This window comes from Diceros bicornis, chromosome 17 (assembly GCF_020826845.1).
Source record: "Diceros bicornis minor isolate mBicDic1 chromosome 17, mDicBic1.mat.cur, whole genome shotgun sequence".
Taxonomy (NCBI): Eukaryota; Metazoa; Chordata; class Mammalia; order Perissodactyla; family Rhinocerotidae; genus Diceros; species Diceros bicornis.
Genome location: NC_080756.1, coordinates 17375569 through 17446134, shown reverse-complemented (window position 1 = coordinate 17446134; position 70566 = coordinate 17375569). Strand labels below are relative to the sequence as shown.

At 49.9% G+C, this 70566-nt stretch overlaps 3 protein-coding genes across 3 annotated transcripts; 1 reads left to right on the top strand and 2 right to left on the bottom strand.

The window, feature by feature from the left end:
- Positions 1-8545: 8545 nt before the first annotated feature.
- Positions 8546-20253, bottom strand: KRT77 (keratin 77). Its single transcript, XM_058557532.1, has 9 exons — positions 19717-20253; positions 14470-14684; positions 13213-13273; positions 12599-12694; positions 11492-11656; positions 9900-10025; positions 9561-9781; positions 9301-9335; positions 8546-8847 (listed from the first exon to the last, which is right to left on the bottom strand). Exons 1-9 carry the CDS (start codon positions 20251-20253, stop codon positions 8546-8548), a joined length of 1758 nt encoding a protein of 585 aa, XP_058413515.1.
- A 30933-nt stretch (positions 20254-51186) lies between these two features.
- Positions 51187-51678, top strand: LOC131415714 (ADP-ribosylation factor-like protein 2-binding protein). Its single transcript, XM_058557531.1, has one exon. It carries the CDS (start codon positions 51187-51189, stop codon positions 51676-51678), a length of 492 nt encoding a protein of 163 aa, XP_058413514.1.
- Positions 51679-56358: 4680 nt separating this feature from the next.
- Positions 56359-64601, bottom strand: LOC131415713 (keratin, type II cytoskeletal 2 oral-like). The gene is given in 9 exon segments (XM_058557530.1): positions 56359-56783; positions 57175-57209; positions 58687-58907; positions 59549-59674; positions 59793-59957; positions 60522-60613; positions 61286-61350; positions 62708-62928; positions 64002-64601. Coding segments are annotated over 9 exon segments (1950 nt in total).
- Between the last annotated feature and the right edge of the window lie 5965 nt (positions 64602-70566).

Here is a 70566-nt window from a genome sequence, read left to right as displayed (position 1 = left end):
TAATTTTTTTATTGAGGTAACATTGGTTTATAACATTATATAAATTTCAGGTGTACATTGTTATATTTCTATTTCTGTGTAGACTACATCACGTTCAGCACCCAAAGACTAATTACATCTGTCACTGTACACATGTCCCCTGTTATCCTTTTGCCCTCTCCCCTCCCCCTTTCCTTTCTGGTAACTAATCTAGTGTCTATATCTATGTGTTTGTTGTTGTTGTTTTTATTTTCCACTTATGAGTGAAATCATTCAGTATTTGACTTTCTCCGTCTGATTTATTTCATTTTATGCTACCCTTTTTTAAGATGAAGACACTGAGGACCCAAGGTTGAACAGCCCGCCCAAGTCCACATAGATGGTAAGTAGCATGGCTGGGATTTGAACCAAGGATGCTGAGCCATAGTGTGCAAGATCCTAACCAGCGTGTTGTAGGACAGCACAGCGACCGACTTCGGGATGTGCTGCCGCTGTGTGTGAAGCCAGGCAGCGCAGGAGGCTGTCCCGCTGCAGAGAGCTCCAAGGGCAGGAGGCCCATTTTATTGCTCTGAGTCCTTGGCTCTAGGCACATGCAAGTGTTTGGAAAATGTGTCTTCAATTCACTCGGAAGGGGAGACTGGAGGCACAGAGTTCAGTGGGGAGATTTTGCTTCTGCAAGATCTTCCACAAGAGTACCCAGCATGAACTGCGACGGACCAGGAAACCTCAAGGGCCTTCCTGGAGAGCAGCCCTCTGTCAACCTTAACAGGTAGTAGCGTCATTGAGATCTAGAAAGACCTGAACCCCACACGGATTTTCATTCTGAGACTTCTTAGAAGCCTGGCATGCTCCCCACACTTGCACGTAAACACAGAATTGAAGACTCAATGGGGAGAAGCCAGTGCTAGGTTTAGTCTGCTCTGAGCAACTCTGAGGGGTAAGTCATAGACCCAGTTGGAAGTCTCCACTGTGGAACACAACATAAGTAGGAGAAGGGGAGTCTGTGACTCTCCAGGCCCATCACCCTGTGGTTCTGAACCAGGACAGCAGTGCCAGCCCTCTCCAGCCCACCTCTCACCACCGAGCCCTGTCCCTCCTCTTCCCCCACACTTCCTACACCCTCCTCCAGAAAGTGCCCCTCACCTCTCCACTGCTTCCCTCCTTCCCCCCATCACCATGGCACTGTCATCTGGGACTCGGTGCTAACACTAACATCCTTGGGCTGTTAACCCAACCATCTTTGTAGGGAATGAGTAATCCAGGTCTTGTTTCTGACTAGAAACAATGGGACTTGGGATGGTCTTGGCGTGGTAACGACGGTTGCCTAATCACCTTCTGACAGGCAATCAAAATGCTTTTAGTTCGGCACACTCCCTCATGAGACATATCATTCTGCACAATTGATTCCTTCTAGCATTTTGGAGGGGTATGCATATGTGCGTGCATGCGTGTGTGTGTGCCTATGTGCATTCATCCTCTCCCCTCTGCTGGCCAACAACAGATCTTTGCAGTCATCATGCTTCCATCCCCAAACTAAGAAACCAACATAGAGAAAAATCAAAGAGGTGAATGGTCAGGAAATTGATAGACAATTTATAGAGCTGCAAAGCTTACTCTGACTGCACAGGAACTAGAAGGAACAAGAAGGCACAAAAATCACCACTAGCTTACATCTGCACAGTTCACCTCGTCAAGAACATACACAAACACGATCCCCACAAGACCCTGGAACTAGGCAGTCAAGCTGTTTTCCACCCATGTTATGAAACAGAAAACTGAGGCTCAGAGCGACTTGCTTAGACACTCCAGCCAGGAAAAGACACATTTGGGACTAGAACATGAGTTTTCTGCTTTCAATTCAGGTGTTCTTCCTCCTAAACTGGAGAAGAGGCTCAAGGACAGGCAAGTGGAACTTGTTCCTATAAATGAAAACGCAGAGAATCACAGAATATTCCCAGGTGCACGGACTCAAAGACCCCACCGTCTAACCTGTCTATTGAAGAAGTGAGAGGGCAGACCCAAAGAAGGCAAAAAATTTCTCCAAGTCGTACAATCAATTCCTGTTCTCTTTCCACTGCTCACTCTTGAGGGAACCCAATAGGGCTGGAAACTGCAAGGCTGCCGTCTACCAAGTTCCTCATTTCCTATGATGTCCAGGGCTGTGGTGGGTGTGCAGTGATATTAAAAAGCAAATGTGAAAGAAAGGTGTTAACCATAAACCTTCATTCTTGGCTTATTTGTGTACTTTGCATCTACGAAATAAAGACAAAACGAAAGAGGAAAGAGGCACTAACATCTACAAGCACCAACTATGTGCTAGGAACTACATTTCATCTAAACATCACAAAAAGTCCACGTGGTCGTAGTTATTAGCCCCATTTTAAAGAACAGATAACTTAGGTTCCTAAAAGTTAACACATGCGTCCCACTTCCCCCAGGCGGTAGCTGACATCGAAGCTTGTCAGACTCTGAGCACATCGTGCCTTCCGCCCGCGGGCCGCCTCTGGTCCTGGTCGGTCTCCAGCCCCAGCATCACTGCAGCTTTCCTGATTGGCCTCTCACCAAGCCTTGCACTTGACCTTTCCACTCCCAGGCTTTGCACAGACTTTTCAATCTTCTCCTCCCCTTTTCCTCTGTTCCTTTCTGTCTTCCGAGCCCACTTCTACTCTTCTCTTCTCCGAAAGGCCTTCCAGCTGCCTTGGCAACTCTCTTCAAACTCCCACCCATAGTTGAGCTCTGGGTACCTAAGATCTCAATTCCTGAGCATTTGGGCCTGAATCTATTTTTTGTCCATCAGACGTTGAGGGCAAATGCCTACATCTCTGCTCCCCTGGCAGTGGACAGGCCCACTCCTCCAGGGAGTTTTCCTTGATTACCACCACTCAGCTGCTCCATTGGTTTCTGTTTCTCAGCTCAGTTGCTGCCAGAATCAAGTGCATATTGATGTACTTATTGGCTCATTTACACGTGGGTGCGTGTGTGTGTGTGTGTGTGTGTGTGTGTGTGTGTGTACTGGTCCTGCAGTTGCTCTGCAAGCCTTCTGAAAGCAAAACTGAGTCCTCCATGTCTTTGGGTGCCCTCCCAGCACCCCCTCTTTCCCCAACCTCCCACACGGTCCCCTGCTGAGGAGTACCTCTGTCAATGCTGGATAACAAAGCACCAGAACACCTCCAGTCTCAAGGACCCACACACACCCCCAGAACCGATCACCGAGATGAGGCTGCCACAGGCAGGCTGAGGGCATGGGCAGGGGCGGGTGTGGTGATGTTGTGAGAGCTTTTTGAGGGATGGGACTGAGAAAAGAGTTGAAGAGAGACATGCAGTGACAAGCCACCCAGGCCTGCGGGACTCTCCTGGGGACACAGGAGAAGGAGATTTCGGGAGAGTGGGGAAAGCGGAAGCCTGGGAGGGTAAAGGAGAACCACAGACAATGGGGAGGCGGGGTGAGATGTCGAAAGCTGGCAACCAACAGAGGAGGGGCCGAGGCTTCTTATGCAGGAGGGAGAGGCCCAGGGGGGCAGCAAATAAGGAGGCCCCTGGGAGGCACTCACCAACAATGCTGGAGGAGAGCAGAGGCCGGAAAGGAGGCACGTAGAAGTGGGAGATGGAGGTTGTCTTATTTTGAGGCGTGGAGTCAACCAGACCAGGTCCTACACCTGACTGCAAATTTCTAGCTGTGTGATCCTAGGCAGATCACTTACCCTCTCTGAGCCCAAGTTTCCTCGTCTGTAAAATAGGGACTATATCTACCTTACAGGGAAACTGAAGTGTAGTGGATGATAGATAGAGGGAGGAGGAAGGAGTCTCTGTCACTCTTGCATTTGGAAGGACCCAGAAGATGATATAAGAATCAAGGAAAGCTTTGGAACAAGTCCCTGTTTCACTGGAAACAGTGAAAAGACCTGGAAGGGAAGTTTAAGTTCTTGAAATGAGGCTATCTTGTGGGAGAAAGTCTTAGGGGGTCTATAAATCTGTAATTGGGAGGCCAGGGGCCCATCACATGCAGGCAGGGATGCTGAGTGCAGCTGAAGATGAAGGGAGCTAGGCTAGACTGGGAATTCTCTCACTGCAGAATGCCTGCTCTGCAGGGTGGGGACAATCCCCAGGGCTGAGCACACTGAGACAGGCATGGAAACCAGGCCACACACTTGGAGCCCCTAGAAGCCCTCAGGCCCGGCACGGGGATGTTCAGAACCGATCCACCAGGCTCAAGACCCTCCCAACATTCCAAGCTCCCAGCTCAGCCTTGCAACAGAGTGTTGATCAACCTGCAGACATAGTTTCCTGGACTGATCCGAAAGCTGACAAAACCAGGGCAGCAGGAACAACAAAATAATGGGAGTTACACTGAGCTTGAAGAGGGACTGTCAGAGCACAAGGCTCATAATCTGAAGACACATCCTGAGCCAAAGGGCCAGTAATTGAGGGTGAGGCAAAAGTCTTGAGAGTCTTCCTTAGACCAAGGACTTTCCCAGCCCAGAAGAGCCCGCCCTGTCCAAGGTTAGACAGAGTTAGGATTTCGTTGAGCCAGTGGCTGCTCCTCCTGTTCTCACCATGTCTCAAGATCAAAATCTATGTACATGAGAAGCTGATGGAATTAAATTTAGATTCCCAAAGTGCCTCGCCCTGCCACAGCCTCTCAGAGGGAGGAGCAGCTGGCAAACTTTCCCTGGGACTCGCTGCCCGTAGTGCCATGCTCCCTCCTGCCCACCTCTCTGCTGATTAATGGATGGTCCACTTGGCTCTCCCTTTGAGTACCTGCCTTGAGGGAGTAGCATTGACCAGAAGCAGGGATGGAGTGCTCCATAGTCCCTGGAAGGACCACAGAGTCCCCACACGTCATTTCCCCAGCCCTCTTCCAGGGGCCAGTGAGAATCATATGAGACAATGCATGTGGAAGCATTTTGTACATGGTAAAGGGCAATGGAACTGCTCATTGTTCTCGCCGGGGTGAGCTAAAGGTAAGAGACATTTGCTCCTAATGGGATCGCTCATTGTCTCTAACAGGAATGTTCTTTACACCAGGAAGCCTCCTCTGGTGTCTTTTAGTGCTAGCCCGCATTGCTAAGGCCCAGAAGATCACATCGAGAATTCTCATTTAGACTCGGAGATCCTCCTTGACTAACTCCCCTCTCCTCGGTCCTCATTTCTCATGCCCCTGCTCTGTGGAATGTCTGTTCCAATATTCTTAGGACTCAGGCACATGGTTCCCTCCACCTATCCCCTAGTCCTCCATGATTGAGATGGTCAAGGCTTTTGGAGAGAGAAGGCAGGGTCGTGTTTTCTGGGATGATCCCAATTCCTGCCCAGAAGGAGAAGGATGGGAAAGATGACCTCTGATTGGACATTACCCTTGTGTTTTCTCCAGAGCCTATTTGGATTCCCTACGAACATCAAACACACATGCGTGATCCAGGGATAATCAAACCCACAGCCTGGAATAGGTCTGGTGGTGCCAGAAAACTTGGTTTCATGTTACAATCCTGACTAGCATCCTTGGCCTCTTCATGACTTGGTCCTTCCTGGCATCTGTCCTTAATTTTCCCAAATATAAAACAGAGAAGAGAATTCCTTTTTTCTCAGGCTCCAGCACATGAACTCTTAGGGCAGCAAAGACATGAAATGCTGCCATACACATATCCCCACCCATTCTTCACTCCCTCCCTCAATCTCCTGCCAGATCATTAGCCAACCTCTGCTTGAAATGTGCTAACTCCTCACATGGCCTCTCCCATCTCAGGATCAATATAAAGCAGTTCCCATCTGTCTATCTGAGTCATCAGCTGGGACCAACACCTCTTTGCTAGGGAAGCTCTTCAAATCTTTGCAGTTCGCTGTCACATCTCCCCCAAAGACTTCCAGGGCCTTCCACCGTCCTCATGTGGCCAGGCTTCTGATTCCCCCACTGCCACCGTCCTGGCCCCTGTCCTCTGAATGGGCTCCTATTTAGTAATGTCCTCAGAGTGGTCTGACTACAGAAGACCCAAAGTAGGCTCTGCACACTACTCTCTTCCTGGTCCCCTGCCTGTCCCCAGCAGCCACCACACCCTGTTGGCTCATGTGTTGTCAGTGTCAGCTGAACACTCTCACTCTAAACCATGTTTGCACCCACTACTGTTCACCCCTGTCTTCCCGTCCTTGTCCTCACGCTCTTGGTCTTTGACTTCAAGTGCAGGATGTCGCATCTGTCTGCGCCCTCCCTCCTTCCCTTTGGGCAGCTCCTCTGCCCACCTGTCCCTCTCCCAGCCGGTTCCCCCACTCATCTACTGCCAAGACAGGTGAGATGGGGAGCAACTTCTCAGACAGAATATAGATGTGTTCCTGAGAACACAGTGTCTTATCAATATAGGTTGCAGTCATATTTGAATGAATCCCACATCCAAATTCCATCCGTATTCCCTCTGGGAATGAGAAAGTAGGTCACATCTGTTACATGACTCATTTATACAGACTCTGAAACATCAATAGAATAAGGTGGTGCTCAACTTGCTCCGTTCTTAAATTCTGCATCTATGCTTCCCTCAGGGGAATCGATTAAAGATGCCCCTGCTCATGACCTCCCCCTGGGTTAATGGGCTCAGCCTCCTGTCTCCCCAGCTCAGTTTCACCCTGTCTTATCTTTGAGTCTCTGGCAGACTGTTCTCCTGTCTGGAGGACCCTTCCCTGACACCCTGTCTACACCTGTCCCCACTCTGTCCCCCAGACCTGTTCCACTTTCCAGCCCTCCAGGGGCCTGTTGGGACCAAACTTCTCTTCTTCAGCAGTGGCACCTGCTGTGGGCTCCACTGCTCCTGTTGTGGTGGGTCTGCCTGTGTCCACAGGACAGGCCTTGTCACCACCCTCAGGCTAAAGGTCCACAGGGGCACAGGTTCTGCTTTCTCCTCCCTCTGAACCTTCCCCTCCGCCATAATATATCATTTGTGCTATGAATGCCTTAAGATTCAGAAATGTGTTCATTCAACATTGCGTTCCCAGTCCCTAAGCCACTGCCCACCACGCAGTAGGAGATAAATAATTGCTTGCTGAACAAACGTGTAACTGACTTCTGAATGATCAGCCACTTTAAGGATTAGTAAGATTATGTCTGCAAGGTTTTGCAAGATTGTGCATTATTCATGCAATAAGAAAAAATAAAGTTTACATCCCAAATACGAATAATTTCAGAGGCCTACAGAAATTAAAGAAGAAACAACTGATCTTCTGGCCAAAGAGCAATTTGAAATCACAGAAAACTTTATTGTATAAACACCAAAAATGTCTACCTTCAACCAGGGAATGATGAAGTCCCAGCACGTCCCCCCCCACCCCGCCACAAAGGGACCCAGGCTGAGCCCATCAGATGCTTCAAGAGGATCAAAGACTTGAGGTTGTGTTAGGATCACAAGCAAGTGAAGGAGACTCCAGATCTCAGAAGCAAAGCCACCTTTGCTCTCTCAAGGCTCATTAGTTGGCAGACACTTTCCCCTTCCTGTCCCCTCCAGCACATCTCAAGCGTCTTATGCAAGGCCCACAATGAAGAGTCAAATCCTCACAAAGTCTCAGTCACAGAGAACAGGAAGCAGAAGGGACTTTGCTGTCTAGGGAAGAGTACTAAGCTACCTTGCAAATAACGGGCAGCTTCCAGGCTGATTCAGGATTGCACCCTCCCAAGACCCAAGTCTGATCTTCCAACTCCTCAGGGCCTGGGCATCTGGACCAAGCAGAGCTGGGCTACATGTGCCCAGCCTGTTGGACAATTCTCAGGAGGGCTGTTATGGAGCAGAGGTCAGGAAGGGCCAGGCTTCCAAAGAACAGAGCTGTCTGGAGGGGCAGGACAGAAGAGAACTTAATTCTTGTCAGTCGACTCCTCCATTCACTGCTAATGACAGTGCTCCCTGCGGACAAGGGCTCATGTCCTCTGAAATACTCCCACCTTGGAGTGTTAACCCAGAGGAGAATGCTTTGAGAGACAGAGATTCAGAATCAGCACCAGACAGGGATTACAGGTGTCTGGCGTGGGCAGCAAATCCACACTCTCCATCAACGGGCAAGGGTGAGGCTACAGACCAAGAGGCAGGAACTGGTCCCTGGCACAGAGGTTCCCCTTACCAAGCTGGCTTGCCTTGCCATCAGCTACCCTCCAAGGGCCTCATTTTGTGGGTCCCCTGAGGAATGGATCATTGTTCACAGAGCAGCCAAGGTGCAGGAAAGGGAGCCTGGGAGTGTGAAACCTGGGGTCCTTGACGTCAACTCTCCACTATCCGCCTCCTAAATTCTCTGCAGGCTCTTTTTCTCCATCACTAAACTGGGCCCCTGGTTGTCCCCAGGGACAGGAGCAGGGCCAGCTGAGTGGAGTCTGAGTTGAGAACGTGTGTGGCTGTGATTCTGACTGCCAGCCAGTGCCCTCCAAAGATAGATCTGCTGTTTGGGGTTATCCATCTGCTTCCCCATCTAGAGTGGAATTTATTGGCAAAACTGCTGAGACTCATCAGGAAAAGGTAAGTGAGAGGGGGTTGGGAAGGGCGCGGGGGAGGGGACAGGAGAGCGCCCTGAGGCCTGGGGCGTGTGAGCCTTCGCCTCTCTCTCTCTACTCCAGGATTCGCCTGTGGGAGGTGTTGGTAGACGTTTGGATGATCTGCAGGCGGGAGAAGCCGCCGCCGCTTCTGCCCCCGTGCTTGCTGCTGCCTTTGCTGCTCCCGCCATAGCCTCCGCCGCTGCCGCTCCCATAACCGCTTCCACCGCCCCCGCCGGAGCCCCCTCCGGAGCCCCCGCCGCCTCCGCGGGAGCTGCCGCCGCCGCCGCCGCCGTATCCACCGCCGCTGTAACCTCCAGAGTCTCCGGCGCCGCCGCCGCCCCCGCTGCTGACGGACGCCTGACTGCTCTGCATAGCTGTGGGAGAGAGAGCGGCCCAAACCAGGATCAGGACTGGGCAGGGGGACCCACCTGCACCCCCCTGGGGGCAGCCTCCTGCATCCTTCATCGCTGGCAGCATCTGACTTGCAAAAAGGTACATTGGATGAAAGTAGTCCCATTTTTAAAGTATTCTTCATATTACAAAGGAATGTCAGGACATCCTGACAATTTTCTTTATGGATATACCCTGAAGAGTTCCAGGCCTCTGCTGGTTATTGGGCGTCATAAGAATTAAGATAAAGAAGAACTGAAATCTAACAATTTATTTCAATGAATTTCTCCCGGCTTTGTAGCTGTGTTTGCTCACTTTGGTTTTCCTTGTATAGGATTGGAGACTAAAATGCCCACTGCCAGTTCCCTGCTGGCCAACCCTCCGGGGCCTCCTCCGCCCAGCACCCACCAGCTCTCCTCCTGGGCTCTGCTACTCACAGATGCTCACGTGGCTCTGCAGCTCCCCTGACATCCTGTAAACCAAAGCACACACATCAGCCAGACCCCCAAAGCCTGAAGGCAGGCAGCATCAGAAGCAATGACGGGTGAAGCCAGAGCTGTCCCCAGGCTTCGGGGAAAGATGTGTGCACGAGCAGGATGGTCAGGGAGCCAGTGGGGCCAGAGGGGATTTTAAGCATTTTCTTGAAGTCTTTTAGCACTGGGGGGTCACCACCTGGCTGCAATGGGCTTAGGCCCACCTGCACTCCTCGCCCTCCAGCAGCTTGCGGTAGGTGGCGATCTCCACGTCCAGAGACAGCTTGACTCCCAGCAGCTCCTGGTACTCGCGCAACAGCCGGGCCAGCTCCTCCTTGGCCTGCTGCAGGGCCTCCTCCATGTTCTGCAGCTTCTGCCGTGCGTCCTGGAGGGCCCGCTCTCCTCTCTCCTCTGCGTCCGAAATGGCTGTGTGCATCTGGTCAGCCTGCTCAGGAGACGGTCATGGAGAAGAAGCGTGCAGGGGTTGACTGTCAGGAGCCCCGCCGGCAGGGCGCGGTGGGAGGTGGCGTGTCTGGTCAGCCCACCCTGAGCACCCGTCTTACCTGCTTCTTGACGTTGCTGATTTCTGTCTGCAGCCTCTGGATGATGCGATTGAGCTCAACGATCTCCGTCTTGCTGTTCTGCAGCTCATCTCCATGTCTTCCTGCTGTGACCTGGAGCTCCTGGTACTGGGGGTCAAAAGCAGCATCAAGGTCAGCCTGCTGCTCACCATGAGCCCCTGCAGAAGGGAGTGGGTCTGCCTTCCTGGACCCTGTCCAAGGCTGCTCTCCTCCAGGAAAGTTCCCAGAGTAAGCCCCCCATAGCTGTGATCCCACACACACACTCACACCGGTACCAAACCTCCCACATCTGAGCTGTGACACCACGCACACATGCAGACACACACACACACACATCTATATCAAGCCTCCCTCATTCCCCCCAGTCTCTGGGCCAGACCCACAAACCAGACAGACAAACCTGCTTCTGGATGCCCTTTTTACCCCCTTTCCCCCACATCTAAGCCCTCGCACTGGCCCTTACCCCCACCGGGACCCCTCACTTTTTCCACCCCACCATATTCTTCTTGCACTTTCCAGAACAATTTCCCTGGCACTCGGGACCTCGTTTCCTCAGAGACCCTCAGCATGCTCCACAGTTATTCGCGTTTTCCTCTCTGTCTCCATTTCTGTGTCTACACGGCCCCATCAATAGGCACTCTACCCATGGCCATGACCCTGAAGGAAGCAAGGGGGAGGGTTGGCTCAAGGGAAACTCTGCATTCTGATGTTTTCATTGTTGACCATCCTCCTCCCCAGTCTGACGCTGAAATCTGTGCCACTCAGAACACCTGCCTACAAGACAGTGGGACAGAAGCCAGCTGGGATTAGAGTTGGGCACAGGTAATCCACAAAGCAGATCTCAAGTGCCGGCTGTTCAGAGTTTAGTGACTGGCCTTTGAACCTTAATTACAGAGTCTTCACCCTCCAGAAAGATCCAGGTCCATTTATGTTAAAGACGTAACCAAAGTTGTGCCCAACGACTTAGCTAGAAAGATCTTTATCTGATAAGTGAGGGTACATTCTTCCTATGGAACACCACGCTGCTAGTGAAAATAATGTAGACTCTTTAATGTCACAGAAAGACATTCATGAGTGATAAGTGAAAAAGTACAAAAATATATTTTAAAAGATATTATTATGAAAAAATAAGAATAAAAAACATTACAGCGGTTGAGAACATGGGTTTCTAGACAGCACATATGAGTTTAATTAAGTTCTGCCTCTGCCACTTCCAGCCACAAGACCTTAGAGAAATTAGGTAATCTCATACTCTATTATCCGTAAAATAGGGACAATGAAATCCTTACCTCATAGGGTTGTTGTAAAGAGTAAATGAAATAATGTGTATAAAGCTCTTAGTATGCTGCCTGGTTCATATGAGTTTTCAATAAATGTTGGCTACAAAGAACTAGTAGAAAATATGCTGACATGTTAATAGTGGTCGTAGGATATAAGTAATCTTTACCTGTAATTTCTAAATTTTCTGTAACAAACATGTTTTACTTTAGAAATAGGAGAAAGACAACACAAGTCCTGGGAGGTATGTCTGGGTTTGGGGTACCACGTCTGGGCGGGGGAGTGGCCGTGCCCACCTTGGTCTGGTACAGCGCCTCGGCCTCGGCCTTGCTCTTCTGTGCGATCTGCTCGTACTGGGTCCGCACCGCGGCGATGATGCTGTCCAGGTCCAGGGAGCGGTTGTTGTCCATGGACAGGATGACGTTGGTGTCGCTGATGTGGGTCTGCATCTGGGACAGCTCCTGCGAGGCATGGAGCACAACCTAACTCCTTCCACTCTCCTCCTGGAGCCTCAGTTTCCCTCTACTGCCCCCTCAAGGCTCTCTGGGGAAGCCAGAAGCCTGGGCCAGAGGGAAGTCTTGGGGGAAAGTTCTTTGAATAGTCATGCACCGAGAGGTACCTTAACTAAAGATAAAGGCAGCCAGACCTAGCCTCCCGGGAGAAGAAAGGAACCTGAACTCAGAGCCCTTGTAGACCACCTGCGCACCAGGCCTCTCCTGTGCCCTCTACCCTTCCTTCCTCTGGGTTGGCCACCATCTTGGGCAGGGCCCTCTGACAGGCAGAGACTCCTTGAAACTACGTGAGCTCTCAGAGGCAGTAGAATGGACTCCACTCGTGCAGCCAGTCACACTCACTGTTGAGTCTGGGCTCTACCATTGACTGGCTGGGTGACTGAGCAAGTAACTGAATCCCTCAGGGCCTCAGTTGTCTCATCTGTGGAATGGAGACGCCCAAGACATGGTAAAGCTCCTCGCACGGCATCTGGCCCAGAGCAGGTGCCCCCCCAGTTAGACACCGGTGACAGTAGGACTGGGGGTGGTAGGGCCAGACTACCCCTCACCGCGGCAGTCTTCGTCTTCATCCTTTAATCCACACTGCCCTCTCCTTCAGAGTCCCAAATAGCCCCATTGACTTCCCAGTGCCAGTGAAGATTTCTGTTGATTTCGCCCCTATATGTCCCAGGTGTTAACCTCGTTTCCCAGACAGAAGTGGAGACCACTTCCCCTTCTACTACCTTGGAACTCTCCCTGCCTCCCATCTTCAGCCCCCCACCCAGGAGTCCTGAGGACTGGGGGTTGAAGGGATGGCTGACTCCGGACCCACAGAGTTGAGGTAACTGGGGACTCCACACCCCTTGTGATATGTGAGAAAAGAGAAGGGTTTCTCGTGAGGCCTGAACTCACCGTCTGAAATAAGTATTTCAGGAAATTAACTTCTCCAAACAGAACGTCCGCCTTGGACTCCAGGTCCACTTTGCTCAAGTAAGCAGCATCCACGCCCTGAACAGCAAGCAAAGACCGTCTGACTTTATGGCCAGGCGCTGCCTGCCACCAGCTGGCTGGGTAGCCCAGCAAGTGGCAAAGCTTCTCTGGTTTACTTTCTTGTCTGCAGATTTCCTCACCTCACTCAAATAAGGGACCTGCAAACCCTGACTTTCCTGGCCAGAAGGAAGTGTGACACCAAGCTTCTCATCTTGGTCAGTCGCGTACAACATCCCAGGTCCTTCCCCAGGTCCCAAGGCCACACCTCAGGGACACGCAAAAGCTGTCAGTTAATTTAATTTCACTTTCAGGACCCTGGAGAGATAAAAACTGAAGGATTCCTCAAGATTCAGGCTAGCATCACTTTCAGACTGTCCCCTTCAGTGTAAAGGCCCCAGCATCTGGGCAACACACTCAACAAACTGGCGCCCGAGGTCACCCTGTCCATCCCCCAGTCACGCAGCACCCACAGGAATTCCTCACTCTGCTCAGCCTCCTGGGCCCACAGTCCCCCTCGGGACACCCCCATCCCTCACCTTCTTCAGGACCACAAAGTCATTCTCCGTGCTGGTCCTCTGGTTGATTTCTTCCTCATATCTGCCGGGAGACACGAGAAACACAGACAGGCTGCAGGGGCTGACCTCGGCTCCTTCAGATCCTCCTCAAAGTGGCAGGCTTGGAATTCTCCAAACTTTTACTGTCCTGGACTCTGATTCTCCCCTGCCAGGGCCTGCCGCTCTCACTGAAAAGCAGCTGGAGCCACCTCCTGGTTCTCCAGGTCAACGGAGGGGACAACGACCCAACATGGAAAACCCAGAGCCACGTAGAATGCCCCCCAAATGTTCATTTTTATTTTGTGTTACCTTTGTAAATTTGTCAAGCTCAATCATTTTTTTTAATTGAGAACATAAAGTAACAACCACTTTTACTAAATTTTTTTAAACAGAAAAAAATGTCACCTATAATTTTGTCCCCCAACAGCTTCAGTGTGAATTTCATTTCTCCCTTGTCAACTCACACACACCTGACTCTCTAGTGGCCCAATGCAGTAAGCATGTCAAAGGTATGTTAAGAGAAGCACCCTGCACCCTCAGCGCAGGGAGGCAGAGGCCGCTCAGATGCTGCTCAGTGCAGGAGCAGCTGATCTAGAATTAGACAAGTCCTGTCACCACTACATTATTATTAATAGTTAATGCTTATTGAGTGCTAGTATGTGCAGACACAGCCTAAGAACGTACTAAAAATAATTCCACCTAAGCCAGTGGTTCTCAAAGTGTGGTCCCTGGTCCACCAGCATCAGCACCATTTGGAAACATTAGAAATGCTGACACTCTGGCCCCATCCCAGACCTACTCGATCAATTTGATTTTAACAAATTGATACACACTAAAGTTTGAAAGCCACAGATCTACCCCTCCAACAAGGATGATACTTACTATCCCCACTTTACTAATGTGAAAACTAAAGGCTTAGAAAGATGAACTTGCAGGCAGCCAGAAAGTGGCAAAGCCCACACCAGACTTCAGCCTTATCTGGCTCCAACATCCATGAAGCCAGTCTGCCCCTCTCCACCCAATACAATTGAGGGCTGACTGGCAAAACCATCCTACCAGGGCCACCGTATGCAAAATGGCACCCCCTGCAGCTGTGCAGTGCAGAGCTTGCATGGCCACACCTGGTGGCCCTGGTCCCACCACCCCTTGCACACTAACACTAAAGCAGAATGTCTGGCCCCGTGAATGAGTTCCCCACCCTGCTTCTCCGTGACCCCTTTGCTCTGCCTGGAGCCTCACCTGTTCTTGTAGTCCTCCACGAGATCCTGCACGCTCCTGATCTCTGTCTTCTGGCGCATCTGCTCCGTGTTGAGAAAATCCACCCGCCTCCGAAGTTCACTGATGTATCTCTCAAAGATGGGCTCCAGGTTGTTGGCCTGAGTCGACGTGTCTACCTGCTGCAGCAGCAGCCATTTCGTTTGTAGCACCCGATTCTGCTGCTCCAGGAATCGCACCTAAAAGCAAGAGACCTCCAGGTTCATGACCAAGAACATGACCAGGCTGTGGGTCCAAGAAGCTCCTCCACAGGGAGGAGGATGGGCAGCCCCAACGCATAAGCAGACCTCAGAGAATCAAGATGCCCTGCTAGGGGTCAGAGAGCCTCCCCTTCTCTGGGACCAGGGCACACAAACACAGTGTGGTTTCTGATGATTGACCAATAGCTGGAAGGTCAACTTGCCTGATATTAACACTAAGCTAACCCTGGTGCAGAAGGTAAATCCCCTCCAACAGAGTGCTGTGTCTCCTTCAGGTACAGCCATCTCCATCACAGAGCTGTCACTGCCTGCCCCCAGTTCATCACGCCAACAGAAGGAAGAGATGATTGGAGCATCTGAAGCACAGATGCATCCAACGCTCATCTGTCTGTGTGGTGGAAATGCCTTATGCAATTGAGGAGAGGAGAAAATAAGAGGCGGGAAGGAACCATTTGGCTTGGAACTGATTCCTAAGCAAACTTGCCTGGTGTCCCCACCCTGCAGGCCCCACCGCTGCCTGCCAGTATGTTTTTCAGGAAGGTCACCTCATTTAAATGCTTTTGTAACCCAGACAGAATTTAAAAATTAAATGCTCACATTTTTGTAATGTTGTGTAATGCATTCTAGTGCCCCAAATTAATGACTTTGGGGTTGCCCAGTGTTTGGGAAATACCGGCATTGCTATTTCCTTCATTAGCACAGAGAACTGAGAGTGGGCATCATCCTACATTCTCACTACCTCTTTCCCCCAAAACTGTGGGCACAAAGGTCGGGTGCAGAGTCCAGAGAGCTGGCTGGCTGTGCAGAACAAGTGCACGGACTGTCCTTCGCATGGCAATGATCGACTCTCATCTTCCTTCTGCCTGCAGATGGAGCCCCGCCCCCCATGCCTTAGGTGGATGCCTAAGACTTGCCTAAGACAGTGGATGCCTCTATGCTTTGCTCAGGTGCATACACACACACACACACACACACACATGCATCCCCTCCAGAATCCATCCAGGAGCTGTGTATGGGGGCAAACCCAGTGCTCCGTGCTGTCAGAACCCTGAAGACACTCCCCTACAATGTGGCACTAAGAAGAGTGCCCCGGATCCCTGGCCCTTGAGACACACAGCCCCACCCCCTCACCTGAGGGGCCAGCCCTTGCTAACTCTCTTTGGGTTCTGACTCTAGGCTGGAAAATGTGCGCAGAGAACACTGTTTCCCATGACTCATTTCCCTGAGCTTTATCAAAGCAGGAGATAAGGCAACCAGCTCTCCCAGGCTTGTCAGCATGGCTCGTAACACTCCTGTGAGGAACACTTGGCCAATTCTGACTCTGGCACCACTCCCTGGGATTGGAGTAACCCATCGGACGCTCGTTCACAGCCCTGTGCTCCATGTTGCGGGAACCAAAAGAAAGAATCTTTTGGTCCCATGGGGAATCTCCACGCCAGACAGCGAGGCGGCAGCTGGACCACGCTGGGTGCTCTGCCCCGTGCACAATACCTCAGGAGTTCAGCCAAAGAGACGTGGTTCTCGTCAGGCCACTCAAACCGCAAAGGCAGAGGCTGGCTTCAGGGAGTACCAGGTAATTTTAGTGGGATTTAGCCACTAGGAAAATCATTGAAAGCCATTGTGATTTTCCCCCGGGTCTCCCAAAATGCTCCTGGGCTGTGTCCTGTTGGCAACACTCAGGGGAAGCTCAGATAACACGGATAAACTTAGCATCGTACAGACCTGACCTTCTTACTGGGAAAAGCACACCCCACTCGGCCTCTCATGCCCTCCCACCCACTCAGGACGGTCCAGCCACAGCGACCCCCAGGGGCTCGAACAGCCAGCTCTCCCAAGCTCTTTGCCCAGCTAACTCCCATTCACCCTTAGATCTCCACTAAGGTGGCATCTTCTTGGTGTCTCCCCTTCCTAAACCCTGTTCTTTCCCCTGTAGCATCTATCATGATTTGCACACATTATTTTGGTGTTGCTTTAGCGTGTCCCTCCTCCACTGGGTGTGAATCCCAGGAAGGCAGGCCCATGCCCCTTTGTTTTCCAGTGGACACAGGGTGGATGGGACCTGTGGACTCACAGTGCCCAACACAGAGAAGACAGCTCATAAGCGTCACGGACTAAGGAAATGCTAAGGGCTTTGGAATTGCCTGCTAGTGTAGATGACCCAGGCCGCTCACTACCCCGGCATAGAGGATTTGAGCTCAGCTGAACAAGCCAGGCCAGTGTCCCCATGGGAAGAACTAGAACCCCCCTTTCCTTCCTGAGGTCTCTTTCCTCTGTCATCTATTCTAAAAAAGCCTTTGTCTCCATTCCCACTCTCTGAGGGTCCAAGACTGGCACCTGAAGGTCTGACTCAGTTTTTCTTTCAGTGCATATTTATTGAGCAATTACCATGTGCCAGGCACTCTTCTGCATGTTGGAGATTCAATTATAAACAAAACAGACAAAACTCCTGCTTTGCAGGAGTTTACCTTCTATCCAGAGAGGCAACTATAAAGAAACGAACACAAGGAATATTCAGTGTGTCAAATGGCTGTAGGGGCTATGGAGAAAAGTAACACAGGGATGGTGGATAGGGATGCTGATGTGGAGGAGAGCAGGAAAGGCTTCATGGAGACAGAGTCATGTGAGCAAAGACCTGAAGGAAGTGAGGGGGGAGGCTGGACCACTCTTTGACGGAGGAGTTCCAAACAGAGGGAATGGCAGGTGCAAAGGCCCTGAGGCAGGACCATGTTTGGGATGTTGGAAGATGCAAGAATGCAATAGTGTGCTGGTAAGAGAGAAGAAAGCAGGAGAGGAGGCAGAGTGGGTGTGCAGGGTCACTGCACAGAGTTTGTACCCTGGGGAGCTAAATTCCAACCCTCACTCTGCTCACTAAACCTTACAGCTTGAGAGCTGTTCCACCCGGTGGTGGCAACGTTGCCTAATTCTCACAACCACAAGCCAGGGGGTAGCAGCAGTGGGGAATTGGGCCAGATCATGAAGGGCCTTATAGGATCTTGGAGTTTATTCCGACTGAGACAAGAAGCCTCCATTCAAATGGAGGAGTGATAGATATGTTTTTAAAGGTGGTGTGGACAACAGGCTGTACGAGATTAAGGGTGAAAGCAGGAAGACCAGATCAGAAACTAGAGTCAGAAGTCACTGCCATAGAAACCTCTCCCTTCCAGCCAGGCCAGAGCCCTCCTGGGTGAGGACTCTGTCTTCATGGTCATCACAAGCCTTGCCTTTAGAGAAGGACAGGGAGCCACATTTGCCTGCAACCTGGCCTCTGCCCAGAGCCCCATGCTGTAAATTAACAGATGTCCTGCTAATGGCAGAACCACAATCCAATGAGAGTTTCAAGAGATCAGTTGCCAGCAGCCCGTGGCCATGTCACTGGCCCCTATCCTCCCTTCTCCCTGCTCCCCCCTCAGCCTAGCCTTGACCTGTCCATGGTGTCTCCTTCCCCGTCACCTCCCTGCTCCACTCGAGCCTCCCACTCCTGCCTACGCCTGCAGTGTGATGATGTTCAGCTAGATTTCCCATCCGAGGTGATCAGAAGCAGCCAGAAGCATTTGCTCTGTTGACCTCCACTGGCTATCTCTGGGCCTCAGCGCTGATTCTTACCCCTCCTCCCCCAGCTCACACCCCCTGTCCTGTCCCCAGCACTTGCTCAGATGTCAGAGGCCAGGTGTACACCCAGTGGTGGACCTTGGCCATGGCTACTCTTGCAGTCAAGCTCTGGCCTCAAAAGAGAACTCCTGTGGAGACTGAGGGAAAGTCACTGAGCATCCAGGGGCCTTTGTGCTCCAGGGTGCTTCCCATTACATGCCTGAAGGCAAAGAACTTTCTGGGGAGCCTCAGTAGCCACTGTGCCTCCCCCTCTCGACGAAAGGCAATGCTAGAGGAAGCTCTTTATCACAGCTCTTCCCCAGCCTCTGTTTGGTGACTTAGACCTGAATCAGACCTAACCTGAGCTTTAATCAGGGAACTGGGGAGAGGAGCTTCTTTGGTTCCATCTGGCCCATGCTTGTCCCTGGATGAGCTAAAGCAAGGAATTCAGACAGAATCCTACATAGTACACTATTGACCGTAGCCCCCAGCAATACCCCCCAGGGCATTCACCTCGGCTTTGCCACGGTGTGCCCAGCCCACTTCTCCTGCCCACCCCACCTCTCCCGCCCTGCCTCTGCAGCGTCAGCTCTACTTCTCTCCTCTTCCCTCTGTTCTACCATTTTCTCCAGGAATTTTAACCATTTGAAATTCCCCATAAGTGCCAAACTTTTGTGCCTCCTGGTGTTTCTGCCTGGAAATTTTCCCTGCTCTGAGAACCTATTTGACTCTTTCTCTACCTTCAAGACCCATGTCAGACCTGAGGTCCCTGAACCTGGCAGGCAGAGCCCATGCACCCTCCTTTGAAATACTGTGGCCCAGAGAATACTATCCCTATTAACACACTTCCCGCACACTGTCATAATCCTCTCTCCTTTATATCTGGGGCTCCTTGAGGGCATGATCTGTGTCCTAGTCACCCTGGAGCACCTGACACAGTGTCTGGCATATAGTAGAGGCTTAGTAAATGTTTGTGGGCTGCATGGGTGGGTAGGTGGGTGGGTGGGTGGATGGATGGATGGATGGATGGATGGATAGGTGAGTGGATGGGTGAGTGGATGGATGGGTGGATGGATGGATAGATGGATGGATGGATGGATGGATGGATGGATGGATGGATGGAAAGTGAATAATGATTAATGAGAATGAGGTTACTACCCCATGCCTTTTGTCTGTTTGGTATTTTCACACACCTTATCTGCTTTCCTGCCAAAAGGAAAATATAGAGATAAATTCCTTCAGTAAGTCAAATTGAGGCCTAAATTAGGTAAATCCTTTTTTAAGGTCCCAGACACACACATCTGGAAGTGATTGTCACCATCAAACTTGAGTCAACACAATGTGGTGTGAGGTGGCAAGGCACAAGGCCCTCTCCGTCATTCGGTCAGAGACCAGAGACTCTGCCTGCCCCTGAGGTACTCACCTTGTTGATGAAGGAGGCAAATTTGTTGTTGAGAACCATGATCTGCTCCCGCTCCTGGGTCTTGACCCTCTGAATTTCAGGGTCTACCTCCAGGTGGAGTGGCTGTAGGAGGCTCTGGTTAATGGTCACCTCTTGGATGCCTCCCGGGGGACAAGAAGGACCAAAGCCCCCAAAACTGCTACCTCCAAACCCAGCACCCCCAAAACCACCTCCTCCATAGCCGCCACCTCCAAAGCCACCACCTCCAAAGCCACCACCTCCAAAGTTTCTTCTTCCTCCAAATCCTGCTCCCCCACCCTGGTGGAAACCACAGGCGCTTCTCCCCACTAGGATCATGGAGATGCTTTTACTGCCACCCAGATTGTAGAGGCTTCTGGAGCCAAACCCCCTTGCATGGCTCCCATACCCACCACCACCACACCTCCCTCGGGCCTGACACACAGACCCCACAGCCCAACTCCCACCACCAGAGCCAGCACTGTAAACCCTCCTGCTCCTTGAGCTAAACGCCGACTGAGAACTAAACTGGCGGCTCATGGTTCCTGGAGCATCCAGAGAAGCAGGCAGGGGAAAGGGCCCAGATGGAAGGAGACAGAGACCAGGGCCGGAAGGAGCTATGACTCCTTTGGCAAGAGATCTGGCTCAGTCTCTATATATACAGGCACTCACTGGGCTGGGCACCTTCCGAATCCTGGGAAGGGAGTATTTATGTTTAGTTTGCCTGCCAGCAACATCTCTTTAAAACCTCACACCTATAAGTTGCAGAAATTGCATTGTAGACAAACTTCCCCAACTTGATCATTTATCATTCATCTCTTGCCATTTAGAGATCAGAGTGAAATAATCTCTCAGGATCAAGTTTAGAAACTCATATACAGTTTCCTCCAAATCATTGGTTGATATCTTCCTAAGAAACTCCACCACTGAGTTGTTTGTTTGGGGGTGTGCCCAGGAGATCTGGGGCAAAGCTGGGGGTTGTCCACCTGTCTTGGGACCACAGCTGGGACTGGGGTGGAGACATCTGCTGCTGTAGCATTATCCTGGTGGGGCGAATGTCTTGTTCTGACCTCCCCAGACCCTGCTTCTGCTCCCCACTGTTATTATCGCCAAGCACACCCCAAATGTTAATCATATGAAAACACAGTCTTGTGGTCATTGAGTGCAAACAAAAGCCAGGGAACTCTGCCCAAGACTGCCCACATGGTTGCTCTGTACCCCTCAGGCTCCTCAAATACAAGACAGACGAGGTCCTGAGCACTAAAGGTCTGTGGTTAGAGATTCATTGAGCAGCAAACAGGACCTAACATTGTCTTCTAGACCAAAAGACAAACTATCTCCTAATCTCCCTCTTTTTCTTTTTTCTTTTTCTTTTTTCCATTTCCAATCTATTGTAGACCAAAGCTTTTGTAAAATAGAATAAAAATGAATTACTCTTCAAAGAGGATTTTTTTTTAAGATATATGAAATGCAAGTCCCAATTTTTTTTTTTTTTTTTTTTTTTGGCTGGGAAAGATTCGCCCTGAGCTAACATCTGTTGCCAATCTTTGTCTCTCTCTCTCTCTTTTTTCCTCCCCCTCTCCAAAGCCCCAGTACATAGTTGTATATTCCAGTTGTAAATCCTTCTAGTGCTTCTGTGTGAGCCACCACCACAACATGGCTACTGACAGACGAGTGCTGTGGTTCTAAGACCGGGAATCGAACCAGGGCCACCAAAGCAGAGCGTGCCAAACTTTAATCACTAGGCCATCAGGGCTGGCTCTAGTCCCAATTTTTTATTTTTAGATTCAATAGGCATAAAATTGTTCTATTGCTAAAAGGAAAAAAAATTTAATTAAGTTCCTAAATAGTTTTTCTCAAATTCTGTATTTATCTCCTCTCAAGCCAGTAACAAAGTGCCCAAGGACCCGCACTGGTGTGTGGACCCACATTCTGGGAAGCACTGTCCCCGACAGCAAGCACGGGCGAAGCTCATTCATTGAGCATCAGTGTCAGCCAACAAAAATGTGTGTTTGCCCTCTGGACTCAAATAGATGGTGACTCTCATCCAAAACTTAATAATAATAATAAAACTTGGGGGGAAAACACTCCAGACCCAGAAAAATGGCTAAATGATGGCTTGCTGACTTGGATACATTTATTTAAAATTATCATCATGGAGACCACGTAGCAGCATTAGAAAACACTTGTGATACAATGTTGAATGAAGGAAGCTAAATACACAATGGTGTCTGTGCTATGAACTCATAAAAATTAAGAATGCAGAGACGGCAGGCTTAAAAAGTAACATAGAAAGTGAACTGATTTGTTAAGGATTGTAGGAAGTTTTCTTCTTAATATTCTAAGTGTCCTTTTCCTTTGTATTTGTGCAATAAGTAAATATTTTTGCAAAAGTTGGGGCTGAAATCACAGCTGCCGGCAGCTATAGAGGTGGGAAGAGGCAGATGGAGGGAAAGAATAACAGTGCTGTCGGAAACAGCAGGGGGAACAGGCATCTTCGCGCTGGGAGGGGCTCTGTGGGAGGCCTCCAGCCTCCACGCCTTCCCCTCTGCTGGGGAACTGTTTAGTGGATCGTCTCCAGGAGACACTGTGGGATAGCAGAGAAAGGGAGCCTGAAATTTACAGCCACAAGAGCCAGTTTCAGCTCCCAGCCCTGCTATTACTGGCCTGTGATCTTAGGCAAGTCGCCTACGCTAGAGCCTCAGATACTCAAAGGAATCGGAGTATCTATTTCTCAAGGAGTCAATGCTACAGGCACATGAAAACGCACAGAACAGTATGATACACTAAACAAGCGTAAATATAGCTACTCTGAGACCCTGGGAGGATGACCAACTGGCCCACTTTGCCTGGAATTTCAGTGCTTGAACCAGGACAGTCCTGGGCAAGTCAGGACAGTCGCCACCCTAGTCCTGGCACCTCGGGTCTACACAGCCCTAGTCCTGACCCTAACCCCACAGGGAGCTCTCGGTAGGAGAGTGAAGCCCCCAGGCACAGGAGACATAAGGAGAAAGCCAGTAGAGCCAGAGGAAAGAAAGGGCAGCAGAGCTAGGCACTGGATGGATCAGTGGGAGAGACTTGCCTGGAGACAAGGATTCTGAGTCAGGACAAAGCAGGGCGAAGAGGCAGAGAAAACCCAGGGCATCTGGAGAAGGGATGTAGGTCACAGGCAGGAAGCAGCAGTGGTGTGGTGAAAGATCCTTGGGTTGGGCATCTCAAAACCTGGCTTTGAATCCTGGCTCTGCCCCTTCCCAGCCCTGTGGCCTGGACACACACTTAACTCCTTGAGCCTCAGTTTCCTGGCCTGTATAATAAGGATAATAACACCAGCTTCACAGGGGTACTATAATGAGCAGCTGAGATCAAATATGGAAGAGCCCATTGGAAACTCCAAAGAGTCATACAAGTGGGGCTCCTTCCCCCGCCAACTCCAGGTAGCCTTCCCTGAAGACTCGACCATGGGAGCCCACCTCTCTCTCACCTGCTGCCACACTTTTTTGCATCACTCACTTTCAATCCCTGTTATGAAGGATGCACATAATTAACCCCTTCACATATGTCTCTATTGCCAACTAAATAAATGGGAAACTCACCCAGGTTTATATTTACCATCCTGCTGAATATGGTGAATTATTAAATTGTGATAAAATAAAAGAGGAAGCTCGAGACAGCAGAATTTAGGAAGCCCTTTGGTCTCTGGCTGTGACCAGTTGCCATCACACAATGCCAACCCGTAGTCTATCTCCTGTCAGCTGATGGCCCCTGTCACTCCCTTGAAGGGCTGAGGGCAGGGTGCCCAGCAAATACCACTAACTGAGCCTCTGGTGTCGGGTGACAGCTTTCTCTACTCCCTCAAAACAGAAAATTGGCTTAAAGTGAAGCATGAGAGATTTTACTTGTCCAAAGGAGATACTTAACCTCAGGTCCATATTAGATGGTGGATGAGGTTTCTAGGACAAATTGCCACACCTAAAGGAGACCTCTCGACTGGTTGGAAGTCGTAGGGCAGTGGTTTCCAAACTCGCTACCCATTGGAATCACCTGGAAATCTTCAAAAACCATGGGTGCCTGTGCCCTCCCCTGGAGACAGGGATTTCACTGGTCTGGGTGTAGGCTTGGCTGCGGAATTTTTAAAAGGTCCCTGGTGGTTTTAATGGGCAGACAAGTTTAGACGCCACTGACCTGGAGGAAGCAAAAGGATGAATGAAACGGCCTCTTGAGATTCCATTGGGTCCGAGGACAAAAGATTAATAATGATCATGATAATAATAGTTAACCTCTCATGGAGTGCTCTGAGTGGGCTGTGCACCATGCTAGGTCTATAACATGGATAGTCTCATTAAATCTAAAAACCACCATTATAAGGAAGGTATTATTATTATTATCCCCATTTCACAGATGAGGAAAAGGAGACTTGGAGAGGTAAAGCAACTAGTTTGAGAACACACCAATGAAAGTGGTGGCCTGGAGATTTGAACCCACACCCTCCCTCTCTGGAACCCACATGGACTGCAGAGGAGGTGGGGTCTTTGAAGAGACAGGGCTCCCCCTTCCTCCTCTCCACATCTCTCCCCACCTGCCACCAGTCTCTCATTAAAAGGAAGAGGGAAGTCAGTTGAGGCCTCCAGCCTGCCCTGCTCGTCTCTCAGGTACTGAAACCCAGGGTTGCCAAGAGGGTGAGGCCCAGGGCGGTTATCAGCCACCAGATCGCAGTCTCGGGCAGCAGCGAGAGGCCGGGTTCAAGAGGAGTTGCCGGTGTGACTGGCAGGGCCTCCCCATTGCTCCCTGCATCCCCCATGTGTGGAGGTGCATATCACAGGGCAGTGCAGAAGTTGGCAGGGGAGTGGGGACAGAGACAGGGTCCCCTGGGCAGAGAAAGGGAGGGACGGAGAATTTCACTCACCAGCCTCCACCCGGGAAGGAGGGGAGAGCTACAGCCCTAATGTAGGTATGGAGGCCTTTCACCTTGAAACAGGAGCTTTTGGACCCCTCGGCAGCAGATGAAGGCAATGAAGCGACAGGGATCAGAGAAAGCAGTGTCCTGGGACTGAATCGAAGCTCCTAGCCTTGGCTTCCCACACCCTCAGACCACTCTTCATCCTGCATAAGAGTGGCAGACCTGGACACGTGACAGAGACCATCAGCCTAGTGCCTTCATTTTACGAGAAGGAAATAGGTACAAAGAGAGGAAAGGACTTGGTCCAGGTTGCAGGGAAAAGTTGGTGGTGCAGCTAGAACTAGAGCTTGGGTATCCTCCCTCCCAATCCAAGAAAGAACCGAGAGCCTATGAGAACTCCCGACAGCCCCTGCGCTCCCGCAGCCTGGGAGAGATGGGCAGACGGGAGCCCCACCTCCCAGCTCCAACAGGCCCTGCCTACGAGGTGGGAAGGGGTGCTGGGCACACAGGAATGCCCCTGGTGAACCCTTCTCCTGATTTCTAGGTTAGGGTGGGTGTGTGGGGCAACAACTAAGCCTTCAAGCTCCTCCACAGGCCCCAAACCGGCCAGGACCCCACCTCTGATATCCTTTTAACTAGAATCGCAGGGCAACTCTGGAAACTAAGGATCTAGCGTGCTCTCTCCTTGTCTCTCTCCCTCTCTCTCTCTCTCTTTCTCATCAAACCTAACAGGTGCTCTTGGGCCAGAAGCCCTGGCAAGGTCTCAGAGTGGCCCTGCACACTCTCATGGCCACAGTCCAGAGATGATATTGTTCCAGGCATATTAAGCTCTTCCATACAGCATGCCGGAGGCCATTATTACTATTTATACACCCGTTTATAAAGCTGGCAGCTCTCTCTCTCATCTCTCAGGCAAAGGGAGCAGCTGCACAGGTGTGGGCCCAAAGGAAAACAAGGCTGCGGGTTAGACTCGGATTGAATTCCAAGAGAAACCGCGAGGCCCCGACAGGGAACTGGGGTTGTCTGGGCAGAGGATGCTTCTCTATACGGGATCAAAGAAGGAGACGAGACAGACTCAAGGTTCCAGGGCTAGGTACTGGTGGGGCAGGGACCAGAACACCAGATCCCTGGGGAGAATATGAAACCTGTAGAAAAACCCCAGATCAGGTCTCATCTTGCCCGTGGTGGGAGAGATTAGAGTGCTAAACAAACATAAGGAATTAATGATTCACCATCATTCCCTCCATTTAAGGAAAAGCTGGGTTCCTGAAATGGCCATAAATAGTAATGACCCTTTTTTGAGCTCTTACAATGTGCCGGGAGTTAAAGAGATGACATCATCCAACCTGCACAACCACATATTACTGAGGAGATTCAGCGGGGAGGAGGGGTGGGGGGTTCGGGCAGCTTGCCAGTTGCACAAAGTGGTGGACCCAGATCACCCCAGGAAGCCTGATTCTGAAGCCTGAGAACTTTCCGCTGTGCTGGATGGCTCTCTGCTTCACGGGGCAGTTTTGGGAAGCCTTGGGGTTAGGTTGCTGGAGTTTGACTCCTGGCTCCACCCCTACTAGTCGTATGGCCCTAGATAATAAGCTCATAAATCTCTCTGTGCCTCAGTTTCCTCATTTGTAAAGTGGAGGTAAGAACACTGTCTACCTCTGTTAAGATTCAGTGAGTTAATTCATAAGAAGCTGCTGGTAGAGTGCCAGGCAGCTCACAAGAGTGCCTCATTTTAGCGATTATTATGTTGCTGCACAGTAGCCACAAATTTCTTTAACCAGATTGTATTTTCTATCCAGCTTCCCTTAACAAATCAGAAACCCATTGAGAGCAAAGAAATATGGCCCTGTGATATGTTATACAAAAGATACAGAAAAACTTTTCTTTAATCACCTACTTAAAGGAACACGGCAATTTCTTGATAAGTTTCAAACAAGTCAAAAGCATCTCTTCTGTTATTAGCATAAAGGTGATTCTCTCCCTCTGCATTCAGCGCTGGGGGGTTGGTGGGTGGGGGCATGGAGGTGGCGGCCAACAGTGGGTTTGCTTCTGAGAGGTGAGGCTGCAGCGCTCAGAGTGCTGGCTGCCATGCGAGTGTCCCCAGGCTTCCCTCTCTCTGAACTCCAGGTCAGCTTTTCACTCTAGAGCTAGAACATTCTCTGTCGAAGCTGCAGTTGTCTGTTGTGTTTTTCTAGCCCGATAAGCACTGGGCTCTCTTGCAGCTGTGTGTGTACTTAGCTAAGAGTTTCTGTGATGACAGTAGGCACATCCTCTCTTTCTGTTTATCTGACATCTTCTGTCAGTCCTTTATGCTAACGAGGACCATGCTTTATAAAGAAGATATGCACATACACATAGGTTTATCCACCTTTTGTTTTGCTTCTCCCACCTGATGTCCCTGGTTTGAGTGGGGCCCCCAGCCCTGCACTGAACCTGTGTTCTATCCACGGGCTCCTGGATCTGCCTTGATTCCGTGCTGTGTCTAGGTTAAGGGTGGGGGTGACCTGTCACAGGGCCATTCCAAGTTCTTCGTGGGCTCTCATAACTCTGTATATTTGAAGGCTCCACCCCACATCATATCAAACATGTTAAAGTACACCCTTGGCATATATAATTTTTTGCTATAAAACGTTTGAATTTTTATCACTGCTCTTGAAAATATTTTACTATCAGCAACTCATTTGATTATGAGTAGCTGTAATTACTGGACAATTTCGGACATATTTGGAGTTACCAAAAAGCAAAGAAAGCTACCCTAAAACATTTTTCAAATGTAATGAAATTTTTATGAATTCAAAATCTTATCAATTAAGGAAGCTGATCTATGTCATCCAGAGGGTCTGGTGGATGAAAAGATCCTCTGGATGAAAAGATCCTGCCCCCCAGCCTGGGAGTCTCAGAACTTTCTCTGGAGGGTGTCCTTCCAGACTCATGCCAGAGCTCCATGTGTGAAAGGGACCGCAGGTGACCCACTGGCAGTGGAGATGAGACCCAATTACCTTAGAATCCAGAATGAAAATTCTACCACTGTGTCTGAAACGTATGCGGTTTATTGAAGATACAGAACAGAGAATTCTTTTCTTGGAGCCCAGAAGGAACAAGTACCGATCAAGCACCAACAGGAGGTGGGGACCAGGGGCCCCTGCCTACAAGGGTGGGGTGTGTGCAGGGCCGTCTGGGGCTTCCCCATAAGGCAGTGAAACGTGGCTGGGGTGGGGACACCTGCGCGGCAGGGGCGGTGGCTCGGCCCTCGTGCTAGACATTGTCTCTCTGCCGGGCCTGGTGAGAGTAGATGGTTTTTCAGCCGGATCATCTTTCCCAGGAAATTTTGGGCTGTGATGCCAGTTGGCCGGGAAGGTGGGGCTCCGGGGCGCAGGTCAGAAGGTGCGTTCGGAGAGGGTCCCACGGGGGTGGGGAATAGCGAGCAGAGCTGGGGTGTGCTGGCCGGTGAAGAGGGCTGGGGATCCGGGGACACCTCGGGCGCCCCCTTCAGAATTTGTGGTGGGACCGCTGGCTCTGGGAGGAGCTTTGGGAGACGCGGACCGAGCTGCTGCCGCCGCCCCCACTGACGGCGCAGGAGCCCCCGGAATTGGAGAAGACCCCGCACACGGTGGAGCTCCCGCCCGAGCCCCACCGCTGCGGGCCTCTGCCGCCCAGGCCTCCGGGGCCGCCTGCTTCTCCTCCCAGGGCTCCTCCTCCCAGGGCTCCGCTGCTGCTGCCGCTGCCGCTGCCGCTGCTGCCGCTGCCGCTGCCGCTGCTGCTGCTGCTGGCGTTGTGGACCATCTCTGCAAAGAGCATTTAGGGTCAGGGAGCCTCTGCGGGGTCCGCCCGGCGCGTCGCCCCTCCAGCCCACAGTCTCAGAGCCCACCCGTCTTCCCCCGGGTACCGCCCACTGAGACTCCGCGGAGGGTGGGGAGGGCAGGCCTCCAGAAGGGAAGGCAGGTTGGCCCCGCTGGGATGGAGAGCCTCAGGTTACCCAGCCACCACGCAGCCTGCTGATAGAATGATCTCACACTGGCGCTGGCCCACGTTTGAGAAACATTATCCCAAAAAGTCCAGCCCCTTCCCGGAGAAAGAACCCGGTCCTCACCGATGCTCACGGAACTCTGGCACTCTCCAGACATCCTGGGGGAAGACCAGACCCCGGTGTTAGCGATCTGTGCCAGATCCTCCCTTCCCTAAATGCACCTTGCTTAGGTCAACAGCAATGAAAGCCTTGGTCCCTCAACTCCTTCCTAATTGATGCTGACAATAAGAAATAGGTGCTCAAAAAATCATGACATGCGTTCCTCTTTCTATGGGGTAAGGTTGGACTTAAACTATTACCCTTTCCACTAACATTCTCCCAGAGAATCACAGAGCAGAGGAATGATCCTGGGCCTACCCATCCTCTCCCACTCCTCAGGATCCTCTTTATTCAATAAATTTTATTTGAACTCGTATGGGCCAGAGCCCTGTACCCCAGTGCCAGCCTATAGGAACCCACTCTTCAGAAACCCACAATTAAGGCAATAAAGAAACGGCTAGAAATAAAGTTTATGCCTATGACTCCTCTTTGCAGACACGTGTTTTACAGCTAAAGCATGAGACACGAAGGGTAGGGAAATCTACAGGAGAGAAGGTTCTGATGGTGTCACTATCGTACAGAAAGCACAAGCTCTCCTGGAGGTCTGGCAGCATCGTGAGGTCCTCATAAGGAGGAGGCCTGGCCTGCCGAGGGCTACCGCCACCTCCAGCAGCGCCCCCGCGCACACGCGGTACCTGCAGCAGGCTCAGGCAGGGAAACCGCCAGGCCTCTGGGCCTCCTGGGAACCAGAGGGACTCCCACTGACCTGTACTCCTCGCCCTCCAGGAAGCTCCGGTAGGTGGCGATCTCAATGTCCAGGGCCAGCTTGACGTTCATTAGCTCCTGGTACTCGCGCACCAGCCCGGCCAGGTCCTCCTTGGCCTGCTGCAGGGTGGCCTTGAGGTCCTGAAGCTTGAGGACCACTTCCCCGCACTGCTCTGCACCCACGATGGCTGTCTGCAGGTTGGCGTTCTGAGGGGGATGGGGGAGTGGCCAAGAGTCCAATTAAGATTCAAGTGGCACTCCCTGAGGGCCTACCCCTGTGCCTGGGGCTTCCACATGGGTCACCTCACGTTGGGCAGATGAGGACACTACAGCCCACAGAGGTTAAAGCCTGGGCCTCGACCTAGGTCCCAGCACATCAAGGAGTGGGATGGCAACAATAGGCCTCAAGGGCCTGGCCCAGCGCAGAAGGAGTCAGACCCTTCCTGTTCCTCTCTCCTCTTCCATGGTAAGAGACTGAGCATCTTCTGAAAGCCTCCCTCCTCCAGGAAGTCTTCCTGACTTTATCAGAGAAACTTTCTCTCTTCCCTGGCCCATCTAGCTGTGGGCTTCCTTGGCTGCTCTCCCAATTCGGTCTTCACACAATCAGCTTCTTTCTCTGACCTCCCTAATCATGTCTGTACTCAGTATCTCTGGCCCACATCAGCCTCTAGTCTCCAGGGAGGCAGGACCTGGGTCCACATGACAGCCTTTGTTGAGCACCTGGCCAGAACTGCCCCCGGTCAATCTCGGCATTCGTGGGTCTGGGGCGTGATGTCACCAATGCCTATAAATAACCTCCATTCTGCAACTGGGCAGAGGCCGTTTAACTTGACTCAGACCACAGGCAAGTGAAGGCTCTCTTCCATCACAAGTTTTCTGAAATTTCTTTTTATTTATCATCGTGATGTATACTACACAGCTCATTACTTCCAAACACATCATGATCTAGGAGTAGATTTTTTCCTAAAATTCTTCACATTGTTCTTTATTCCGTATTAGAATCAAAAGTTTCTGATTTCTTTAGACTCAGTGTTCCAAATTCTTGGGACAATGTTATCACTATTTCCCACTACGCTGTTGTGTACCTGCCTCTAATACTTTTTCTGGGACACATTGTTGACTAAAATTCATAACTTTTACAGAAGCCCCATTTAATCTGCTAATTTCCCTTTTCTTATCATCATTAAAGTTTAAAAAAAAAGAAGAATGATAGCTATGCCTAAGGTTGTTGAGAGGAGAGTGTATGAGAAAAGTTCTCGGTAAATTGCCACGTGTGGCATAAATGTTGGTCACTTCTAACACCTGCCTCCTGCTTCCCTTCAGCAAAGACCAGTCCTGATGACTCTGCTCCTGACAGCGAAACCCAAGATGCTCTCTGGAAAATGAGTCTAGACAGAGGCCATGCTCCTCTAAATGAGCCTTCCCTTTCCTCTTCCGATCTGACCTCCCATGTCCCCAGATACACGCTTCTCCAAGAGTCCTCCCTCATTTATCTCACCCCTCCCCTCGTTCACCCCCTGACCTCTGGCTGCTCGGCACCTGCACTTTAAACCAGTGGCAGGGAAACTGCTCCCTTGCAAGCTAACTGCGGGAGGGCCAGTTTAAACCAGTGACCCGTCAAACCTTAGAGCAGTTCCCCAAAAATGTGCTTCTGTTCCCATCAAGCACTTAAAGTCACAAAGATGCTCAAGTAAAGTGGGCTAAGAAAACATGGCCAAGTAGAGGCCCTGCCTGCCCAGCTCTGCCTCCCCCGGAATTCAGCACCCACAGGCAGCCAGACTTTCCACATGCAGAGAGAGAAGCAAAACACAGCACACACACCATGCACTCGCACTAATGCACACACACAGACACACACACTCACAAAACCACGCGCACACGCAGACACAATCGCATCCCCGTTCCCTCCCCAGCTCCCTCTTCCCCGTGAAGCCCTTCCTGTCACAGGTGGGCATGGCCCTCCTTGCCCCCTTCAACACCCAGGTGCCTGCCCCATTCCCCCACGGCCCTGATTCTTGCTCAGAGCGTCCTGCTAATCTGAGAAACCAAGATACGGCAACTGGGTCCCGAGAGGGGCACAGACTGAGAGTTAGGCCGCCAGGGTCCTGTCCCGACTCAGCCGCCACCCGAGTCTTCTCCCTGCTGGGCCTCAGCCTCCTCCTCTGAGGGTTCTGGACTTAAGGAGGGGTTCACAGTGGACCTACTGAGGCCCAGGGTTCAAAGGAGGCGTGGGAGGGGAGAAAGGGGCACCAGGGGGCAGGGTCCCAGTCTCATTGTCGCCAGCATCTCAGCCCGCTGACATCCATGAGGCTGAGGGTAGAGTCAGCCTGGGGAAAGTGGACAGAGGGTGGTTTGGTGGCAGGGGCTGGGGAGGGGGACTTGAGCAACACAGCACACAAAGCCACTCTCTCTGCCGACATGTGAGGCTGCTCCTGACTCTGAAGTCCCAACAGAGCTTTGGGTTGCAAGTGCGGCTGGCGCCTTCATCCAAAGAGACCCTGGGAGCGAATGAGGAACATCCCACGCTGTCCTCCTGCCCCACATACCGTTTTCCCAGATCCTTGCTGTTAAAGGGAAACACAGAACAATTCCCTGGTTTCCACCCCTTGACAGTTGCCAAAGACCTGGCCCAGTTTGAATGTGCTGAGGAGTCGGTTTGCACTTTAAACACCAAGAGCAAATTCCAAAGAGATTGGGGTGGAAGTTTGGGATTCTAATGGGGCCCCATCCCGAATCTCTCCTTCCTGGCAAGTCCCACTGCTAATCCCCCACACCTCAGACTATAAAAGCCCAGCTGCTCACCTCCGTTGCCTCTTAGGGAGAGAAACAGGGTGCGGGGCTGGCCGGGAGTCATCACCACTGGAATTGGTAAGGGCACAGGGGTCCCGGGAGAGACATGGGCCCTGCACTGCCTCCTCTCCATGGCCATGGCTATGCTTCCCAGGCTGGCGCCATGAGCAAGGCCCCCTCTGCTCCGGGGAAGCTGGGTCCTCACTGGGGGAATCCAGGAGGCAGGGGAGCAATCGCTCCAGCCCGCAGGCAACCCCAGCATCTCTGGGAAACAGGGCTCTCAGACACGGGCACTCAAGGCTAAGGATGGGCTTGCAACACATGGCATGGCAGCTGGCAGAGGAGGCTGGGCCAGGGCAGCAGGGGGGCTGAGTGGAGCTGGGAAGGAGCTGAGGAGGGAGAAGCATGTGGAGCTATGTGGAGGTGGGGGACACCAGGCCAGGAGGCCTTGGCAGGGATGGAGTTGGGAGGGGGAAGGACTCAGCTCTGGTTTCCAGGGCAGACTGCTGCCCTGTGGTCTGCAGTTGGAGAGAATGCTGCTCTGTAAAGATCTGCTCTTCAACGCCAGGTGAGCTCTGAGCCGAGTCTCCCTGAGAGGGGCCAGCCTCGTGGCATCTGGAACTCAGAAAAGAAGGTCTTGGGCCTGGCAGCTGCAGCCTTGCACTTGGCTCAGTCCCACAGGAGAGGGCCCCTGAGGGGTGCGACAGCCTCCTCAAAGAGCCCGGACCCTCCCATCTGAGGAGGCCATCAGAGCAGTGCCATGGAAGCCACTCTAGACAGAAGCAGGAGGCCCCAGTTCTAGGCTCCAGATCCCTCTGAGCCTCCAGTTAGCCAGTCATAAAATGGAGCTGATCAACCTCTGCTCCACCTACCAAGTGGCGTGGTTGGGAGCGTCAGGTGAGTTAAGTACAGTAAAGGGCCTTATATCTGAAGAGCAGAGCGCTGTGTTAACTGAGGGATCGTAACAGCGGCAGGAAGACAGGCCACGAGGTGCTAGCCAGGCGGCGGGCTCTGTAACGCACTCTCTACAGACCTCTCCCATTCGGCCCTCACGGCATCCCTACAGGGAAGGGTTCCCAGTTCCATTTGACAGATGAACAAAACGGGGACTCAGAAGTTAAATCGCTTGTCCGAGGGCCCCAGACAGCAAGTGGCAGAGCCAGGCCTCTGATTCAGTTCTGCCGCAATCTGGAGCCCATGCTTATGGAGCAGCCATGCAAAAGGCCTCTGGAAAAGCCTCCCTGTGTGGGCCCGCAGGGCATCCCGTATCTGTTCCTGCCCAGAGCTCAGCTCGCAGACCAAGCCCTGACTCTGAACAGTTGACTCGGATTTGCTCGTGTTCGGGAACTGCCGGATGAAAACAGAGTGTGGAATAGGGAGAAAAGGCACACCCAGGACCCCACAGTGGTCCAGGTGTGGTCCCCAGGAGGGCACTTTGCATTTCTTTCCCCGGCAGAGGGGATACTCTGTGCCACACCATCTCATTCCTTCCTGGGCAGGGTCACGGGCCTGATTTTGCAAGTCAATGGGCCACAGTCCAGAGCCATTGACCAGCATGACACTAAGCAGTTCACAGCTAGTGACCTCTGTCTCCCCCCAGCCTCTAAAGGAGGCCCCAGTGTGAAGCTCCTCTGCCCTCCCCCTCATCCTTCCTCCAGCCGCCACTTCCTGAGCACCTCTCTGTGCTGGCCGCTGCACTGACCTCTTCTGGCTGGCTCTACCTCAGTCCTAGGGATCACGAGAGTCCTCTGACTTAAAACTTCTCTCCCCCTTTCCCTTACACTGCAAACCGACCCAGCATTTAGGAACCAGCTAGCAGCCCAGCCCCCCTATGATTCCTTGTATGACCAGCCTGGCCACTTGAGCTCTCTTGTCCTACAGCTCCTGGGACACCCATTGCCCCTACCATGCCCCTACCATGCCCTTAAGTCAAACAAGGATGTCTTTCATCCTCTCAACCAGTGTGGAGGCCCTTAGAGGGCAGGCCCCTTACCTAGGGCAGCCCCCATTCCCCCCAGCACCCAGCCAGCCTTGTACAACTCAGGAAGTCCTTGGTTCTCCCGAAAAGCCAAGCCACAGCGTCACAAGCATCCGTGCCAACATTTAATAGTATCTGACATTTGTGGAGTGTCTTCAACTTCTTACAGCCCTTTGCCTTATCTGACCTGACAGACAAAGAGGCAAACACATCACACACAGACACACACCCTCTTGTGACTCACAGACAAAATACTTTCATACAACCTGTGACCCCAAATGAAAATGACAAGAGCATCAAGCATGAACTAGGTTTGAAGAGTGACGCAGTCAGAAGGCAGATGCTGTCCCAACCTACCCACTAAATCTGCTTTCTGCCAAGTAGACTGAAAATTCGAGCAGGGAGTGAGGGTCAGACACGATGTTCAGAGAACACAGGCAGGGGTGTCCAGCCCTTGTTTCCCCTAGAACTTCATTCCCTCTGAGGGATACAATATGGACTACAGTCCATTCAGTCGCCTCTCCAAATGTTCATTCGTTCATTCTCTCAGCAATCATTTGTTGAGCACCTGTTTGTGTCAGGCACCAGGCTAGCGAATAGGAACATGATGAGGCATATGACAGGGCCCATGGTCTGGAGAAGCTCACAATTGTGTTGAAGGAGGAGTCATTCATGTAAATAACTCCTTACAGCACATTGGGGTCAGTGTTTTGGACAGTAGACGAATCAAAGTACTATGGGCATAAGAAACAGAAAGGTATGGAAGGCATCATAGAGGTGGTAATTTTAAGTGGAGTATTGAGGGATGAGTAGGAGTGGGCCCAGTGGGTGAACAATAGGAGAAAGTCACCCCTGGTAGAGAGGAAAACATTTCAAATATGAGTGAGTGTTGGTGAGCCTGCGATCCCACAGGCTTGCAGTATAGAGAACATGGAAGAGAAGGACAGACGATGGGTGAGGAGCTGAAGGTGTAGATTGACACTGATTATGATGGTCTCTCTGTGCTGTGCTGCAGAATTAGGACTTCACTGAGGGCAGTCCCTCAGTGCTGACTGCACATCAGGACAACTGGGCAGCTTTTAAAATTCCAGATCCTCAAGCACCGCTCCTGACCTCCAGATCAGAATCTTAGGGACTGTGGCCCAGGCACCTGTATTTTTTAAAGCTCCAGATTGCTTTCATTCTGATGGACTGATTCCTATAACAGAAACAACTTTTTTAAAGGAAGAAAATTCTACCATTTCATGAAAGTCTGGGGGAACAATAAGGGAGAGACGCCTGTTCTGCTTCAGACCAGGCATAGAGTTTTATCTAGTCCAAGAGGCTGGGCCACGCCTTCAGCCTTTAGATGCAGGTGCAAATGCTGACAATCATGAAGCATCACCAGAGTGACTCACAGGGGCAGGGAGCTTCAAAACACATCGCTGAGGACAAGAAAAGGCAACCACGGCCTGGGGCAAAATATTTGCAACACATATATCTGATGGATCTCAAAAACATCATGATGAGTGAAAGAAGCCAGGCACAAAAAGAATATATTCTGTAAGATTCCATTCATTTAAAATTCTAGAAGAGGCAAAACTAACCTCTAGTGACAGAAAGCAAGGCCCAGCCTGGGCCTGAGGGCTGGTGGGCGGTGGACTGCAAAGGGACAGAGAGAGCATTTTCAAAGATGTCCTGTATTTTGCTTGTGCTGTAGTTACACAAGTATATACATTTGTCAAAATTCAGTGAAATGTACTCTGAAAATGGGTGCATTGTTATTGTATGCAAATTATACCTCAATAAAGTTGATTTTAAAACAGGGACAGAGGGGCCGGCCCGGTGGCGCAAGCGGTTGGGTGCGCGCGCTCCGCTGCGGCGGCCCGGGGTTCGCTGGTTCGGATCCCGGGCGCGCACCGACGCACTGCTTGGTAAGCCATGCTGTGGCGGCGTCCCATATAAAGTGGAGGAAGATAGGCACAGATGTTAGCCCAGGGCCGTCTTCCTCAGCAAAAAAAGAGGAGGACTGGCGGATGTTAGCTCAGGGCTGATCTCCTCACAAAAAAAAAAAAAAAAAAAAAAAACAGGGACAGAAAGAAGTGATAGGCAAGACAGAATACTCGTGTTGAAGATAACTTGAGCTCTGAGCTGTTCTTTGGAATAGCTGTTCCAAGGAACTTTACTCCATTTATTTGTCCCTAAATATACCAGACTATAAGTCCCTTAAGGGGTCAGTCATGTTATATTCATCTCTGTAGCCAGCAATCTCGTGGCATACGGACTGAATCCGTGCTCACTGAAATTTAAATGAAAGGATGAATAGAGTGGAAGTAGGCAAACTCACCCAGGAAGAATATGCAGCATGAAAAGAGCAGTAGATCAAAGAAGGAAACCAGGGGAACGCCGGTCTTAAATATTTTCATTTTATTTTTAACTGTAAAATATTTCAATCATACAGAAAGCAACATAGCAAACACCTGTGTGCTCTCGACCAAGATTAACCAGATGGACATCTCTCTCAATAATTAAAACGTTAAAGAACCTCCAATTTGATGGTATGTGGGTAAAGCTATGCACAAAAGTCAGCTGCAGATCCTCATGTGAAAGGTAAAAGAGTAACCCTTTTAGAAGACACCAGAGAACGTCTTCATGACCTTAGAGTCTAGAGCAGAGTACAGGACACAAAAGCACCACACAAAAGAAAGCTATGATGAATTTATAAAATTAAGTAATTCTGTTCATCAAAAAGCTCCATTAAAGAGTGAAAAGACAACCCACAGAGTGGGAGAAAATATTCATATATCCGACAAAGGACTCATATCCAGAACATGGACATACGAACATATATAAAGAACCCCTATAAATTAACAAGAGAAAAACATACAATCCACCCAACAGAAAAATGGGCAGAAGACAGCACGGAAGGAGGCTCTCCAAATGGCCAAGAAACATGTGAAAGGAGCTCAACATCATTAGCCGTTATGGGACATGCAAATTGAAACCACAAAGATATACAATAGTACTCCCTCCAAAAAGGCTAAAATACAAAAGAAAGAAAATACCAAGTGTTGGCAAGATTGGAGCACCCAGAACTCTCCTACAAGCCTAGAATGGCCACCTGGGGAACGCTTTGGAGTATCTACTCTAGCTGAACACACCCACACCCGATGGACCCTGCAATTCCACTACCAGATAGACACAAGCCATTGAGTGCATATATGTGCCCACCAAAAGACACGGACTAGAACATTCATTGCAGCATTGCTCATGACAGCTGAAGGCTGGAATGGAATCCCATGTCCATCAGTAGCAGAGCTGTAAATAAATTGGGGGTTAGTCACACAATGGTGCGCTAATGAGATGAATGATCCACAACTGCACCACTGGTTTCAGATGAATCTCGCTATGCTGTGTTAAGCAAAAGAGTCCAAACTGTATGATTCCACATTTAAAATTAACCTATACTGTTAGAAATCAGAATAGCGGTTTCTTGGGGTGGGGATGGGGTAGAGAGTGGTTGGAAGAGTGCTGGGGGGGCGCTTCTGGGGACGGGAATGTCTGCTTCTTGCCCTCGGTGCTGGCTACATGGGTGGGTTCAGTTTGTGATAATTCACAAGCTGAACACTTGAGGTCTGTGCTCTTTTCTGTATTATTCTGTAATATTCTGTATGTTGTGTATTATAGTCCAAAAAAAACTTTTTAAAATGTTGTAGAACTCTAGCATTTAATGAGTGGACAGAGGAAGAGAAGGCGATAGAAGAAATTGAGAAGTCAAGAGAGGCTGTGAGAAAATCAGGAGAAAGAGGTGAACAGTGTCCGAGCTTCCAAAGGTTAGGGAAGTGAGCAAAAACAGGCCACCATGTGGACGCTGAGGCAGGCCCTGGAGACTCTAGTGGGTGCAGAGTCAGTGGGTGCAGAAAACACAAAACTCTAGTGGGAGTGAGACCCTGGTGTTAGGGGGCAGAGTGAATGGGACGCGCTGGGCAAACTCACATCTTCTCGCTCCTCCCCAGGGGAAGGAGAAAGAGTCGCAGGAAAGGAGAGCCTGGAGTCGTCTGCTCTGAATCAAAGAGATCAGCAGCCCCCAGAGTTGGTGAGTGTACCCCCGGGGGCTATAGAACACCCAGAAGGGAAAGCCAGGTTACAGCCCTTGCATCCTCAAGTAACACTTCCTCTGCTCATCTGCTGAGGCAGAATTGAGAAGGAATGTGACTGGGGAGATGGGGGAGATGAGATTGCAGCCACGAGCCAAGAAGGTGCAGGTGGCCGAGAGTCCCTGAATCCTCCTCCTCTGGTGGCAGCTGCAGGGATCGACCCAGCTGGTGGGTTTGTGGGTCTGAGGAGCCAGCAGTGGGCTACAGAGTCTGGGGACCAGGACTCAGCTGGGCCAGTGAAGCCAGTGGCAGGTTTGTGGCACAAGGACTGGAGCTGCAAAGGGACCGCCAAGGTGGCTGCCAGGCGTGCAGAGCGCAAACAGGGTGCAGAGCAAGGAGAGGAGAGGGCCCAAGAGCAGTTGGTAGGGCAGGGGAGGGCGGGGGAGCAGGTCACCAAAGATAAGAGACCAGATGAGCTCTCAGGATCCAGGACAGAGAGCCCAGCTCTAGGAGTGGGAGCGGGGCTCCATGCCTGGTCTGTCTGGCAGCCCCCCACCTTCCTCTCACCCCTCTCTCCATCTACGCCATGACGCCTCTGCCCCCAACAGGTGGCCCTCTGAGGACAGAGCATCCTTCTCTCCCCCGTTCCTCCCCTCCTCTGCCCCCTCTCCCACTAACCCTGCAGGGGGACGTTCAATAAAACTCATCACCCGAAACGCAGTGACACATGCAGCAATTTCTCAGGGAGGAATATAAGGAGACCCTGCAGAGGGGAAAGGTGGGGGCAAATTTCAAACCAAGCTGAGGGACAGGGCTGGCAGCAGACAGGCTGCGATCCAATGATGTGCCTCTGTTAGAGGCTCAGCATCCACAAGAAGGGGAAGAGGCCGACTCTGCCACGAGCGTGAGCTGTGTGGGGCCTGGACAGTGAGGACCCAGTGATGCAGCTAGATAAGCAGGTTGCGGGGCTGGGAGGGACCCAGCCAACCAGGGCAGAAGGAGGGGTGTTGAGCTCAGAATTTGGCATAAGAGTGCTGGCTGCTGCTGGTGGTCTGGACCATCCTGGCTGAGGAGGCGGAGGCACTGTGGCTCTGGAGCTCTGGCCCGCAGGGACTTGTCTGATGGCCGCCCGGATGCTCTGGCCCCCAGCTACACTCTGACCCACGACCACGCTCTGGTTTCCACAGCTGGAGATGCTGGAGCCGCTGCCTCTGCCTTTGCAGCTGGCAGCTCCGGAACCAGTCATGAACCACAGCTGCAAGGAGGTGGCCAGTCACCTCCCCGCCCCATGGGTGTTGGGGTGTGATCATGTGGAGCAGGAGGAGGCGCTCAGGACTGAGGGATGGGGAGTGAAGGGGTCCGGGGGGAGGACAGCTTGGGCCAAGGCGCAGGAGTATTGGGGGTAAGGCGGCCACAGCAGTGGTGAGCAGGGGAGCCCAGCTGTGGCAGAGCCAGACGTAAGGAGCAGCAGTGGTGCATTCTTCGCTTCCTCCAGCTTCAAAAGGAGGGAATGTGGGAAACTCAGTAATGCCTTCATTATATAGAGACTATTTTCCTTATCTGAGAGAAAGTTTGGATCCTGTCACTTCGTCTAAGGGAGGTAGTTATCAATCCCACTAACAATGATATGTAACCCAACCTCAAGGGAAAAAAATATGTAAGCTACTTCCAGAGGCACACAGAGCTTTGACACTCCCAAGACATCCTGTGGTAGAAAGAAAAAGAAAAAAAACAAATTACAGGAACATAGAGCCACCTCCCACTGCAAATGTTACTTAGGAAACATTTCAAAGTTTATCCGGTCCAGTCCTCTCTTGTAAAGAGGAGGACCATGAGGCTCAAAGAGGGGATGGAAGCTGCTCAAGTTCACGCAGTGAGGACAGGTTAACACCAAACCATCACCCAGCACTAGTTAGGGCTCCCCATCCGTTGTTCTGTCCATGACTCAATCACTGAATGTCCAGAAAATACAAATGCTAACTGCAGCAGCCTGGGCTGAAGTCGTACGTCAGGAGGGACTTCCTAAGCAATGATGGAAAACAAAGATAGGGAACCAGAGGAGAGTGTTAAGGCCATGGGTGAATTAGATTTCATGGTGCCTCAGTGGGAGGGGATGGGAGAATGAGATACCCCCTGTGGTCCGTGATCTCAGCTGCTCTGAAACATACGAGCCCAGCGGCAGTGCATGACCGCAATTTGCCACATGAAAAAGGGGGCGGGAGCAGGGTTGATGGAAACAGAAACATGCTAGATTGACTGCTGTTTACTCTTGGGATACACTGCATACTCGTTTCAAGTAAAACATTTGTCTTCCCAGATGTGTTCTACTGTCAGGAATTTAAAACAAGTGTGCATTCCTGAGCTAGTGGAGCTAGGAGGAGGGGAGAGTGCTGGGCAGTGCAAGACAGTTCCACAAACACTTCTGGAGGCCATCCTTTGCCCCCTGCTGTGCTGTGGGGGACACCGGGGATATGACAGGGAAGGCGTGGGCAAGTGGATCCCACTTGCCCACGCTTGGAATCACTATGGATCTAACCAAGGACATCAGGCCTGGGGAACCTGCTTCTCAAGAAGGGTATCCCACAGCCAGGGTCCCTGCCCACCTGCCCTCCTTACTCCCCAGCGGCTTGCGGTAGGTGGTGATCTCTGCATCCAGGGCCAGCTCCACGCTCAGCAGCTTCTGGTACTCTCAGAGCAGCCAGGTCAGTCGTCTCTGGCCTGCTGCAGGCCTTCCTGAGCCCCACCAGCTCTGCCCGGGCATCCTTGAGGGCCAGCTCGCCTCGCTGCTCAGCGTCAGCGATGGCCGTCTGCAGGCTGTTGTTCTGGAGCGGAAGGAGGGAAAAGAAGTGCATGCGGCAGGCGAGCACAGGTCGCCATCTGTCTGTCCCTTCCCAGGACGCCCCAACCCCACTGAAGCTGGAGAAGGGCATCCCAGTTGGGACGTGACTTTGAGGCCTCGGTTTGGGGGAGAAGGACACCACAGACTCTGGTCTGAGTCACACAGCACTGAGTGGCGGGGTCAGGAGAGCCGCCCCTCAATGTCTGAAGCCCCTCAATCGTCCACTTCCCCTTTACATCTCCCCCCTGGCCCTCCCTGCTGGGCATTGGAGAGACTGTGAGGAACAAGACACAGCCCTGCACCCGGTGCCCTCACAGCTGAATAGTGAAGACAGATAAGTAGACATTTCAAATAGCGTGAGGAAAATACAGGGCACCATGGAGCCCAGAAGAGAGGGTCTGAGGAGGGAAAGATGGGGGCTTGGCAGGAGGAAGAGGAGGTTTACCAGAGGAAGAGATGTTTGGCCTGCGCTTGAAGGAAAAGTGGGAGTTTGAGAGGCTACTGGGAGGTTGGAGAGGACATTCCAGTTGGAACAGTGTGAGTATTGAAAGGGTGTTTGAGGACCAGTGGGCAGTTCAGTGTACACAGCAGAGGGATAGTGACAGGATCACCCAGACCATCCAGGTTGTCACCCAGAGATGGGTGGGGCCGCCCAGAGGTGCACTCCAAAAGACCCAGGAAGAGGACAGGTGTGCTCTATGCCCTCCTGCATTTGAGTGAGGTGACAGGTGAGGGAATAGGGGAGGGCCTGACCTCCCGTTCTCTGGCCCTCTTACTTGGCCATCAAAATATTAGGTGGCAAGCCAAAGAGGGAGGGAGCATTCTAGAGAATACAGTCAAGCCCAGAAATGCCCAGCCTGCCCAGCAGCCAGAACTCCCCTGCCTGCTTCTCCACTGATGGCTCCTCAACTGCCTGTTGATGCCCTCCGTCTGGGCCACAGCCCCTGGACCATCCGTGGAGCTCTGCACTCTCCTTCCTGGTGCTCCTCATGTCATCGCCATGCCTTCCAGCCGTGGTCTCCAGCTCCCCACACTGAGAGGGAGAAGCAAGAGGAAACTGCCAACCAGGAAAGTCAGAGGGGGATCAAAAAGGAGAATGAGATCTGACCCTAGAACAAGGTTCTGTGTATGTTCAAAGGAGCTCAGAGGAGGGTGCCCCTAAAGAGCTTGCCACAGAAGGAAAGCACTTGAGGTCGCTTGGAGTGGTTTTTCCAGACTAAAGAAACACAAATGGCTGCTGCTCATCCTGCTGCGTTTGATTCACTCAACTTGCTCAGCTACTGAGGATGAAGAAGATGACAGTGACAGAAGGGGCTGTGGTAGTGGTAAGCAGGGCTCCACTCTTGGCCAAGGGGATAAGAGCCCAGCCCATGCTGTCCTTGCCAAGCTGTGGCCCACATCACTGCATCTGCCCAGAGGGGCACTTTTCCTAATTAGCACAAAGGCATCCTGTGTCTACTGTGGCCCTGAACGTATTGATGGGGAGGATAATGACAGCTAAGACTGGTCAAGCTCTTACTGAGTGATGCTTCACCCTCAGCCCTCACTCATTCTGTATCTATCTGAGATCTGCTCTGGGCCCAGAACTGCCAGGTGCTGGAGTCACAAAGACAAAGAAGAGCTGGTACCTGCCCTCAAGGAGGTCACAGTCTAGCAGAAGAGGCAGACATATCAATACAAAAGTATTATGCACTCTGTTGGGGCAAAGATGGGGATTTGTGCAGGGCCTGGTGGTGACATGGATGAGGAGTGAGCAACTCTGCTGGCAGATGGGGGGAAGATATGGAGATCAATCCCAAGAGCAGGTGCCAGAGCTGAAGGAAGATGAAGAAAGAGCATTCCAGCCAAAGGGAAGGATGTGCCAAGGACCCAAGGCTCAGAACAGCTTGAAAAGTTTAATAAAATGGAAGCATTTTTCCCTGGCTGGTACAGGTAGTACAGAACGGGGTGTAGTGTTCAAGGATAGTGTTGGAGAGAGAGGCAGAGCCCCAGCAGGAAGGCCTTATATGTCACATGAAGATGTCAGATTGTGTCCTCAGACAATGGGAAGCATTAAAGGGCTTGATGGGGGAAGAGTACGGTAAGGGCCATGTTTAAATGTAATCCAGATGTCCTAAAAGCCCTCCAGCCTCCCAGGGCCTCCTTTCTTTAATATGCAACCAAACCCCAAGCCAATTCCAGTCGCGCAAGGAGTTCAGTAACACCCTCTACTCCACATGCCCAGGGATCCGGAGCCAGATAGTCCCTGGTTAGTCTACAACACAGCTTCTTTCCACCTGTTGCTCCCAGTCCCCAAGACCACCATCCTGCCCCCAGCCCACTCTGGCCCATAGTGGCCCCCCAGTCCTCTTCCTCTACTGATGATGTGCAGTAATGAGAGACAGTTATGGTGCAGTCCAGGAATGACTCCAGTTCCTTATCAGACATCCCTGTGATTAGAAACGCCATCGCCACCCCCTGGGAAATGCCTTCCTGACCATGGCCCCCATGTGGGCTCTCCTAACTGTCTGCATGGACCCCTCTTTCTCCTTGGGCCCTCCTTACCCTCCTCTTCTCTTCGTGGTGCGGCTCTGGCCTCTCTTTGCTGGATCTCCCATGAAAACTCAAAATCCCTCTAACTTTGTTAGGCAGAGTAGTAAATGCCTTGGGTTTATCTCAGCCTCTCCGGACCACCATGGGGGAAGAGGGAGGGAGAGGACTTCACCTTTCAAAAGCAAAGAATCGATGTATTTTTTAAAACAAAGAGCCATAGCACTATACATCTCTTAGAATAGCTAAAGGTAAAAAAGTACTGAGAATACTCTGAGGATACAGGGTAACTACAACTCTCATACATTGCTCATGGGAGTGCAAAATGGTACAACCACACTTAAAAACAGTTTGGCAATTTTTTGTAAAGTTAAGCACACACTTACTCTATGACCAGAAATCCCACTTTTGGGATATTTACCCTAGAGTAAGGAAAACTTATATTCATACAAAAACCTGTACATGAACGCTTATAGCAGCTCTGTTTATGATCACCAAAACTGGTCACAACCCAAATGTCCCTCAAGAGGTGAAGAGATAAACAAACCATAGGTCATCAATACAATGGAATACTCTCAGCAATAAACAGGAGCAAACTATTGATACACACAGCAACTGGGATGAATCTCAAAGGCATTATGCTGAGTGAAAGAGTCAGTTTTGAAAGGTTACCTACTGTCTGATGTGTTTACAGGAGATTCCAAAAAAATAACAAAACTACAGTGACAGAGAACAGATCAGTGGCTGCCTGAAGTTAGAGGTGGATGCAGTGTGTGACTATAAAAGAACAACACAAGGGAATTTTGGGGGCTGATGATACCGTTTTATACCCTGATGTTGTGGTGGATTCACAAGTCTATAAATGTGTAACTGTTAAAGTTTACAGAATTGTACACCCAAAGACATCCATTTTAATGTATGATAATTAAAAATACAGACACAGGAAAGAGGAACATGTTGAACGATATGATGGGGAGGAGTGGACATGAACTCAGCAGGACACTAACTCTACAAGACAGATGACCAGGTTTCTTCAACAAATCAATTACAAGGAATAACAAAGAAGGATGGGAATCTGCGCATATGAACCAATTGCAATGCATGAACATTGTTTAGACCCATATTCAAACAAGCGATTTTAATGAAAACATTCTTGAGACATTATGGGAAATGTGAATGCAGACTGGATATTTGATCATATTAAAGAATTAATATTTATCCTGTTAGGGAAGATAATGTTATTATGGTAATATCATTTAAAGAGTCCTTATCTTTTAGAGAAACTTACAAAAATATTTATAAATAAAATGACACAATGTCTGAGGTTTTCTTCAACAGAGCCTGGAGGGGTAGGAGGAGTGGTTAAAGTAGAGACGAAACAAGATAATGAGTTGATCCTTGAGCTGGGTGAGGGGCACAGAGGCGTTCATCACACTACTTATTTATTTAACATTTTCCGTAATAAGAAGGTTTTTAAAGAGCTACTTCCCCTGAGACTAAATATAACACCTTTCTTCTGTATTATAAATAAGCAGTTCTTGCTTTAAACAGCAGTTTTTCTTTCTAGTACACTCAAGCGATCTTTGCATATAGCTCAAATTTATAACTGGCCTGAAGCTAGTAAGAGTGACGAGTAAGTTGAATGGCAGGATCAGAACTGAAAAATAATACAACAGTTTGGAGCTTGAGCCAAATCTAACAAGAAAGATTTAATAGAGATTAATGTAAATTAACCCCACACGTGTATTCAAACAAATCAGCTGTACAGTTCTGCATGGGGAAACACAGTTTCACAATGGCTTGTATAAATGGTGCCAGCTCAGGATGAGTCAGCAGCAGGAAGGGGCTGCCAAACTCACCTGCAAGGTCAGAGGATGTGAAAAGAGAAGCCCCATGCCCACTCCTTTCCTGGGCTAACCAGGCCTCACTTGGAGGGTTGGGTTTGGTTTTAGACATTCAGAGGACGTCTATGGGAGAGCACCCAGGGTGGCAGGGGGCACCCCAAAGCAGAGGAGGAAATGGAAATTTTCCACCTGGAGAAGGAATCTGGTAAAAGGAAACATCCTCAAACATCTGTAGACAGTCATGCACAAGGGGATTTGCTCCCTATAGCCACAGAGGAAAAAACTTGGACCAATGGGTGGAATTTACAGGATAGGACTCAGCTTAGCATCCTCTATGAGACAAAAGAGTTACCAACAGGTGGATGGACTGCCAATTGTGGATGGTGTTTTAAAGAGGACTCCAGTATCTAAATGGGGGCTCCTCTTGATGGCCTCTGCAGTCATTTCTAGTCTTGGGAGTCTGATTCCTCAGAAATCAATTAACGGTGGTAACCCTAGAAATAGTGACGGTAATATCTCCCATTTATTGAGCACTTATCTTGTTCTAGGAGCTGTGCCAAGCTCTAGCATGCATTGTGTCATTTAATCAACTTATGGAGTGTATATTTTCTGTCCAGTATTGTGTAACATACAAACAATGTATGACATAGTCCCTCTCTTTAAAGAATTTATAATCTAGTTGATAATCAAAATTTGCATACACATAGCACAATATCTGTATGAATATCTTCATTTTATAAAGTGCTTTTTACATATTTTATTTCATATATTCCTTGAAACATCCCTGAGAGACAGAGATTATTTTTATTACCACATTAATAAATAATAATAGCTAATATTTTAAATCACTCTCTCCCTCTGTGAGTGCCCAGTTTCCAATGTTGCTCAGCATGAGCCTAGCCTCAATCAAGACAAGACTAGCTTCTTAATTTTCTTTATTTTTATATCCCTCTCATCTGAATAATAAGGGAGTTAAATTAAAAATAATAATCCCTGGCAAAAGAGGAAGCAAATATTCTAATCACCCAATGACAAATACTCCATAGAAACTGAGGCAAAAAGGAAAACACAATAATATATGTAAGTGACTTACATGTGAGCAAATGCAAGTAATTAGAGCTAAAGTAGGGACCAGAAGAGGTCAAGTTCGGAGGGAGCCATGGTGAGCATCAGCCTCCTGAAAGAGAAGAGTCCTCCAGCCATCTGGACCAGATTTCAGCACCAAGGCCAGAGCAAGGAAGTCAGCCTCTGCCGTCAGAGACCAGAGACACCCCACACCCCAGACCTACCGTGGAGAAACAAACTACACATGTGTTATCAGTATAGCATGGAGGTTACAAGCATGGATTCTGGAGTCCAACCACCTGTGTTCAAACCCTGGCTCTAACACTTGCTAACTGTGACCGTCGGCACAGTGTGACCTTATCTCTGTGCCTCCTTTCCTCATCAGTAAGATGAGGATAATCATACCTACCTCTTAGGGTCATTGTGAAGCTTAAGTCAGTTATATGTGAAATTTTTGGAACAATATGTGGGCAGGTGGTAACTATTAAATAAAACTTTGCTTCATTTATTGATTTTCCAGAACCTTGAGATCCCAGGATGTGGGGAGAAAAGGAAGTAGAATGCTGTAGACAAAGTCTTGCTGGGGAGACGGGTGACTGCCACTAAATCATAAGGAATGAGGATATAGGGGCAGCTTTTGGCCATGTTATTCTACCACCCTGGCCCAAAGCCCCAAGGAGGGAGGTAAGGAAAGACTGCCCCTGAGGTGACCCAGGCTGGGCCCTGCAGTTAGTCAGTTGGCTGTCACTGGGCCCTTTGGAACTCTTGGCAAGGACCACTGAAGCCAGTATGAGAAGTGTGCCAGCCCTGGGATGTGGCCTGCCCTGGGATGAATCCAGAAAGAGTGACACACAGCATGGTAGTTGGGCTGATTGTAAAGTCTGACCCGGTTGGCTTAACCCCAAAGACTCCCTCAGCATCTCCAATCTCTACTCATCTCTCACTCACTCCGCACACAGCTGCTAACATAACTTCCTGTAGGCCACATTTCCAGTGTGTTGCCCTCTGATTCAGCAAAAAACATGGGTCCATATTATTCTACAAACCTCACAGAGCCAATTGCTTCATAACATATTGCATTTAAGTGAAGAAAACAGAGAGCTGAGAAGAGGCACGGCAGAGCTTATATACAAGGGAACAAAAGGCAATAGTGTAGTGGGTGGTGGGCTCAGGGACAAACTCCTAACTTGACAATGTCTACCTGGGCCCCCTTCTCAGCTTTGAGCCTCCAAGAGGGTGAGATTATAGTGTCACCAACTCTGGGGAGAGAGGAGCCATTGCAGATCAGTGTGGCTAAGGGCTGGGGGAGTTTCTGCAGTTGTGTATCAGGTCCCAGTCTCGGTATTTGATGCAGGAGCACTGGTCACTGCTGGTGGTGGTCTGCACAATCCTGGCCAAGGAGGAGGAGGATGAACTGCTGAGTCTGGGACTCTGATCCGTGGAGATACTTGTGCTCCTGGACTGGGTGTCTTTCCCAACAGTTGGGGACTTGCTGTCCTCTAAGATGCCCTGGCTACCTCTGTTGCCCCAGTCTCCACCGCTGCTGCTGCTGCTGCTGCCCCCAGCACTAATGTGTTCTTGCTGATGGAAAAGTGGTTGACCACAACTGCAAAGAGAATGGGCTCCTCAGTCACATCTGTCTATCTAAATGCCCATTGTATGTGTTCTAGAAAGGCAGTGCCAACTCTGCATGGAAGAGTATGTAGGCAGGCCAGCTACAGAGGCTGGGGAACAAAGAGAGTCAACAAAAGTTTAGAGATAGTTCCTCTCCTCTCCATACCTCAGGGCTCAGAAACAATACCACTAGGGCTGCTGTGTACAGGCATGCAGCTTGTGTCCCGCACAAGAGTTCCAGGCCAAGAGTGTGAAAGAGGGCTACAATCCAGCCCATACTCTGGTCACCAAGCTGTGTGCTGTGGCATGGGCTGTGTCCATGCAGAGCACAGGCACTTTTTATTTTACACAAAGTGTTGTCCTTTGCCAAGCCATGTCCTGTGGAGCTGTATCTGCACAGAGTGGACACTGTTTCCAACTCACGAAAAGACCAGAGAGGCCAAGAAGACATTGGAACACCAGAGCTGGACATCACAAGTCTCAGGGTGAGAAGAATGGATTCTACTAGAAAACCTTCTCTTCCCTTGTATCTCACGGGTCTTCAGGTCAGTCAAGTCATGTTGTAGTAAAACTGCCTGAGTTCAAATTCTGGCTCTCCCACTCCTAGTTACATGACCTTTGGTAAGTTGTTTGACACACTGTGCCTTGGTTTCCATCAACAAGATGAGGATAACAATAGTATCTACCTCATAGAGTTGTTGTGAGGATTAAATTATTTCAGAACAGTTCCTGGTGCATAACAAGTACTCAGTACGCATTAGCTCTTAGCTAATAGTGTTATCGTTATGCACACTGACAGAAAACCATCTCTCGCATATCAACTAAACATATAACCTCTTATCTCCAGGGTCCTCATTCTCCAAAGTTTGTGTGCATGCACGTGTGTGTGTGTGTGTTGTTGTTGTTGCTGCTGCTGTTGCTGTTCAGTGCTTCTCTGTTTCCAAAAGGCAGGCGTGTGGTGCATGAGGCCAGGGTTACAGTCAGAGGACTCAGGGGCATCAGCCATGTATGGATGGGGAAATTGGGCAGACTGATTCAGCTCTATATAAAAAATTGTACTTAATTCCAACTGAACAGCAATAACTATGCAAAGCTGAAAAGAACTGAAAAGCCTCAAGTCCTAGGCTTTCTTTGTACTTCCATGACAAAGGATTATTGTTGGCCGGCTAAGACTCTATATCTTAATTACCAGTTTCTCAGGGCAAAAAGTACATGAAATAAATTAAAGTCATTCAAACGTCGACTGTGTTGGCCTTGCTGTGAGTAACCTCATCTTTAATAAGGCAGAATGTCTAGCTTGAAACAATCAAATGACTAGTCTTAACAGTGGGAGTGAGAAAGGAGCTCAGATGCATGCACTTGCTGATTGCTCTCCCCTGTTGCCAATAAGGGTGGATTGGGGGAGATCAGCCCTAGCAGCCTGGAGGCAGGGAAAATGCTTAGGAGTTTATCTCTGTCAGCCCAGGATCAGCTAACAGAGGATATTACTTCAGTGACCCTGGGCACCAGAGTGGGGTCATCAGAAACTCAGCCAGTGGGAGAAAGAGTGTCCAGATGGACAGAGGAAGCAGAAGGGGGGCTGAGGAGACTGACCCAATTAGTACCCCAGTCCCTGCCCCAGCCCCAGCTCAGCTTTTCTGAATGTCCCAGGCAAGGGTTTATGGCTATCAGATGGCAGCAAGCCAGGGAAGCCCACTCCCTTCCAAATCCTTGCAGAATTTTCTGACAAATTCTTTGGTATATGTAATGGGTTACCTACTTCCCTTGGTCCTTCACCTCCAGGGTCTTCAAGGATCTCGGGGTCTTCTTCACTATTCCCAGGGCACAAGCTCTTACCAGAAGAAGGGCATCCTCCCCTTCTTCTGAAATCCCAGTCAAGCAGCCAGCTGGCCCCTCCCTGGGCCCGTCTCAGGTCAGATTGCCAGGAAACAGACTCTGAGATGGAGATTTATGGCCAGGAAATGTATTGGGGAGTGCTCTTAGGGTCAACGCTGTGAGGGGGTGAATGAAGCAGGATTGGAGGTGGTGGCCATCCACTACAGAGCCCTAATCCCTTTGGGGCTCATCCCGCTTCTGTTTCTTTCTTAGCTTCTGCCCACTCCATCATCTCATCTACTACAGCAGACACGATTTTGGAGGTGGCCCCTCCCCACAACTTCGCCCCACTTCTCTGCAATCCTGTTAGCCTCCTCTGAACTCTCCCTAGGCTAGGTTCCTTCTTCTTCACCCCACCTCAGCTACTCTCAGCATCCACACAGGGCACTAATTCTTGCCCAATTATGAATGTCGCCAGGGTTCTGGACTCCTGAGTGGCTCAAATGCCCTTGAAGGCCTTGCCTCAGACAAGCAGATTAATAAGAAAAACAAAATGACCACCCAAAGAGAAAATGGACTAAACAAATAAAGACACAGTTCACAGAAAATGAATATTAAATAGCTAATAAACATATTTAAGTGCTCAACCTCATTAGTAATCAAAGAAATGAAAGCCAAAACTAGAAAAGTGTCAAAAATTAAAAAGACTACCTCAAAGTGTTCTTAAGACTGGCAAAACAGGAATTCTTAGACATTACTTATGAATGTATCAATTGGTACAATCTTTCTGGACAACAGGTTGACAACATAAATCAAAATTTTAAAGTGGCCCTGGCAATTCCACATCTAGGAAGGTATCTTAAAGAAGGAATAGGACAAGTGTTCAAAGGCGTGTGTTCACTGCAGCAATGTTTATTTTAGTGGAAAAAGTAGAAACAATATATGCACCAAAATGTGCTACATCCAGATAATGGAATATTGTGCAGTCATTGAGAATGATGATCTGGGCCATCGTGAAGGCGGGTCGGGCGTGGCTCCTAGATGTCAGTAATGGGGGCCAAATACAGAGGTGCCAGGTGGAGCGCGGAGGCCCCAGGGTGCGCAGGCGCAGACTCGGCCAGCCACAAGCTGACTGGTGGCAGCCGGGCCACTCGCCCGCATGGCCATATCCACGGCGGAAGTGACAGCGGAAGCGATGGAAGTCTTGGAGGAAGAGAGCATAGCGCGATCCATCTCTTCTGGCTCTGAAGCTGAATTTGATGCTGTGGTTGGATCAATCGAGGACGTTATCATGGACGCTGAGTTCCAGGTACTGCAGAGAAAGTTCATGGACAAATACTACCAGGAGTTTGAAGACACGGAAGAGGATAAACTCACCTACATGCCCATTTTTGATGAATACCTTTCTTTGGTGGAAAAGTATATTGAAGAACAGTTGCTGGAGCAGATTCCTGCAGTCAACATGGCGGCTTTCATGACAACGTTGAAGCACCATAAAGATGAGGTGGCTGATGACATATTCAACATGCTTCTCAAGTTTACGGACTTTGTGGCACTTAAAGAGACGTTTCTGGACTACACAGCAGAAAAAGAAGGCCGAGGACTGGACTTAAGCAGTGCTTTAGTGGTGACTTCGTGGTGCAAATCATCTCCTGTGCCAGCTTCCCAGAACAGTCAGCCGCACTAGCTCCCACCTCCAGGCAGTAGGAGCGCTCTGGACAGCATGGGCCCAGTAGGCTGGGAGAGGCTTCTGCTCGTGATGACAGGAAAACGCCTCTTGGAAAGACTGGCTCTGTTCTGCAGCTCTTTACTAATGTTAGGTATTGATGGGTTGAAACCTGACCCTCCCAGGACTTCTGCTTTTCCTGAAACACCTTCTTGTATTCAGTAACTAGTACTTCTGCCAAAGTAGACACCTCTCTCAGGTGCTTCTGAGAGTCAGACTGCTCTAGGACAAAACTGTGTCAAGCATTCCACCTGGAAGGACCCCTTCCCCCAGCATACATGTTCCTGTGTCAACAAAGTGGAACAACACCATCACAAACCCTCCCTGTCCCAAATAACACAGACAGGCTTTGCATGAAGCTTCCGTGTACTAACAGCTCATTCACTGAGATAAGAGTTTCACTCCTTCAAACCCAGTGACCCACCTGTGTGGAGTTTTTTGACTATTTGGTAGTGCTTACCTAGGGTGTTAAAACAGCTGCCCCCATCTTCAGATTTCTGAAACTCTTATTTTCTGCCCACCATTATGGGAAAATCAGAACCAGTCTTAGCTGTGGGAATAAAGATGTCCTTTACCCAAAAGCTACATGTGAAAATCAACTCCTCATCTTGGGTTTGCAATTCTTTTATCTTTGTCTTCCAGTCTTCGTGTAGTCCCACTATTTCAAGAGAAGCTTCTCTTTTTTTAGAATCATTTTTATAGATGACTACTCAGGCTAATCCAGCGGATTTAATCTCAGAATTTCTATGATTACCCACTTAAAGATCCAAGTATTAAATGGTTGGACTTTTTAGCTGTTAGTGATATGAAGGCAAAAATACTTCTTCATTGGAGTTAGTCTTTTACTGGACACCAATGAATACACACTATATGCTGGAAATGGACTAAAAGGTATCCTTTTCTTATAGCATATTAAGTGTACTTGTGCAGGTTCGCTTTCTGTATAAATCAGTTTGTTAGGTTTTGGTTGAGGTGGGGGTGAGTTTGGTAAAGATGTAATTCTACAGGCTCTGCACTTCCAACTCTGTTCTTCTTCCTGTCAAAATGGTGTTCCATTGGTCTAACTCAGCCTTAGTAAAAGGGGGTAGTAAAGAACTTTAATTGTCCTCTGTCTGGCTTTGGTTTGGTGAAATGTTTGGTTAAACATTACTGACCAAAACACTTGTATGTCATACTTCTAGAAAGAAGGAAAAAAATTAGTAGTTTAATGCCCAATGTATACCTTTGATTTTTTTTTTAAGTAAAAATAGGAGTCTGCACTGGAAAAGAAAAGGATGATCTCCATCGATATTTGTTGTTATAGAAAGATGTTATTTGGTAGATTTCTTCCCATCTAAACTGTAAACTCCATGAGGGCAAAGACTATATGTGTTCTCTTCTCTATTCCTGGGCCTGGCAGTGGTCTAGAAAATGGTAGGCACTCAATCTAGTTGTTGAATGCATAAATGGATAAATTCCACAGCAGATTAAGTGAAAAATCAGGTCATAAAGCAGTATGCCTTGTAAGACCCTACTCTGTAAAATACGATATATTTACATGTACCTCTCTCTTTGTATATATGTGTGTGTGCGCACATGGAAACACATAAGAAAATGTCACAGGGTGGTGGAATTACAGATAATCTTTCTTTTTTTTTTCACTTTGCTAAATTTTATGCATTTTTGCTATAAGTGTGTGTTGCTTTTATTAATTAGGGGAAGATCTTTAGAAGGAGAGAGAGAAGAGTGAAGGATAAAGGATAAAAGATAAAGGATGGAGAATAAAGAAACAGTTGCCACCAGGAGATGGATTGTTTAACCCTAGAGACATAGCTCTAGGATTTCCAGCATCAATTTAGGAAGGCTTCTGTCACCCCTCTGACCGTTCCACACAGGTATATATCTACTCTACATACCCTGGCTGCCTTCAAAGGCAAAGAGCTGCCCCAGCTCTATCATCAAATGGGAGATGGGTTTAGGGGATTTTTTAAGGCTCAGAAAGATCAGGATTGCCAGCCTCCCATAAACTTAGATATATTCCATTCTCTCTGACCTCAGACACGATGTCCTTGCCCTGGAAGCTTCCTTGCTCCACTGGCACGTGGTTTAGTCCCAGCCTGTGTCAAGAACACGGAACACAGTGCTAGTCCTGGAATTCTCCTGGGACTTGGTCTGAATATCTGCCCTGTAGCTTTGCCCTTCCTCCATGTTGCCCAGACTCTCTCCTTCCCAGGCCTGCCCCAGGCTTCCTCTCCAACATGCCTTGATTGATTCCCTCCCCAAATTCCAAGTATCCTTCAGTCTTTCACCACCTCCCTTGGAAACCCCCTCCCACCATCTCTCCTCACAAGAGGGTTCTAGGCTCTCACTGTCAACTTTCAGCTCCATCCTGCTTTGGAGTGTTACCTATCCCATCTTCCTTTCAGGCTGAGTGGGGTGAGGGAGAGGAAGGTCTTGCTCTCCTTATTTGTTTTTATGCATTGTTTCAATTAACCACCAAACTTTCACTGAGTGCCCTACACCCTATGCAGGGCCCTGAGACAGCACTCAGGACCAAGCTTTCCACACGTGGAGCAGATGGATAGAGACCGAGCAGCCGTCCCAAATCCCCTACTGATTCAGTCTAATGGTTAATCCAGGACAGTCAGCCTCTCCCCGGTTAGGCAACACATGGAACAGAGCATCTGGAGTGTTTCCTACAGATTGGTGACATTTCTTGTAATGTCTCTAAAGGACCAGTAAGAGCAGCAATCCAGAACAGCCTGCCCTGCTCCTAAAGTACCCAGAGCTGTGCCAAGGGTAAATGGGAAATGGGGCTACCTCCTGCCTGTAGGTCTTGAAAATATGGGCAAGGATTTATTGAACTCTCAAGTGCAGGAACTTTGAAATGTCTGCTTCTCCAAGTCTTGGACCAAGGCTGCTATGCTTTGGCGATCAGATCAGGCTCAAGAACACGGAAGCCAGGTCCTGGCACTCTCCTTGGACCATCAGACAAATGTACAGATGCCCTCTCATCAGTCCAGCTTTGATCTGACTTCTGGGGGTAATGTGTGATCTACAGTCACTTACAAAACCAGAACTTTACCATGCTCAAAGGCATGGAGAGTGGATTGGTTTGGCAGGTGGGGAAAGGAACAGAGACTCTAACTGTCATCTCCATTGAAGTCTCGGTTTCCCTGGTTTCTCTCATGGCTGTCTCATCACCCCTGTCCTCCCTGGGTTTGGGATTCAGCTTTCTGAGGACAGGTGGGAAATGTTGGTGTAAGGCACGCGTGTGTCTTCCGCATTCCTAATTTTACATCCTTGTAGAGTGAGCTTCACTAGTACAGCACTCCTACCCTCTCTCTTACCTGATTGGTGAGCTTGGAAGGAAGAACTGGGCGTGCATAGCTCTGCCCCTCCATCTCTTAGGATCTGGCTGTCCATAGCAAGCTTGTGTTCTGCTCTCCTATCTTCCTTGAGGGGTCTGACCCCATAAGAAAGGCCATGATGGGCCTTTGCTGCCTCTGCCCAGGTGGGAAATCTGGCCTAATCCTGAGGTCCTATAATAGGAAACCCATTCCACCTGAGGTATAAGCCACATTCCCCAATATCTGCTTCGTTGGTGATAAAGGCAATATTGGCTCTCCATTTGCTCATTCCTTTGTCTTGTTTTTTTAATTGGCTCAGAATCTGGTCAGGGAAAAGAGAATGTTATGTGTTGACCCCTTCAGAATCCAGGAGCTGTGTTTGCAGAAGGAGAATCTGCTCTGTGTCTGGTTGATGTGACGATGGAGCAAAGGAGCCGAAGTCCCAGTGGACTCTATTCCCTTGATGAACTGCAAAACCCTTTTCTTCCTTGACTGGATCCCAGAGGCCTGCTCAGAGGCAGGAGAATGGATGAGAGACCTCCTTGGGAGTGAGGGGTCCCCACTTAAGCAACATAAATACTCTTGGGCATACCTATCACAAGAACCCAACCAAATGGATAAAGGAAAAGCCAAGACTATTCAATGTCCTTTATACCCACTACTGAGCTTCTGGAAGACCACCATCCACACCTGATTTCCCTCCACTCAGTTTATTCTGTGACTCCTTGAATGAAAGCCAAACACCAGAATGTGAAATACAGTGCAATTGATTGAGAAAAGAAAGTGCAACATAATCGTCACCAGAGGATCCACAGCTCAGGGGATTAAGGGACAGAGGTAAGTCAGGATATGATGCTCAGATGTGAGGAGGGCACCCTGGGACCCAGCAGTCCAGAGATCTTGACCATCCACCCTCCAGCACTGGCCACGCTGTGCTGCCCTCCTCAGGCAGGGCTGAAACATGCCGGCTTCAGACCATCAACTCCCAGTGAGAGAGGGAGATGGGCCAGAGTGGAAACAGGCCAGGCTGGGAAGGCCACACTGGTTTGGGCTCAGGTGTTGCTGCCCAATGTCAGGGGCCATTGCAGGGGCTCATCTAGGGGCATCATCGTCCCACAGTAGCAGCTAGACCTCCCTGGCCCAGGAGAGGTCTTGTGGATGGAGGAGCCAGGAAGAAGTTCAGCCCCTTCTCCAGGGAACTTGGAAAAAAGCGAGGGTGAGTTTGGCATTTGTTGATGCCAAGCAGAGAGGGGGAAGTGCCGTTGCTGGCTGAGAGGGAAGCAGACGGGCATGAAGATCTGGCCCCCGAGGATCACTTGGAGCTGTGCTGGCTTGAGCTGGTGGTCTGGGAGAAGCAGACACTGGTGCTGCCTCCACTGCCAGACCTGTAGCCACTGCCTCCGGAGGTCTGGGTGCCGCCAGAGCTGGAGCCGATTCCGCTCTGGCTCCCCGAGCTGCTGCCTCCGCTGCTGAGCCTGCTCCCACTGCTGCTGCTCTGGTAGCTTCCGCTGCTGCCCCTGCCCCCACTGCTGCCACCAGTGACCCCACCGTAGCCACTGCTGCCACTGCTGACCCCTCCATAGCCGCTGCTCCTGCCACCACTGATTCCTCCATAGCCAGCACTGCTGCCTCTGCTGCTGCTGCCTCTGTAGCCACCGCTGCTGCCACTGGCCCCTCCAAACCCTCCACGGCTTCCACCAGCGCTGCCACTTGTGCTGGTGACGTTGCTGACCACTGCTGCAAGAGAACAGGCACTCAGTTAAGGCTGAAGGCCTGGGTCTGTATCCCAGCTCCACCCTACTTGGCTGTGTGACTTAGAGAAAAATGCTCAACTTCTCTGAGGCCTCAGTTGGTAAACAATGAGAGTAAGCCCGGCCCGCTAGTGCCCTTTCCCAGGAACAAGAGCGAGCAATATCCACACAAATTTCTAGTTCTCCAACGTAGGGACCTCCCCGAGACCACAGAAGTTTTAGCTCTGGCATGAGAGTTTGCCGGTTCACACCAGGAGCAGAGTGCATGGCCGTGGCCTGAGAGCCTAGACACTGTTCGGTGGCCCAGCCTCCTTGCATGAGTCAGGCTCTTCACCCTTTTTACAACCAAGGGAGAAAGTTTTTGAAGGGCTACTTACAAATGCTCACAGCACTCTGGCACTCTCCAGACATCCTAAAAAGGAAGAGAAGGAATATGGATTATTTCTGCAAGGAGTCATTGGCCGAAGAGCTAATGGTTCATAACCTTGGGAGCTGCATCCTCCCATTTGCCCTGCTAGAGGTCAAGCTCCCAGGGGAATAAAGGCTATACCAAGTCTGTTTCCATGACTAGGTCTCCCCAGGAAGGGGGGCTGCTTCAGGGGGCTGAGGGGTCCAGAAGCTTCACCAACCACACTCCGTTTCTCCGTCTTCCCACCCTCTTTCCCTTAGTTCCCAGATCATCTGTTCCAGGCAAACTGCTCATCGCCCAGCCCGTACTTGATTAGCACATCCTCATTTCTTCTCCCCTGCTGAGACCATCTTCCCACCTCAGCATGCATGCCTTTCCCCTCCTTTTCCATCCAGCTCTGGCTTTTTTATTTCTGACTTTTCTCTTCTCGGAAGCCTTCCCCAGTGAACCGTCCTGGGGTGACAGTGGTGGTGATTATGATGATGATGTGGGTAAAATGTGAGAGGGACCGACACTCAACATGTGATAAATTTGAAAACGTCCTTCCCACACTGCCCATCTCCCTGTGCCTCGCTCTTGTTCATGGAGCAGGTGTGTCCGCATATTCGAGCAGACGTGAATGTGCCTGCTCACCTGGCCAACGTGGGCCCCGCTGGTGTCGACCACTGACTCTCCATCCCATGACTCCCAGCACACACAGCGCCATCTTCACTCTCACTCCTTTTCACAGAGACTCATAAGAAATCCTTAAGTTTCCTTCTCACACTTGACTTCTGCTTCCTCCATCAGATTGGGCACTGCCTGAGGACAGAGGCTCTCAACACGGGGATGCATGGAGCAGCGAGTCAGCGGAAAGATCCCTCCATTCTTGACCCCCCTTTGACATTTGATATCCACTCACTGAGCCCTTATCTGCTGCTTGATATTTTGTTATTTTTCCAGAGTATGTGTGTATCAGCCACCTCCCCGTATGGACTCAGCCTCAGGGGTGGGGGTTGCAGCACTGTCTATACTAAGCTGCCTAATAGGGTAACCACTAGCCACATAAAGCTATTTAAATTTATTAAAATTAAATTAAATGTAAAACTCTGTTCCTCAGTTGCACTAGCCACATTTCAAGTGCTCAAGTGGCTAATGGCTTTTGTATGAGGCCAGATATAGAACATTTTTGTCATCTCAGAAAGTTCTAGAGGACAGCACTATAACTTTTGTCATAACCCCAAAGCACTTTTTCTTACACATTGCACGCAGTAAGGATCAACAGAGGTATGTAATACCATACTCATGTCCATGGTAAGTTGGAGAATTGGATGGTCTTGATTGACAAGAAATAGTGGGGCTTGAAACCTAAACTCTGTCACGCGGGAGATTCTTTACTCTTTGTCTGAGTTGTCCTCTCCTTACCATCTTGCCCTCTTTCTTCAGGGTCAAACCTCACTCCAAAATCATATGGGAGAATGCTGACCCCACGGCCCCCCACCTGTACTCCTCGCCCTCCAGCAGCTTCCTGTAGGTAGCGATCTCCACGTCCAAGGCCAGCTTGACATTCATCAACTCCTGGTAGTCGCGCAGCAGCAGGGCTAGGTCATCCTTGGCCTTCTGTAGGGCATCCTGCAAGCCTTGGAGCTTGGCATTGGCATCCTTGAGGGCCGTTTCCCCACGCTGCTCAGCTTCCGCGATGGCCACCTGAAGGTTGGCATTCTGGGGCAGAGAGAGATGGGAGACTGATTAGCGTAGTGACCAGGAAACAAATAGCTGATCTTTTCTGAGAGATCTTTTCCCCATTCATCATCGCTCCCTCTCCTTCCTTCGAAATCCAATGGAGCATGCTCAGAAAACAGAAGTCAGTTTTGCAATTGGTTCATTCATATTTGGCCCATTGAAATTAACTCATGTCTCATCAAGAAAAGGAACGCTGATTTGCTGGTAAAGGTAGTAGTGGTCTGGTAAGTAGTCCTCATTTTTTTCTGACTGTTAAAAACCTCCCTTGCCTAATTACTTCTTTCCAGTGATACAAATGAGCCATCGAGGTTATGTGAAGCATGTGATAAATAGCTCACTGAGGGCAGATCCTACTGAGAGCTGAGTGTTTAAAGCCACCCCTACATTGCAAGATTTCCTGGGCAAACCAGAATGGGCAGCCATCTCTCCATAGAGATGCTTCCAAGAATCCCAACCTCCAGGAGGAACATCTGGAGAATGGAGTGTTCCAGAGACTATGCTGTCCCACCCGGGACACCATGAAAGGACAGAAAAAGCATGTGGCAGAAGCACAGCTATGCTTCTCCTTCTCCCTAGGGCCCAGAAGACCTCCAGGATCTCTCCCACAAGCCCAGACCCACCTGTTTCTTGACGCTCTCGATCTCGGCCCGCAGCCTCTGGATCACCCTGTTGAGCTCCGAGATCTCACTCTTGGTGCTCTTCAAGTCGTCCCCGTGCCTGCCCGCTGTGGTCTGCAGCTCTCCCAGCTGACGGAGGGGAAACCAATCCACATGGCTTTGCAAAGTGCTGGAGCATTCCTGATGAAGGTCCTAAGACTTAGTAGGACCTAAGAGTAGAGTGTGGGGACAAGAGGAGGGCTCCCACATTGGTCTGGTACAGTGCCTCAGCCTCAGCCTTGCTCTATTGAGCGATCTCCTCATATTGGTCCTTGACCTCAGCGATGATGCTGTCCAGGTCCAGGAAGCGGTTGTTGTCCATGGACAGGACCACAGACGTGTCACTGACATGACTCTGCATCTGGGACAGCTCCTGTGGGGAACATGGATGGTCACTTTCACCATCCCCTGAGCCCAGGGGATGCAGGGAATGAAGAAGTTCAAGAATCTTCTACTAGCAGAGATACCCCAGTGATGGGGCCAGGAGTGGGACAGTTAGAAAAATAAGCTTGCATTTCAGACCTAGCTACAACCTAAAGGATGCCAGGCAACAAAGCGAAAGGAAAAAGGAAATGCGCAAACATAATCAGGTGTCGGCCTGAAAGCATCAGCCAGTGAGCCCTCCTGTGTGGGTTTCCGTGGGACTGCAGTAGGGAGGATCGGAAGGCGCTGCTTCCGATCCCAGCCTAGGAGCCGGAGGGAGGTGTAGAACAAAACGGGCTGAGGACAGAGAGGGACCCTGGCCCCGTGGGCCAGGTCTATGCAGGCTGGGGGAACTAAGTTAGCATTTCCTGGGCTGGGCGGAGCTGAGTTCTGAACCCTGCTGCTGGTTTTGTGAGTGTTCTGCCACTTGACTGTCCCCTAAGTTCCACTTGGGAAGCATGTTTGGGAAGATGCAGACAGGAAGGCTCTGGAGCTTGGCAAACCGAGGAATCACCATCTCGTAGAGGATCCTCAGGAAGTTGAGTTCATCTGTCAGGCCGTCCACCTTGGCCTGCAGCTCCACCTTGCTCATGTAGGCCGCGTCCACTTCCCGGGGAGGCAGGGGCAGGAGGGCGCTCAGAAATCCTAAAGAATGACCCTCGGCTCCCCTACCACCCACAGCTCTTTCCTAATCTTTATCTCTTCTCTTTGTCCCTCCCCTGTCCCTCCTCGTTCCTCCTCCTAAGTGTGACTTCTCACCTTCCCTTTTAAAAGGAAGAAAAAGTGGTTTTCTTCCTCTTAATTGCTTTGACCAATCAAGCCCCGATTCTTTAACAAAATATAAACAGTATTAGCCAGCATGGAGTCAGGGTAGAAAAATCATGTTTATCTAATCTGTGACTTTGGTTATACGGTACCAAAAACCCAACCTCCTGAATAGAAATGAAGGGATTCTTCTCACTGCTTCCTCTTTATGATAACTGCTTTAAACAAGCTGCAAGGATTTGTTGGTTGTTGTTATTAATGACATCCAGGGTACATTTGTAGGCTGAAGACCTTGATTAATGCTATATATAAAACGTTCATTTTTAGTTCACATTGCTAATCAGCTCATTAGGCACATTGTAAGGTGTCTTCCCCACCAGCAGCTTCCTTCATCAAACATCTCATTTCCAAAAATGTAAGGAAAAATGCAAACCGCACACACAGCATAGCCCTCTTTCTTGCCACGGGGGCAGTGCCCACAAAGGGAGCCTTGAGCTGCTCGTCCCAGCTGACTTACCTTCTTGAGCCCCACAAACTCATTCTCCACCACAGTGCGTTTGGTGATCTCATCTTCATACCTGGGATAGAAAGAGGCACGTATATGGACAGTGACGTTTCAGAAGTAAAAAAAAAAAAGGAAGAAAGATGAGGATCCCAAGCACTCATGCAGAATCTCCTCACCCAGAGACAGGACCAGCTTCATGGGCGTGTGACCTGTGCAGTTACACAGGGCCCTGGGCTCAGAAGGTCCTCACAGTCGGTTTAACGCTCTGCTGGCGCCATCTTGAAAGTTTTAATTTTTTAACAAGAGCTGTGCATTTTCATTTTGCACTGAGCTCCCAAAATTATGCAGCCAGTCCTGCCCAGAGGCCTTTCAGACCTCAGGTTACTGTCTCACCCTCCTCCTTTAAGTCTGGTGACAGGCTGAGGTGTAGGCAGGCACGGCGAGGAGACTTCAGGAGTCCCCTATTTGCCTGGCTCTGACAGACTCCTCAAACTCTGTGCGCATGTGAGCCCCAGAGAAGTATTTGCTCAAACCAGGTGTTTCTGCCTCTGTTTTCTCTGTTTCTCTTTTTGTTAATTAGAGTTGCTTCTTACAGGATTTTGTGATAAGAATCAACTCATGTCTTCCTGCCTGTTAATGACTAAAATCTCCCACCAAGAGTTTGGATTTCATGAAGATTGAAGAATGGAACGATTCTAGGAGAAAAGAGGTTTCTGGGCAATGTGAATCTGAGTTGCCACTGGATCCTCGGAACCCAGCATGGAGTCTGCCACAGAGTGGGTGCCCAGTGGGTTTGTGCAGTTGAGTTGGAATGGGGCCTCCCCAGAGCAGGTGTGCCCATCCTTGTGGGTCCTGACTCCCAGGGATGTCTGGAGCTCCCTCCCCACCTAGAGAGGCCCTCTTACCTCTCACAGACCTCAGAGACTGTCAACCACAACCCCAAAGATGCAGGAGGAGGCTGACTGAAGCTGCAGATGTGGCATGGGACTGGACCCATCGAACGAGTTCTTTACAAAGTGTGCCCTGACCTGTCTGCCTGGAATCCCTGGGAGCTGTGGAGTGCTCAGACTCCTGGGACCTGCCCCACGCCTCTGGATTCAGAACATCTGGGACTGGAGCAAAGGAATGTGCATTTGGACAAGCTTCCAAGGTGATTCCTACGTACAGTAAAGTGTGGAGGCCTCCCCATCCTAAAGGGCTTTAAACTCTGGGAGGACTCCCTTGTCCATCTGAAAAATATGTCAAAATCAGTCACCTAGAAGTCTCAGTCCCCACCCCCTCACCCCCTTCTGCTTGGTCACGCCTCACTCAATAAATCCATCCAAGAATATTGACTGAAGGTGCAGTCAGGAACGGTTGAAATCCCAAATTGGGGCCACGCCTCCCTGCTAATCCGCCGGAAGGGGAAACTTCCCAGTTGGGGCCCTCACTTCTTTTTGAAGTCTTCCACCAGATCCTGCAAGTTCTTCAGCTCTCCTTCTAGGCTCCCTCTCTCGCTCAAAACCAAATCCAACTGTCTGCGCAGAAAGCTGATGTAGGATTCAAAGAAAGCCTCCAGGTTTTGGGGCCCCGAGCCGGGGCCCGTGGTCTGCTGCTGGAGCAGATTCCACTTGGTCTCCAGGACCTTGTTCTGCTGCTCCAGGAACCGCACCTGCATCGGGGGAGGAACAAGAGGAGTGAGCCTCTTGAGTTGGGCAGCTGGGGCCACCCATCCCAAAGGGTAGAAACGTGGAAAAGGAACCCAGTTCTTCAATCTGCAGTTGCCTCTGTTTTTTCGGAGTTGGGGAAGGATGAGGATTTAGAAAAGGGAGAGCTAGACTATGTTGAATGTTTGCTCTACACCTACTATTTTCACATATTCTTATTTCAGTTAGTCTTCACAACCCCTGAAAAGGAGGTGTTATTATCCCCATTTTGTAGATAAGGAAACTGAGGCTCAAAGAGCTTAAGTTGTCAAAGTGACGTGGCTTCTAGGTGACAAAGCTAAGAGTCAAACCCAGTACTGCCCTAATCTATTGGGATCCTTCAGAATACAGCTAACGGAGGTCAGCATAGATAAAGTTATTTAGAATTGTTTTTTCAGTGAAAACGTTTTCACCTCCATACAGTGAAAACAGTCGATGAGGTCTGACTTTTCCTTAGTTGTTTCCCCATTCAGTTACTCGGCTTACAGCTGACCTAGCTTTAACTTCCAATCCCAGCCTCACTCCCCCAGACCCAACATACCCTTCCTTCCCTGCCCCAGCGTGGAGAGCCCTATTTAATATCGGCTGAAGCACAGCATCATTCGGAAGGTAAGTCAGCTGCCAATACTCACCATTGAGAGGCGGGCCCAGGATTCATTCTGATGCAAGTTTGATTACCAACTAGTTTAGATCATCAAGCAATTGCTTTTCAAGAGTAACTAAGTTAGCTATAATAATTTCATGGCTAAGGCCCCATTCTTAAAAAGAACCAAGAGCATGTTTGGGCCCTCAGCTCATTTTCCCTGGTCCTATCTCTAGAAGGAAATCATGAGCCCAGAATCCTTCCCCTACTTCACATCTGGGAAAACAGGGCCGGAAGAGCAAGAGAGGCATGCTCACCGTCCTGTAGGGGCCGAGGTTGACCCAGGACAAGAAGCTGGCACCCTGCCTGCAAGCCTGGCAGACCCCACTGGTATCTTCCTATACACCCCCCTGGACAACCCAAATCCTCCATGAAACCTCTGGGCTTTGCCCTCACCTTGTTGATGAAGGAGGCGAACTTATTGTTGAGGGTCTTGATCTGTTCCCGTTCCTGGGCTTTTACTTGCCCAATCTGGGGGTCTATCTCCATGTTGAGGGGCTGCAGGAGGCTCTGATTGACAGTCACTTCCTGGATTCCCCGCGGAAAGCCACCAGGACCAAATCCACCAGGCCCACCAAAGCCACTGTGCCCACCAAGCCCACCAAAGCCACCAGCTCCACCAAAGCCACCAGCCCCTCCAAAGCCACCAGCCCCTCCAAAGCCACCTCCTGTTCCTCTGCCACCACCAAAACTACCACCAAAGCCACCTCCATAGCCGCCCCCCAAGCCACTGCCACAGCTGCTATGCCCTCCCCAAAAGCCACCAGCCCGGGAGCCACCAGCCACGCTGATGGAGATGCTCTTGTTGCCACCCAGGTTGTAGAGGCTGCGACTGCCAAAGCCTCCTGCTCCGCTCCGGAACCCATAGGCCCCTCTGCCGGCTCCCCCAGAGCGGACTACAGAGCTCATCTTGCTGCTGCCGGAGACCACAGCAGAGCGGCCAGAGAAGCCCTGGCTCCTGCCACTGAAGGATTTCCTGCAGATTTGTCTGTTCATGATGAGAGAGCTTGGAGGTGAGCTAGCAATCACTTAGCAAGGGCTGAGAGGGATGAAGACAGAGGATGGGGAGGACAGACGAGACTGGCCTTTATATACCAAGGAGTTTGGCTTGGCAGAAGGAGAGGCAAGCAATTACCTGAGAGTCATCTTGGGTTTGGTTTGCCTCCCAGGCAATAAGTTACTCCTAGGTTCCCAACACACCTCAAAAATAATCCCCTAGACCAAAAAGACCTTGCTTTCTTAGTTTAATCTCCCAAACTTGCCTCAGTTGACAAAAGACTGCAGCTCTCCTCCCTGCTTTCTTGTGATTTCCTCAGGGGTCTTAGGGAACTCAAACAGCGCCTGATCCAGCAGGATGAATTGGATTTTGACACCAGGGGATTAAGAGCCACTGAGCTCCGCGACACAGGGGTGACAGACAACCTCTTCCAGATGGGCTGGGTCCCTCCCTGCAGTGCCAGAATGCCACAGGCCAGTGGCATGTCATCTGTGCCCATCTCTTCAGAGAAATATCTAGAGTCAGGCTTGGGGTAGGGGAAGGGGGATGAGAGGCGCACCCACACACAGGGTCTGCTCTGGCACCACCTCAGCCAAAGGCATCCATCTAAACCAGCCTGGCATTTGAGCTGAGAAATGCTGCTCATGGAAAGAAACTAAATGGAGTTCAGTGAGATAAAATGTGACCCCTGGACAAGTGAGGGTCATATATGAAGCAGACAAGTGTGAGGCTTGGGAAGTGGAAGGGGCCATACTGGAGGGGAGGAGTCTCAGACCAAGTCCCTCCACCACCATTCTAGACCTACAGCAGGTGATTTCTGCATCCAGAAGCGAGAGAGGACAGAATGTGGGGACTCTCCAGCTGGCTGACGGAGTCAGCTCAAAGACCCTGTTCATCTTAGGATAAGAGTGTGTACTGTGTCGGACCTGGTGGCCTTAGGATCTCCTCACCGCTCCACCACCTGGTCTGGGTTAGATACCCCTTCCTGTTCCCACCACACCCTGTACTTTTCCCATCATGGCCCTGACTTCAAGTATCCTTCTCGGCTGGCCCCGTGGCTTAGCGGATAAGTGCGCACGCTCCACTACTGGCGGCCCGGGTTCGGATCCCGGGCGTGCACCGACGCACCGCTTCTCCGGCCATGCTGAGGCCGTGTCCCACATACAGCAACTAGAAGGATGTGCAACTATGACATACAACTATCTACTGGGGCTTTGGGGGAAAAAAGGAGGAGGACTGGCAATAGATGTTAGGTCAGAGCCGGTCTTCCTCAGCAAAAAAGAGGAGGATTAGCATGGATGTTAGCTCGGGGCTGATCTTCCTCACAAAAAAAAAAAAAAAAAAAAAAAGCCTGGCTCAGCTCAGACCCAGGAAGAAAAAAAAAAGTATCCTTCTCTGTTTATTTGTCAGTACCCCTCTAGGCCCAGAGCTCATGGAGGGAAGGGATTGAGTCCTACTCAGTCTGAATCTCCAGCTTCTAGTGGAGGGTACACACACCACAAACATGTAAACTGACTGATGACCAGTGTCTAAGAATATAAGTATCTAGACCCAGGTCCCACCCCAGTCTTGTGGAATGAAAATCTTCAGAGGAAGGGCTTGAGTGTCTATACTTTTCACAAGCCCTCTAGGTAATCCTTGTGATCAGGGAAGTTTGGGAAGCCCTGGTCTAGACTATGAGCGTTCCTTCTGGGCCCAGAGAGTCGGGGGATGGAGGGCCATTGATGGTGGAGCAGGTACACCGATGAGTTAATACTCTAAGGGTCAAACGCCCTCCTTGGGAAGAAAGGTGAGCCAGGCTCACCTGAAGCCCCAGGTGAGAGCTCAAAACAAGCAAGGACCACCATCAGTGTCTCCAATTCCCTTGCCCTCCCCTGGCTCCAGTGCTGAGACAGCGGGTGGCAGCCTCCTATGTGTGGCTCATCTCTGCCACCCTGGCATATGCTGGGGAAGAGTGATAGAGAGAGGCAATGGGCAGATTACAAAGCTCAGGTTAGGATTGGGCTCCCCTAATCCACATCTCCTGAGCCTGCCAAAGCATCACCTTAGTTAGCAGGTTGGGGTTGTTTTCTCAGCAGTTGACTGAAGCTACTGGAAATCTCCAGAGTTAACATCCTCGGCAATATTTCTCTTATTCACTGCAGGATTTTTTAGAGCAGTGGCATCTAATGTTGCCAGCAGTCTGAGTTCTAATCCCTTGCCTGCCAGAACCTTCTGTGTAAAGGTTGCCAAGAGGCTGAGCACTCTGGATCCTTATTTCCTCACCTATAAAATAGGAGAATTATCACCAAGCAGAGTTATTCACTCTAACCAAATTGTTCTCTGGTATTCAACTGCCGTGAGAATGCCAAAGAGCTGCCTACAATATCATTGTGAGTGGAGGAATGAATCATGAGACAGTCCTACAGGTAGGTAATGCAGGTCAAATGAGCAGACATCCCTCCCCACCCGGGAGCTGCTGTGGATGAGGGGTGATAGTTACATGCCCCTCTATACATGTGGATTCACAGATCCAATTTTCAAGATAATCATTAGTTTGTTCCCCCAAAAAAGAAAAATGAACATTCATTCTGGATATGCTGCCCCTAGACTAAGAGTTATCATTGTTTTCTCCTTTTTTACCATTTTAAAATAAAAATTTACTACTGAAATAACTTTATTTAACCAATGAACAGTAAAATTATATTACCATATAGAGCTAGCTCCCTTTATAGCTAAAGCTTGATGAAGAAATAAACATCTAAGTACAGTTAAATCCTTTTGTTACTAAGTCTTAGCTGTTGGCAATCACAATTTATTCTAATTCAGGTCGTCTGTCCAGACTTGATTAAAATACTCCTCAACTCACCTCTAAATCTTTATCTGGTACTAGATTCTCTCCCAGGGCTTGTCTAGGGCAGAATTCTATCCCCCAAGATAGCCTTGATGAAAAGGTTCCGTGGTCAAACAAATTTGGGAAATGAAAATTCTATAGCTTTCTCTTGGGGTTTTAATAAAGCACATTAGCATATTAAAAGCCCTTAGAAGTCCCGTAGAAAAGAGTCTTTCTACTTTTATTTAATCGCAGCTTCCCAAACAGACTTAACAACAAAACCTTTCTATCTTAACTCCTATTAACACACTGGTGAAGATACTTGGAGAAACACTAGTCCACCTACCCATCCAGAGTGGATAAGAATGTGCAGATAGAGCAGTCAGGGAGTTACGATTGAGGTCGAGGAGACCTGCCTCGTCCCAGGAGAGACAGCACTTGCTCCAAGTGAGACAGAGGGAGCTGAGAGCAGACTAAGGACTGCAGTTGAAGAAGGGAGGAGAAGGGCCCTGGGGTGCTGGAATATGGAGAAGGGCCTTGAGGACCGATCCTCCTGTCAACGTATATTTCTCACCAGCCATGGATCTCGCTGGGTCTTTCTGAAAGCCATTGATCTTCCCTCAAGAAACACCATGGGAAGGGGGCCTCATCCCTTTTCATTGGCATGCTGGATTTTCTGGAACTCAAATGACAGCACCTCCCCCCTCTCTGTCCTTGCACTTGGAGAAATGGAAAACATGGAGGCCTTGGAGGTAGGCCTGTGTTCAAAACCCAGCCTCACCACTCTAAAGTTTCATGTCCTCTAGCAAGTCGTTTTACCCTCCACCCTGTTTTCTGTTCTGTCAGTGGGGATCAGCATGGGCTCCTCATCAGGCTGCACTGAGGGCTGTAGAGGTAGTGCTGGAAAGCCCTTAAACAGGGCAGGTGCTCAGCATATGGCAGCCCTTGTGACAACAATGTCCGTGTACTAAAACCTCCTGGAAGTTGTCAGTTTTGAGGCTGAAGAGGAGGAAGGAGCTCTAAGGGGTAGCTCAGTTTAGGGTCAACACAGCATTGACATCTGATGATTTTTTCCTAAAATTGCAAGGAATTACAGCGTTTATGTTGTGAGTTACATAAAAGCTATTCTTCCCTGCCTGGCCAAGCCAGTGCCCATTACAGGGGCTCATCAATAATGCAACCATCCGTCGTCAAGTATTTATCGAGCTAGTGCATACTTCCCAGAAAGTGGCGACTGTGATCTAGTGAAAATAATTTCCTTTCAAATCTTTACTCCTTTCGCCTGTGAAAAGAAAATAAAAATGGCTAACATTGATTGAGTGCCATATACCAGGAACTGAATTAGGCTGTTTACGAGTATCATTTCTAATTGTTGTAAGACCTCCGCAAGGTCAGAATTTTCATTCACATTTTACAGATGAGGTCACAAGCTTAGTGAGGTTCTTCATTAACTTGCCCCAAGTCAATTAGCTGACCGAGCTGGGACTTTACTCAGACTCTCCAGCTCCAAAGCCTTTCATAGACTCATGGATCGTGTTTGCTCTGTGTGCTTCAGCAAGTCAAATACACCATCCCAGAGTGACGAGTCCACTTTGACATTTAAAGAACTACCCATAGAATGTGATGGACAGATGGGTCTTGGCACATCAACTGGCATTAATGAAAATAGTTTTAAACCTTACAAACTCCTCTGTGGTATCGAAGAGAAGCACCCATCATTATCAAGGGATTTCCCCCAATCAATCTCTCTGGCTTCTCCGCTGGAGATCAGAACTCTCCAGAGTTGAAGGTAGACCTGCCCACCCTCACAGGGCCTCAGAAACCTGGAGAAACCTCTCCCGCTAACATGGGAAATTCAGGTTTGGTTTCTGGCTCCTCAAGATTCCAGAGAGTTGTTAGCACCACACTCCAGAGCTGGAACAGGAGAGGGCATCCAGGGGCCCGGGAAACCAGCCGGCCCCGCTGGGCAGCACAGCACAGTGGTTACAAGTGCAGGCTTTAGATTTGAGGCCCAGATCTGCCACTTGTGTTGCTGGTGGCAGGCATGCCACTCTGCCTCCTAAGCCCCAGTTTCCTCTTCTGGAAAATAAGAGTAATTACTACCTGCCTTCTACTGTGGCTGTGAGGATTAAATGAGATGATGTGCAAAATGCCCGGAGTATGACTTGCACTGGTAAGTACCAAATAAGAGTTAGTTGTTTAATCATGTTGTTTTTGTTAAATATGTCAAGACAGCAATTGCCCTTAAGAGCCACCCTACCCTTTCAAACACCTCATTAGCTCAGTGAAGGTCACAGTGCCTCCACTGTGCCAGGCGTGTGCTGGGCATGAGGAGGCACGAAGGTGGAGAAGGCACTTCTGTCCCTTCAAGTAACTTTCATTCTGGTATGGAGAACAGACACTGAAGTTAGTCATTTGAATATAAGACGGCAAGTGATAAAAAGGGGTTAACCAGTCCTATGGGAGCACAGACAGACATCCAGCACCATGTGGCAGTCCAGGAAAGCTTCCAGGAAGCAGTGACTGAGTGATCTTCAATGAGAAGTCAGGCCAGTCAAGTCATTGAAGGCGGAATGAGAATTCCTGGCCAGGGGAACAGATTTTGAAAGGCACAGAGGCATAAAACAGCAGAGTTTGTACCAGAACTGCAAAGCACTTCACAGGCCATTGGCACAGGACTTGAAAGTCCCCACGTGAGCCCACAGTTTGCCTGGCTTGTTTCCTATGTCTTTGCCCAGAATAATAGGGCACTTCCATTTTGAAATAAACAAACTTCTAAAAATGTATATTTCCCTCAAATTCAGCATGGTCTCTATTCAGCTCACCTACAACCAATATCATTCCAGCCAAGGATCCTTTCCTAAGGGGACAGGTCAATGAGATGACCTCGTGCCTGGGTGCAGGGTTTCTCAACAGCATCTCTACTGACATTTTAGGCTGGATAATTCTTTGTTGTGGGGCCTGTCCTGTGCATTGTAGGATGTTTAGTATCAACCAGGCCTCCAACCTCTAGATGCCTGTAGCACCCCTCCAGTTGCCACCAGACATTGCTATGTGTTCCCTGGGGGCGGAGCGGGGGGAGCTGGGGGTGGAATTGCCCCCACTGAGAATCACTACTTTATCACCATCTAGAGCCAACCTCTCCTACCCCT

Bases quoted from the DNA above. Each gene is read 5' to 3' on its own strand.
- KRT77 (XM_058557532.1), bottom strand. From the start codon at position 20,253: ATGAGCCGCCAGTTTAGTTCTCAGTCGGCGTTTAGCTCAAGGAGCAGG. The intron at 10,026-11,491 runs GTGGGCACGGCC...TTTGACCCCCAG, and splicing joins AGGCGCTGTACCAGACCAAG to TACCAGGAGCTCCAGGTCAC. The intron at 9,336-9,560 runs GTGGGCCTAAGC...TTTGGTTTACAG, and splicing joins CTGGAGGGCGAGGAGTGCAG to GATGTCAGGGGAGCTGCAGA.
- LOC131415714 (XM_058557531.1), top strand. From the start codon at position 51,187: ATGGAAGTCTTGGAGGAAGAGAGCATAGCGCGATCCATCTCTTCTGGC.